Source organism: Salmo trutta, chromosome 9, assembly GCF_901001165.1.
Source record: "Salmo trutta chromosome 9, fSalTru1.1, whole genome shotgun sequence".
Taxonomy (NCBI): Eukaryota; Metazoa; Chordata; class Actinopteri; order Salmoniformes; family Salmonidae; genus Salmo; species Salmo trutta.
The window spans coordinates 13,394,664-13,457,486 of NC_042965.1; the positions used below are offsets into that span (position 1 = coordinate 13,394,664).

General features: G+C 43.8%; 1 protein-coding gene across 2 annotated transcripts; it reads left to right on the forward strand.

The window, feature by feature from the left end:
• The first annotated feature begins 34,864 nt into the window (after positions 1-34,864).
• Positions 34,865-59,918, forward strand: LOC115199929 (adhesion G-protein coupled receptor D2-like). Of its 2 annotated transcripts, none has more exons than XM_029762486.1 (26): positions 34,865-35,209; positions 35,482-35,549; positions 35,811-35,871; positions 36,279-36,524; positions 36,928-37,557; positions 38,738-38,863; positions 39,119-39,213; positions 39,423-39,722; positions 40,792-40,903; positions 41,327-41,461; positions 44,267-44,375; positions 44,629-44,734; positions 44,901-44,956; positions 45,321-45,447; positions 48,373-48,476; positions 48,724-48,826; positions 49,130-49,283; positions 49,759-49,892; positions 50,281-50,396; positions 54,847-54,967; positions 55,774-55,815; positions 55,958-56,011; positions 56,161-56,308; positions 57,143-57,204; positions 57,339-57,369; positions 59,381-59,918. In XM_029762486.1, exons 2-26 carry the CDS (start codon positions 35,505-35,507, stop codon positions 59,386-59,388), a joined length of 3,225 nt encoding a protein of 1,074 aa, XP_029618346.1. In that variant the 5' UTR covers positions 34,865-35,209; positions 35,482-35,504; the 3' UTR covers positions 59,389-59,918. The 2 variants fall into 2 exon arrangements, with proteins under 2 accessions (XP_029618346.1, XP_029618347.1); XM_029762487.1 differs by having other exon boundaries at positions 56,173-56,308.
• Positions 59,919-62,823: the final 2,905 nt, after the last annotated feature.

Consider the following 62,823-nt stretch of genomic DNA (forward strand, 5'->3'; position numbering starts at 1 on the left):
CAAAATAATCTCCCACAAACACAGGTGGGAAAAACAACTACTTAAATATGATCCCCAATTAGAGACAACAATGACCAGCTGCCTCTAATTGGGGATCATCCAACAAAAAAAACACATAGAAAAACAGAAACTAGAACCAAACAACATAGAACTAGATAAACCCCCCCAGTCACACCCTGACCTACTCTACCATAGAAAATAAGAGTTCTCTATGGTCAGGACGTGACAATACTGAGATGAGTAAGTATATATATACTATATATATTGTATTCTATTCTACTGTATTTTAGTCAATGCCACTCCAACATTGCTCAATCTAATATTTATATTTTTCTTAATTCCATTATTTTACTTTTAGATGTGTGTGTACTGTTGTGAATGATTTTTAGATACTACTGCACTGTTAGATACTACTGCACTGTTGGAGCTCGGAACACAAGCGTTTCGCTACACTCGCAATAACATCTGCTAAATGTGACCAATACAATTTGATTTGATTTGACCTGCCCTCCTTTATTCCTACCAATCGCTATTCTCACTGTCTTCTTCCTGCCATTGGCTTCCTAACTGCAGTCTCTTTAGAGACTGAGGAACGGGGATACTGTATATTCTTACCATTTGTTTCAATCACTTTGGTGTAATTTTCACAAGTTTATTGTACATTTTCACAACTCTCAGCACAAAAATCTAAATGCAATATTCAATTTACTTTGATGTGATTTCCTTCTCATTTGTTAAAAATACAATGAACTATCACTTAATCGAACTACTTAAAATTGATAACTACTGATCCAAAATCATGAAAAAGATCCCAGCAATTTTCCATACGCTCCAAAAGCTTTTTTCTCTCAGATTTAGTGCACAATTTGTTTATATCTCTGTTAGCAAGGATTTCTCCTTTGCCAAGATAATAATCCACTTGACAGGTGTGACGTATCAATAATCTGATTAAACAGCACGATCATTACAGAGGTGCACCTTGTGCTGAGGACAATATAATTTGACAGTACGTCCAACTGGCCTCACAACTGCAGACCATGTATAACGATGCCAGTCCAGGACCTCTACATCCGGCTTCTTCACCTGCGGGATTGTCTGAGATCAGCCACCTGGACAGCTGATGGGTTTGCACTGTGGGTTTGCACTACCGAAGGTGGCCACTGGAGAAGTGTGGTCTTCACGGATGAATCAACTGTACCGAGCAGATAGCAGACAGTGTGTATGGCTTCATGTGGACAAGCGGTTTGCTGATGTCAACATTTTGAACAGAGTGCCCATGGTGGCGTTGGAGTTATGGTATGGGCAGGCATAAGCTTCGGACAACGAACATGACAGCGTGTTCCAGTTCTCGACAATATCCAGCAACTTCACACAACCATTGAAGAAGAGTGGGTCAACATTCCAAAGGTCACAATCAACAGCCTGATCAACTCTATTTGAAGGAGATGTGTCGCACTGCATGAGGCAAATGGTGGTCACACCAGATACTGACTGGTTTTCTGATCCACACCCCTATATTTTTTAAAGGTACACTACATGACCAAAAGTATGTTGGCAACTGCTTGTCGAACATCCCATTCTAAAATCATGAGCATTAATATGGAGTTGGTTCCCCCTTTGCTGCTATAACAGCCTCCCCTCTTCTGGGAAGGCTTTTCACTAGATGGAGCATTTATATTTTTGTTTTTGATAACTGCTGAACACTGTAAAATTCTATAAAATTCTAAAGTAAAACCAAATAATATATGGATGTGCCTGTAAATACTGCAATATCATTCTCTGTCAGCCAGTGTGCTTCAATAGGACAAAGTGGAAAGAGACTCTATGTACCTCCATTTTGAATTATGGTGCAGTGTACAATGCACTGCTGAAATAGCTGGGTTGTATTTAAGCAATAAGGCCTGAGGGGGTGTTGTATATTGGCCATATACCACAAACCCCTGAGGTGCCTTATTGCTATTATAAACTGGTTACCAACGAAATTAGAGCAGTAAACAGAAATGTTTTGTCAAACCCGTGGTATAGGGTCTGATATACCACGGCTGTCAGCCAATCAGCATTCAGGGCTCGAACCACCCAGTTTATGAATAACAATATATTTCTACTCATTATCTGAATTTCATTGATACACTGTAAGTTGATTAATTTCAAGCAGAGAGACAGGTGATGCTGTATCAGTTGAGTCACAAAGTCACGTAGAAGTGACTTTGTGACGCAGTACTACATTTTTACAGTAGCCAACTTCTTTACAATAGGCTACCCCTATTTCTGATGATTTGTCCTACTGTATAAGGATAATGGAACTGTAAGACTGACATCTTCTTCAACGTGCTCAAAACCTGCCATTGGAAACAAATTCTCAAAAAAATAGTGCATGTCAAGTTCTAGTAAAATACTGTGGAAAATGATATTTACCATCTACTATTTTTTCTATTCAGCACTTCAAAAAGAACAGTTTTGAAATGTGTATATTTAATATTTTTGCTATCGGATTAAATGGTGTTTAAAATGACTAAATGGTGAGCCAATCATTATCTGATGTATTGGTGACTAAAGGAAATGTCACATGGTATTTCAAGGAAAACCTCCATTTTGAATGAACGACTCAGGGGTAAAAGATGTGTGAAACCCCAATGAATGCAAATCAAAGGTTCTGAACATAAGATAGGGGGAATTACAAGTGTTATCAATTTAGAGTTTTGTACTCAGAATTGTTTTAATAAACCACTCACATCAGAAAAATGTGCTTAAGTGATTGAAAAGAAAAACTGTAAAAGACTAGTAAATTATTCTGGCAGGCTATGAGTGAGTAATGGAGGGAATAACATGGGTAAGAATAGTTTTGTGTGTAACTTATAACATATAAAGTTATAAAATCATCACATTAGTCAATGGGAACTGTACAACTACTCAGCAACTCAACTGTAAGTGTTGTTATCAACCAACGTGTGTAGCTCAGTACTTCAGGGAGCAGATTTGTGTGTGTTCTTTTGTGTATGCTTGTTTCTGTGTGTGTGTGTGTGTGTGTGTGTGTGTGTGTGTGTGTGTGTGTGTGTGTGTGTGTGTGTGTGTGTGTGTGTGTGTGTGTGTAAGCGGGCTGGTGGATGAGGTCCCGAGGGGTTGGATTACCCCTCTGCATGCCCCAGGCCAGAGCAGCTCTGGGGGGGATTACTCTCAGACCTGCACCCTGGCTGGATTATACTGCTGGGCCTCATTTCCATCTCCTTGTTTACCTCAGCCCACCAGAGGAAATGCTCAGCTGCAAAAAAAGAGCTAATTGATGCTATGGAAGCTATGGAGAGATGCACAGTATTCAAGCTTTATTTCTGGGCTTCGCTTTTTGGGATTAAGGCAGAAGGGAATGAGCTCTCAAAATAGGCAGAAACATTTTCAGTCTGTCAAAAATAGAGACATACCGTTGTCTTGGTTTATCTGTGTGTATGATGTTTTATGTGTGTGTGTTGCATCTGTGTTTTGTGTGCCATGGCATGTGTCTGCTGAGAGCATTCTTGTCTGTGCGTGCATGTGTGTGTGTGTGTGTGCCTATGTCTGTGTTCCCCTGTATGCCCCTGTATGCAGAGGTCTCATTATTCTCCAGGGTGGTGTACAGACATGGCCACAGTGTGATGAAGACAGTTGGCAGACCTACTCCGCAGCTCTCTAACGAGCAAGTGATGGCTAGAGCCGCCTCGTTCCCCTAGCAACCACGCTGAACTCTGACCCCCGAGGTTGGCAACCTGTATATATTAGGATCACAGGAGTATGCAAATCCACTGCGAGTCCTTTTCCACCTTCTTTCGTCTGTTCCAGTGTCCTTCTTGTTCCATCCAAGACTTGACATGTGTGCTAACAGTGCCCTTGCTCTGAAGGGCAGGAAGCAGAGAGGTGGGTGAGGTGGCTGCTATGACAGGTGAATTGTGCAGCCCAGAATCAGCCCAGAATCAGCCCTGGGTCTATTAGTGATTGCAGGTGTGACAGGTGCTCTGGTCTGACTGAATCTTGCAGGCTGCTAATGTGGGGGGTTTGTCCTCTCGCAATAACCCTGGTTAAAGGAGAAATGAATTAGTGTGATGAAATTGACATATTCATTTGTAGATAATGTGGTGTAGATAAGCAAATGTTTTATAAAGAGTTTTATTTGATGTATTCTCGCCTTCTTTGTGTCCCTTTCCAACCAATTATCCAGGATGTTTTTGTCTCGCTTTTGTCTTTGAGTCGCAGACTCCTTTGTAAAGAATGGGCTTTATGATTAAATTAGTACTCACATTCAAGTGTCTTAGTAAATAGACACACAAATACAGAAGAGCCCACTGTATTGTACTCCATCTCAAGGACAAAAAAAGGTGTGATATGCAGTATTTTAAATTAGCTATCTCTTTTCCCCCCTTATTTCATAAGGGTTCAATTCACTGTCAGACAATTATAGCACAACATAAAATACTGATATGGCTAAGATGAGTGAATAGATGGACATTGTGCATGTGTTTAGAGAGTGTTTACAGATCTGCAGTCATAGAAGGTCCATCCATGCTATCAGAGTTTACTGTAGGAATATACACTGAGTATAACAAATACTAGGAACAACTTCCTAATATTCAGTTGCACACCCTCAATTCTCCGGGGCTTGGACTCTACAAGGTGTTGAAAGTGTTCCACAGGGATGCTGGCCCATGTTGACTCCAATGCTTCCCACAGTTGTGTCAAGTTGGCTGGATGTCTTTTGGGTGGTGAACCATTCTTGATACAAACGGGAAACTGTTGAGCGTGAAAAACCCAGCAGCGTTGCAGTTCTTGCCACAAACCGGTACGCCTGGCACCTACTACCATACCCCGTTCAAAGGCACTTAAATCTTTTGTCAGGCCCATTCACCCTCTGAATGGCACACATTCTGTACACAATCCATGTCTCAATTGTCTTAAGGCTTCAAAATGCTTACTTAACCTGTCTCCTCCCCTTCATCTACACTGATTTAAGTGGATTTAAGTGTCATCAATAAGGGATCATAGCTTTCACCTGGATTCACCTGGTCAGTCTACAGTATGTCATGGAAAGAGCAGTTTTGTACACTCAGTATATATTGCATAGCTTACCTGGGCTATTAAGAGCAGGTGTTCATGTTTCGTATACTCAGTATATTGTCTTACCTTACATGTTATCCTTGTTGTGAGATGTTTCAGGCATGAATGGCTATTGTTAACCTGTCACCATCACTAGGTCTGATATGCATTTGTTTCTCTAGGAACGGCCTACCATGTCTACCAACCGTACTCTCAAAGGAGACATAACAGTACAGTCTCCTAATCTGACATGGGATCCCTGGTCTGCCTGCTTGATGAGGTAGGTCGGTGAGGTAGGTTTATGCTTGCTATAATAATAATATCAGTGTCTATTTGTGAGGCTGAAAGTGATCACAATATTGATGTCTGAATATTTAAACCAACTTTGTTATACAGTATGTCCCAAAACTCTCTCTCTCTCACACACACACACACACACACACACACACACACACACACACACGCACACACACGCACACACACGCACACACACGCATACGCACACGCACACGCACACGCACACACACACACACACACACAAATGAATGCAAAACCTTCTCATTTGAGGCAGCATGTTGGTCTTGAAGTAAGGAGAATTGCATTTCCTGTCAGGCCGTCTTGTCTTGTCTCTGTTGGCCTCTATGGAAAGTCAACTAAATAATAGTTTAATTCTGTTAACAGACTACTCTCCCTCCGTGCTCTGCGCCGGCCGGGCTGGCCAGGCTCAATGGGGCCTGATTTCTGCTTTGACAGGCTATGCAGCCTCGGTGTGTTCTGTGTGCATGGAACACATATCACTGCTTGGAGCTAAATAAAAAATCAATGAGAGGGAGGTTGGCCGGTTAGGGAGTGTGTCCGCTCGGCTGGAGTCTAACAGCATTTTAACTCTCCACTGACTGAGGCTGGGGGAGCCCACATCGATCACCCCCCCCCCTCCCCGTCGCTCCCTGTTCTCTTTTATTAAATCAGTTTGGTTGGTTGGTTGGTGTGTGTTTGCGTGTGTGCGCATGTGTGTGTGTTCGTGTGTGTGTGTGGTATACCTATAACACAAATCTCCCTCTTTATCTCCAGTCTAGAAAGTTGGGATGGTTCCTGCTGTTGAGTTCTGTTCTGTGGTCTGTGTAGTATTTGGCGTTTTTCATAAGCTGGTCTGTATAAGGCTGTGTTTCCTTCTTAGACCTTCTAATCGATGATAAATTGCATCTTACCGGAATCTTGAAATAAAAGTTCCTGGGCTACCACACAATGTTATAACCACACTTCTCCCCTCCGTGGCCTCTGTCTGCCGTTTAACACGAACAGTGTCCCCCTATGGAAAAAAGGAGAAACTTTTCATATGAGTCACCCATACCTCTGGTGTGCTTTACAACGCTCTGCCAGATCCATACGAGTGAGGAGCTGAACGCTGATCCCGGAACAGCTCCACAATGTCCCAGCCCATCTCGTCTACCTCTCATTGCCAGCTGCTGACTCGAGATCAGCCCATTACGGCTCTGTAAAGACGTTAACACACAGTAATATCTTCACCGAGGGTCTCTCCTCTCTCTCTCCCAAGCAGGCAGACAGGCAGGGGGAAGTGGAAGCGCCGGCAGGTTGATCAAAGAAGGGGATTATGGTTTCTGATGACTTCCATTGGCACTCTGGGCCCAAACCAAGCATTCTGAACTTAGGTGGTTACTTACTACTTACATGTAGCTACACCACAGCAGACAAAATAGACATCTCCCACTGAAGAAAGAGAGGGACTCATGCTTTTAAAAGACTTCACTTGTTCCAAAAAGCTGCCAGTTTGAACAGCCATTAATTTGTCCTATTTCCTCCCTATGGCATGGAGCTTTGGTGTGTTGAGCAGTGTTGTAGTTTTGTCACCAGATGTATGTTTGGCACAGTGTTGGCTCAGCCATGTCTGTCTGAGGATAGCAGCGCACCTGCTAATTAAGATCTTAGTGTGAGATTGGAGAGGCTGTGTAGGGAGAGGGGAAAGGGGAGGGAGTAGTGGTGTCAGAGGAGACTAGAGTAGGGACAGAGCCAGCAGGGATAAGGACAGGGTCAGAGATTTGGCCAAAGTCGAAGATAATCAGGACGGTCTGTGATCATAATCAGGACTGTGCATGCCACATGGAACATTCTGGGTATGCCATAAAAATATCATGTGCATTTTGGAAACATGAAAAAGGAGTCTTTAGAAACATATTATCTGACATTCCCAGACCACTCACTCATTCTAATGAATAGCTATTTTCTGAGAAACCTTTAAAAAACTAAATGTGGGTTGAATGTGACTTTTCCAGAGCCGAGTGCGATGGTGTCCTATCACCCTGGCCCGCACCCCGCACCCCGTTCCCCTCCTGACTGGCACTCCCTGATTATAATAATGAGCTGTAGTCACAGCGCAGAGGTCAGAGGCCACAGCCATGATCTGGTGTCTCCCCATTAAAAATGGCTGAGACAGACACAGCAGCCATTTCCAGTCTAATCATTTTGAACCAAAATTAGGGGGCAGAATCATGAAGATGAATTCACTCCAGTAACAGTCAAAACAGAACGCTGTGGTAGATTTGAATGTACGTTCCCATGATGATTATATAGGACGATGTAAAGAGGAGTTTTAATCAGAAAGCAGAGTGTGATTAGTAGCATCAACATAGGTCTCGTCACAGTGATGTCTTTGTTCAGGGGGGTGGGGGGGAGGGGGCGTGACAGAGTGACAGGGGTGATTATACAGGAGAGGTCAGCAGGAGACACGGGGGGGGGCATGGCTGCTGTAGCCACGCTGGCCCCAATGTCACAGGCACCCCTCAACCCTCTCTGCCACCACACAGACACAATGCCTGTAGCCATACACAAACACACACACAGACTCACACACAGCCTGGGGGGAAGTGACAGACACACCAGGAGCATTTCCAGACTGCTGCGAGAAGAGGAGGCTACAGTAGCTATGTCTTTTTCAGAGCAGCAGCAGCAGCAGCAGCAGCAGCAGCAGCAGCAGCAGCAGCTCCATAAAGGCTGTGTCAGTGTTGTAGCTCAGTTCATTCTGCTGTCAACATGGGCTCCTCTTTACTGCCTCTCACAGCCAGGGGAAGGAAGGAATGCTACAGTGCAGAGAGAGAGATAGGGAGTAAATCAAGCTGCCTGTAGAGTAGATAGGTTGTGAAGTCTCTGCACCCCATGTTCTTCCTGTGAGGCGTGGCTATTGATTGTTGTGTGTGTTGCTTCCTGTGATCCACATCAAGCCTTAGGAAGCAGTAACAATATGTGGCTCTGGGCCTGGGGGCTGCAGGTAGCTGGGAAACCAGTGCTCTACTATTTACTGTCAGTGTTTCCTGGGTTGGTTAGATAGAGTGGCATGAATTTCTCCATTATGTACTGTAAACATTTCTTTTGATTGATATGAATGGTGATTTATGGGAGATAAAGATGTATTTTTAATTCTATAGTACAGTAAAGATATATCATAGTCAAGGAGCTTAGCTCACAGCATTGCAGATTACATTTTGCTAGCAAAGCTGGCATTCTGATTCTAGGAAATGGACTGTGGTTGGAATGTTCTAGTTGTAAAGACAACAGCGTTGATATTGAATGAAATGCATTGCTTCGATTGCTGTGGTGGTTTCTCCTCTGTGTGTCCAGACATCTCCCCTGGTTGTGCCCTAGTCTGTGTGGACATGAGAGGAACTAATCGGACCCCCGCTCATCTTCACTCATGCGACGCAGTGGTCCGTGCCCTCGCTGCGTTCCATCGCCCCACCGCTCCCCGTCTCCCATTAAATTCAATTAATGTGATGGTTGATCAGTGGCTGGACTACTCTGTCACAGGCCCTAGTGCAGTATTTATCTGATTACTCTTAATGGGAGAAAATGGGATAAACAAATTCAATTATCTCTGACCTATTTCTATGGAGGGATGGGGTGAGATTATTCATTTCATTTTTAAAGGATGGAAATGAAGACCCCTAATTACCTTGACACATTCTGGATAGACATGGAATAACAAATAGATTACACATTTATGGTGAAGAACAACTGGACATGTTGTAAAATGCCACAGTCAGACTGATGAGTGATGAGTGATATATTGGCGAGATAACCCCCCCCCCCCTTCTCTCCTACTCAGTGGCCATCAATTGTTCATGGAGACGGTGTGGACTCACTTCATCACCCAGTATTGATGATGGGAGTCATGGCGATATGTATTCCTCCAGCAGCCTCTGGAATGATGAAGACAGATGCATATAGATTTAATTAAATCCAGAGTTGACTATATTAAGATTGAGGGAGGGAATTTAAGATGAATGCTCACCATGCAAGCCCAGCCCTTTTATGAAGAACAGTGTTACTCTACACTGTCTGTGGAAAAGCATGGGCTCCCTCTGTTGGTGGCTCTTCAGAAGCAGTGGTCCGCTACAGAACACTACAGTTATGGTCGTAGGAGAGACACACTGGTGCAGTGACTGTCATCTGAGACACAGGAGATCGAGAAGTGTTGGGGTCAGTGTCCTGACTCCAAAAAGAAAACAAATCTTTAGAGATAAAGAAATAGACTTGATTTAACCTCCACTGAGAACCAGTGACTGCTGCTGTAAGACAAAGAATGTTTCCTTTTATTGAGCTGCTTACTTATATGTGCACCCTTGTGAGTGTGTGTGTGTGTGTATACAGTACAGTACAGTACATGAGTCTGTGCACTCAGATACTTGCAACCATGTGTGTGTGTGTGTGTGTGTGTGTGTGTGTGTGTGTGTGTGTGTGTGTGTGCGCACTATGTCTCGGAGAGTTCACTGACTCCAAAGGATCGATGAAAGGGGGAGATTCTGAGCCAATTATTTTCAGCTTAATGGTCCCTGGGGTGGGGGTGGGATCCATTCTAGACAAGCCAGCTCCTCCATCTCCACGGTAGCAGACGTGAACCCCCAGCTCTCTCTCTCTCTCTCTGTAGCAGACAGGAAACACAACCAACACCAGCCAGCCACAGCAGAGCAGCTGGGAACTGTACCATCTGAGTGTCACTATCAGACAGACATGTACTGTAACTCTTCACCTTAGTGTGGCCACTGGGCCCAATAGTGTTAGATGGTAGTGACATTTGGCAAGTGACAAAGCTCTCTGAAAAATACAGTAGGCACTAGTGAATCATCTAAAACACATATTTTTTCAACTCCTAAATGCTCCTCAATTGTATCTCTAGTGTTCCCATTCATTCTCCAGTGTAGATATTTGGGTTGAATGAAATGAAACGAGAGAGCTTCCTCTGATAATCGTCTTTAGGGATGAGGTGTGTGTGCACGTGCGTGTGTGTGTATTTCTGTGTGTGTGAACAGCCTGCCGGGAGGGATGTGGGCCCAGTATTGTCTCCTATTCCAGGTTCTCTAGCAGCGGGATGGATCCAGGGGATCCTCTTTAAAGCGCTCCCACAGGGCTTCTCATAGGCACTGTTCAATGAGGCGCCGCTGGCGACACTTTCCCCAACAGCTTATAGCTCATCAACTATTTAGATATGCACTTAACGCTCCTGGGGAACTAAACATCTAGCTACCGGCTGGCTGGCTGGCTGACTGGCTGCAGAGAAGGTGCTCAGGTACCAGAGATAAGATGTAAACGAAACATGCAGTTGGTTGCTTGTTAGATGTTTTGTTGGTGCATTAAACAAATCAAATAAAATGTTGCTTCGTTAACAACAGGTGTAGACTAACAGTGAAATGCTTACTTACGGCAGAGAGAAAGAAAATAGAGAAATAATAGAAAAGTGAAACACATAATAAATACACAATGAGTAACGATAACCTGGCTATATACACGGGGTACCAGTACCGAGTTGATGTGCAGCGGTACGAGGTAAATGAGGTAGATATGTACATATAACTAGGAATAAACGGACCAGGCAACAGGATAGATAATAAATCGTAGCAGGGGGGGCCTCCCGAGTGGGACAGTGGTCTAAGGCACTGCATCGCAGTGCTTGAGGCGTCACTACAGACCAGGGTTCGATCCTGGGCTGTGACACAGCCGGTCGTGTCCGGGAGACCTATGAGGTGGACCACAATTGGCCCAGCATTCTCCGGGTTAGGGGAGGGTTTGGCTGACCGGGATTCCCTTATCCTATTGCGCTCCAGCGACTCCTGTGGCGAGCCGGGCGCCTGCACACTGACTTCGGTCACCAGGTAGGGTGTTTTCTCCGGTGTGGCTGGCCAGTGGGTTAAGTGTGCAGTGTATAAGAAGGGTCGTGTTTCGGAGGACGCATGGCTTTCGACCTTCGCCTCTCCCGAGTTCGTATGAGAGTCGGAGCAATGGGACAAGACTATAACTACCAATTGGGGAGATAAAAGGGGTAAAAGTACCAAAAAATTAAACAATAAACAGTAGCAGCAACCAAATATGGAAACCCAATGAAATCTGCAGGACAAATGACAGTATAGATGGAGGGAGGAGTTGATCTGTAGAGTGGGGACTGTGGTATCCGTCTCTCTCTGTATAGCAGTCTCTCAGCACAGGGCTGTGGAGACTCCCCTTAATGCTGAGTATCCCTCGACAGTATAGATACACTGTATCCCACAGACGCATCCTTCGAAAAGTCTGTCTGCTCAAGCCTCCAAACTGTCCCCCATCTCCCTCTATCCACACCCCCTCTCTTTCAGACTCCCCCTTCCAGCCCTCCTCTCTCCATTCCCTCCATCTCACACTTGTCCCCAGTCTCCCACAGGCAACTCCACGAGGGGTCGCATGATGAATGAGCAGGCAGTAAGCTGTGTGTGTGTGTGTGTGTGTTGGTCAGAGAATGATGACCACAGCCGCCAGAATGATCACAGTGGGATTCATTATGGTGACAGACATGGCCGCCTCTAAAACACTGACCATGGGTGTATGGTATGTGTGTGTGTGTGTGTGTGTGTGTGTGTGTGTGTGTGTGTCTGTCTGACAGGCCCTCCACTAAAACGGCATCTGAGTGGGACAGAATAAACAGCGCCCCTTGTGTAGGTTTGATCAATTATTGAGAAAGCAGCGTCGACACTGTTTATGCCCGCACCTGCTCTTCCCAGTGCTTAAAAGATGATTTATGTGTTATGGCCACATTGAATTTCAGCGCTATTGGGACGGTGCCTTTTGGGACACAAAGTGGTGGTTACAAAGTGCTGCAGCCTCATTTGGGAGGCGGCACAGCGAGAGAGACTGAACCAACCAAAGTCCTGTCCAGAGAGCAGTTACAGCGCTTTGTTTCTCTCCCCCTCACATGAGTTATGGACACATCCCTCTGCTGAGGGAGAGAAGGGAAGGCTGGGACAGCGTGTTTCTGATATCACAGGAGAACATATCAGGATTAGTTGAAGATCAAAGCTGAGGCCTTCGTCACTCTTTATATCAAGGAAACAGAGAACTAGATTCTGCAGTGGTGGAAGTTATTTGATCATTTAACGCGAGCTCTCAAAGGAAAAATACGATTATTAACACACAAAAAACAGGTCCCCTAGTTTGACTGTTACAAGCAACACTCGTGGGTGCTGTGATATGGAAAATAAAATAGTCTCTGAGTTTCTATCAGTTGTCTAAGCTTGGCATCATATTGCATCACGCTCCCCAAAGTGTCCCCAAACATGTCCTAGATATCAGTCTCACTGGTGTCACACCCTCAACAATACAGACACCCAGTGGTGCCACAACGCTGCAGACCAGCTTAATATTTCATCGCCGTATGAAATATGCCTGAGTGTGTGCTCGGCATCTGCCGTCTTTGGGTCTGTGCTTCCCCAGGAGGCCCGTTTGATCTGTAATTGGGAAGTGTGCTGAATTAATCAGCAGTTTATCTGCTTTTTAATTGAAATAACACTCAAAAACAGCACTTACACAGTGAACATCACCACTGTTCCCTCTCATATTGTCATTCTCATATTGCCATTTTCATCTGCGCCCGCAAACGGTCTGCTGAGAGTCAAAGGATCATGACATTAGGTTAGCGGTAGACGTCAGTTAAAGCTAATAAAGGAAATAATATACTGTGTTTTGGGACAACATTTCCTTTGTGCACAAAAGAGTGTTTACAAGATGAAATAGCTAGGATTTTTTTATACATTCAGCTGTTTGTGTTTTTTTTATGTGTATGTGGTTTTTGTTCATTTCTCTACAGTATGTTGTCTGGTAGCATGATGGTGGACAGAAACACTGCTATGATCATACACGTGTATGAAATTAGATATTGTATATTAATAGTTTCATTTTCTTTGTAAGCCTGAGGCCACAGGAGCCAATTGGCTGATGGCAGCACTGTTTCCTTGGCTTGTAACCCCTTCAACTGCTGCCCATCACCCCTACCCCTCTATAACTCTGAATTATTATGGACCTCCCTAACCCGTGGAACCCTCCAGCCCTGAGTCTCTGGCTCCTGCCCCAGTAATTTACGCAGGCTCCATTGCCCTCAGTGGTAAACTTGTGTTTATTGTGTGGTTCTGGCCTGACAACAGATGTCCTCCCAGACTGGCCTGAAACCCAGCCAGAGAGGCTGGACCCACCAGCAGCAGCAGTCAGTGTAATAACATTGTAATGTGGATACAGTGGGTCCTGATGACAAGACATTACTACCCAGTCCCAGCCTGTCATTATGACAGCATGGTGTTGTCCGCCACAGAGATCCTATTCCTAACTCTATGTTGTCCACCACAAGCTGAGATGTCCTGTGTCCTGGCTCAAATTCAACAGAACACAAAACCTTTGATGCAATATTAGAATACAGTATGTGTTCTATTGAACAATACCATTTCAATGTAGACTCAATACAATATTAGAGTACCATACAATGTTCCAATAGTCTTTCTTCTGCTATTGGATTACCGCTGTATTTTCAGCTGAAAATACAATATCACACAAGCTTTCAGCCGCTGTAGCTTTGTGTGCATGTGATGGTGACATATTATTAGAGATAGTATGGGGCTTTCAAACAAAAGCAGGGAGGTATCTTATAACTTCCCCCTGACAATAGGCGATAGCTGAGCTCATATAATGAAGTGTTGCAGTGGAGATCAGCGTCTGTGGGTACAGAGCTAGGGAAGGAAAGGGCGGGAGCGGCTCTCATTTGTCCTGCTCTCTGTGTTTCCTCTCTTTAAGGAAGATCCCTGGCTGCCCACATGACGGATGGTGAGCGTTCTGGAGTGGCCGTTTGGTACTTGGCATCACGGCTGAGCGGGAGCTGGGGGCCGTCAGGCCTGAGACGGCGGGCATCCCCCAGCGCTCCCCAGGCGGGCCCCCAGGTGCCTACACTCTGCCTAGGAGGAAAGGGGCCTCCATAAATCAGGCTGTCTGGGGGACTCGGCTGTACCCCGTCATCCATCTCAGCCCTGTTCCCTGAAGGAGGAGGCGGGGGGCGGAGGATCTGGGTTAGGGGCATCTTCAGATGAGCTGAGGACCAGGAGAGGGCAGGGGGTCTCTTCTAGCCTGATGACATGGTAACCCTATGGCAGGACAACCACAGGAGAGGAGAACAGCATGGGAAAACAGCAGGAGAGAACAGCAGGAGAGAGGCTGAGGAGAAACCGGGGCTCAGATCACACTGCCTGGTGCATTTGAATAAGGTACCAGTAAAGTAACCACATCACTGTTACTGAGGCATGAGAGGGGTAGAAACAGATAGCTAGATGGTGAGGTAGAACCACATCACTGTTACTGAGGCATGAGAGGGGTAGAAACAGATAGCTAGATGGTGAGGTAGAACCACATCACTGTTACTGAGGCATGAGAGGGGTAGAAACAGATAGCTAGATGGTGAGGTAGAACCACATCACTGTTACTGAGGCATGAGAGGGGTAGAAACAGATAGCTAGATGGTGAGGTAGAACCACATCACTGTTACTGAGGCATGAGAGGGGTAGAAACAGATAGCTAGATGGTGAGGTAGAACCACATCACTGTTACTGAGGCATGAGAGGGGTAGAAACAGATAGCTAGATGGTGAGGTAGAACCACATCACTGTTACTGAGGCATGAGAGGGGTAGAAACAGATAGCTAGATGGTGAGGTAGAACAACATCACTGTTACTGAGGCATGAGAGGGGTAGAAACAGATAGCTAGATGGTGAGGTAGAACCACATCACTGTTACTGAGGCATGAGAGGGGTAGAAACAGATAGCTAGATGGTGAGGTAGAACCACAAACTTACAGGGCAAAAATTATTGTGTGTGTGTGTGTGTGTGTGTGTGTGTGTGTGTGTGTGTGTGTGTGTGTGTGTGTGTGTGTGTGTGTGTGTGTGTGTGTGTGCGCGCGCGCGCGTATGTATGTAGTGAATGCCTGTGGCGGTGGCAGGGTCCGGGGCCCCTCGTCTTCAAGGCTGGGGCACCAGGCCCCTGCAGACGGTGGCAGCGCCCCAGGGTTGGGTTTAGAGGTGCACAGAGGCTTCAAAGAGAGGAGACACAACTGCAGGGCACAGCATCTGGGGCAGCGCTTCTGATCTGTACTGCTAGCTGCCACGCACACCCCACCCTCTAACCGCAGCACAGAGAGATGGAGACACAGAGAGAAAGAAAGAGAAAGTTCTCAGTTCACTGCTGCCTTACTCTCCTCAACATCCCTCTCTACAGTACAAACAACAGAGACAGGGAGAGAGAGGGAATTGAAGAAGTTGCCATTATCGCCCGTCACACATCTTAAATATCGTACTCCATCTCTCCTCCTGGGAGCGGAAAACCAGAAATGTGCCAAAAGCTACAGAATAAATAACAGGCCTGTTCTTCAAATGAATGCAAATTTTTTCCCCTTCTCTCTCCTCCAAACTTTGTTCACATATTGATGCGTTCTGCAATCAACTTCAATGGCACGAGCCATCTCGGCTGAGAGAGAGAAAGAGAGAGGGGGGAGGGAGGAGATTATTTCCTCGTCGGGCGGCGGGCGGCAGCACCAAAACGCTACTTCTTTCATTAGCACTCCATTAATTAGGCTCCTTGAGCTCATTTGCAATTCGATGGCCATGGCTGTAGGACAGCCGGCTTTGAGCCGCACCCCTGTGATCTGTGGGTCCTGCAACCCCTCTACCCTCAGACACTGGATGCGAGCCTTCCTGACAATTAGTACAAAAGAGATTCATGTTCCTTATAGCCAATACATTATTCATATTTATCTCTCCTCACTTAAATAAATCATAATGTTCTTGAGGGTTTTTCTTAAACTACACCCACCCCTGTCCCCCTTCCACTACCCCCACCCCCATCCAGGCTAATCTTCCAATGAAGTGAGCCAGGGGATGACCTTGGCACATATTTGGGTCATTTCCTGAATAGTATCAGACTGGCAGAAAGCCCTCCCTCTCCCCATGATGTTAACACCGGGATCCGAAGTAAAGAAGACAGCGGGGCCACCCTTCTACCCTCTCATGCTGAGTTATCAACTCATTCAATGACATGACCATTTTGATCAGCTAAATGTATCTTTTCTCTCACCCAGGGTTGGTTATGAGGTCCCCTGATAATCAGGCATCTTTCCACAGGCACCCAGGTCTCAAGCCCCCTGAGTTGGTGCTCCCTCAACGAGCTGGCAGGCAGACTGAGGCCTCGTCTCCAGTGGAGAACGCCTGTGCTGTGCTCTTATGTCTTCTTCATTGATCTATTATCTCTTGTGAGAACGGAGAACAGACTGGACAGAGCATTGCAGTCATCTCAATGATTTAGCAGCCCTTTGTACTATTATTCACCGGTCAGAAGGGAATCCATGTCCAGCAGAGGGTCTACATATTTTATGACGACTTGAGGCCAATCCAGACAAAGATACTTCCATAGAATAGTTACGGGACCCACTTCACATGCATATTAATAGCGTATTGGAAATGGCACTGACATTGACTGGCTACGGTATGATTAGATAGAGATGGATGGGAATTGGAACATCTTTCTTTTCTTAAATAAGACAGAGATCTTTAATGTAATGGTATGATTGCTGTCAATCCTCATTCAATCAATTATGTCTCTCATAATGGACTCTGCTTGGTGTTGCTGCAGTTGGCTTTTTTCAATTTATGACATACAGTATATGTTATCATATTTCCGTGTCTATCTGTCATGTGTTAGTTAATCCGTCGATGCCCACCTGACAGCTGTCAGAAGTGTCTAAACAGGAACTTCTGTTGAATTTATACTGTAAGTTTGGAGTTATATCAACCTCCCCATTCTCTCTGAAGTAGAACAGCTATGGCCGAATGCGCTGTGCATTTCAGCGTTACAGCTCATCCTCAACACAACAGAGTCCAAGCGATCTGAAGGCCCAGCGCTAACAGCGTCCTGTCACTGGATCCTAGAGCCTGGGCTGGAATCGGTAGAGCAATTAGCCCTGAGAGAACATATTTATCTGTGACAGCAAAGCAGACTCCCAATGTATGTATGCTATTAGGCTATTTCATAGAACTCATTTGAGGTACGAAAAGGGGGAACGTGTGTGCTTCCGTTCCTCTATCCAATTAGGAGAGGATATCCTCACTGCAGCGTTTATTAGACCTACTCAGTATTCTGCACGCCGCTATCAGTTTCCATAACTAGACTGCACAAAGAGCAAATGCTCCATTTGGTGTGATTTGTTGCCTCGCTTGACCACTTCTTTGTCTGGGGCCGGGACGAGGGCTGGCTGGTTAAGCGGTGTGGAATGGGGCAGCCCCGCTGTTTTATCAAGTCTGCTGAATCTGTAATGAAATAAGTGTGGATGACAGTGATGGCTGGAGCAACGGAGGAGAGGGAGAGAGAGAAACAGACCGCCTTATTTGAATCATTTAAGAAAGACCCAATTATGGCAGGGCTTCGTGTGGAGGAAACGGCCTGTTTTAAAGGCAACACAAATCAATGAGCACGGTGATGGTGATGTATTTGACAGAAATGCCTGTTAGTGGGTATAGCAGAGCTTGAGGATCATTACACATCCTGTATCCAATACATTATCACCAAAAGGCAGGAATGAAAACAAAGAGCAGTGTGAAGGCGGGAAGGGAGCACTGGACCATCTATATTATGGGTTGTGACTGCTCTTTTGGAACCTGCTAGCAGCACAGAAACTCTATTTCCAGCACTTTAAAGGGTTCCAAAATGCCTGCTGTTCCTGGGCATACTTTCCTATGTCTCTAGCATCTTATTTGCATGATTATATGACATCATACTGTATTTAATCTAATATCAAATTAGGGATGACAGTCAGGGATGGTTTGGCGGATTGGCGAAGTTCCACACCTGGGAGTGAGAGCAAGCTAAAAGCTACTAGACTCGATCTCATGGTACTTTACAAAGACCCTTGACATGACTGGCAAAATCCTCCAGTTTGTCTATGCATCAAGACGCATCAAGACCCATCTGCAATGTCTTGGATGTAATAACTCTGGCGTTTTTCTCTCAGTCCCCTGGGCTGCGTGAGTTCAGCACCAGTGCTCCCTCCCTCCCTGCCTGCCCGAGAAGGCCATCTGGCCCAGCAACTGTCTGGTTGGCTGGTAACTGGAGCCATTGGGCCAGCGTGTCAAACACATCGCTCTGTATTGGCCTGGGAGCCCGTTGATCCCCTCAACAGAACATTTTGAATTTGGAACATCCCTCATTTGCACTTGTACAGACAAGCTGTGCAGGCTAGGCCGAAGAAAATCCTCATTAATAAAATTATCATATAAAAATACGGGAGGTTGAGATGGACTGTGGTGGAAATGATCCGTTGCTGTATCTATGTCAGCTGGCTCGGCCTTTAACTCTGAGAGAGAGGGCACTGGGGATTGAGTAGCAACTGTGAGAACTTGTAAGAGTGAATTAAAGAAGGTTCTGGGCTACAGACTGCCCAGAAAACAGGAATGAGAGGAGCCTTCAGACTCCAGACCAACCGGCTGGGGGAAAAAACACACCTTTCAGTTCAGGGTCCACTGGCCTGTCCTCTCAGCTTCAGTGATCATGAGACCTGCAGACTGTAGCCGAATTGAGAGGAAGTCTAGAAACTGTCAAGTACCCATTCACTGAGCTATATTAAAGTTAAATGTATGCAAGGAGAATGGGTTCCAGTAACTTAACCTCTCTATCCCATCTCCAGAGTTAACCTCCTCGGTACCTACCCACCTACCCCCTGGTCCTCTGTGGAGAAGCCTGGCTGGCCATTGGAGCCCCAGCCTGGCCCTCCCCTCATCTATCAGTGACACTACTGGCTGACAGAGCACTTATTCATACTTACTCATGAATATTCAATTTACTCCTACTTACAGGGTACAAAAGATATATTTATACACAATAGAGCGAAGAGACATCCCTCTCTCTTTCTCTCCCTCTCCCCCTCTCTCTCTCTCCCTCTCTCGGTCTCTCTCTCTTTCCCTTCACTTTCTCTCTCTCTTGCCTCAGCTTGCACAGCCAAAAACACAGCGAGCAAACGTGGGCTCTAATTTCATGCACACATTTCATTAGAGGTGTCGACCAGGAGACATTTTCCCTGACACTTTGAGCAACTCGACACAATCCTGCACCGTTTGCTAGAAAAAAAATCCCATTTGTCCTTTGTCAGCACAAACACTTTTTTGATGCTTTCACTCCTGAGTAAGCAGCAAATCTCCTCAGAAGCCCTCAGAGACACAGGAAATGCATGTGGGTCCTTTCCTCTACCTAATCAGCAACACACCTAATACTACATGGCCTCCATGTTTTATAAATCATTTGAATCATGTATAAGTGGAAATCCTGTAGAGGGGAAAAGTGCAGGTGTGTCAGTTTTCAAGTGGCCAAAACTACAAACCATCACACATCAAACAATAGCTAAGTCTTACTGTGTACAATGGCATTCAAAATATACGGGATGCTACACTGTAAGAAGGCATGAAAATAATAATGTACTGTATCATGCCTTCTATTATACAATTAAATTAGGATACATTTACATACAGCACTGATTGTAACAATGATTGCATTCGTCATCACAGTAAGACTGAGCTGTAGACATTTCCTTTTTCTCAGGATAGGAAATATATGACTGAGCTGTGAGCCCACTCCATACTCTGAGTTGATCCCTGTCAGGACCTGCAGTCAGAGAGGAGCCCAGGTAGAGTGAAGGTCATCAGGTTCAGGAAGCTGCTCTCTGCACATCCTTCCTTCTCCTGTAGTGGTTCTACTGATGACTGGAACCTCATGCCTTTGAAACTCGGTCATTCAGCAGACGCTTTGATCAACAATTGACAGTGACACATCCAGACCATCCAGACAGTATATTTAGAGTGTAGCCCATGTTGGAATCAAACCCACAGCCTCGGTGTTGCCGCTTGCCAGAACTATTCTTTTACCCACTGATCTGGGACCATGTTCAATGTACAGTATATCCACACACAGAGGGCTTATGGTACTGTACATAGCGAATCCTCCCGGAAGTCAAGTCTCTGGGGAGCAGCCAGTCGGTCAGGCGTGGAGCCCTCTCACGGTGCCTCATAAACCTCAGTCACAGCACACTGAGCAGACAAGGCCCCAGACACCTCTGACTGACGGCCCTCTGCCCTGTTAGACACAGCCAGAACATAGCCAGCGCCACTGTCCGACACAGCTCCGCCACACAAACACGTCGCTCACACAGCCTGTCAACCACAGCCAATCACTTGCTCTGCTTTATTCATATCAGGCACACAGAGAGTGACTGAGGGTGGGGACATACTAATCAGCCCCTATGTGATAGCAAACATACTATACTGTACCTGAACCGGCCAATGAGCGGTAGAGAGCCTACATCACACATACAGTACATCATGTATATGCACTGAGTGTACAAAACATTAGGAACACATTCCTAATATTGAGTTGCTCCCCCTTTTTCCCCTGAGAACAGCCTCAATTTGTCGGGGCATGGACTGCAAGGTGTCGCAAGCGTTCCACAGGGATGCTGGCCTATGTTGACTTCAATGCTTCCCATAGTTGTGTCAAATTGGCTGGATGTTCTTTGGGTGGTGGACCATTCTTGATACACACGGGAAACTGCTCAGCGTGAAAAACTCAGCAGTGTTGCAGTTCTTCACACACTCAAACCGGTGTGCCTGGCACCTACTACCATACTCCGTTCAAAGGCACTTAAATCTTTTGTCTTGCCCATTCCCCTTCTGAATGGCACAGATACACAATCCATGTCTCAATTGTCTTAAGGTTAATTAATCAGTCTCCTTCCCTTCATCTACACTGATTAAAGACGACATCAATAAGGGATCATAGCTTTCACCTGGATTCACCGGGTCAGTCTATGTCATGGAAAGAGCAGTTTTGTACACTCAGTATATATTCTATTGCTTACCTGGGCTATTAAGATTATACGATTTCCTCTGTAATGTATCCAGTAATGAGGGGTAGATGTTTGGCATCATAAAACCTGTCACGGTTTGCAGAATTGAAATCTCTCATTCTGACATGTCTTATATTGAGATTAGCATGTTACTCTCCAGGTGTGATGAGGCCTTAATTAGCTGTTTGTGATGGCTGCTGTGCTGTGGGTTGCAGCGTGAGGTGAGCCACGTCGCTGGGGCAATGAGCGGGCTAAGTGCAAACCTCTGTTCTCCGTAATTGCACAGCTGTTTCATAGTGTTGGCTGAGGTAATTGTTGCCTTCCCATCTCATTCATATCCGTAATCTGTGACTGCAGGTGACAAAGTCAGAGCAGGTAAACCAGAACAGGGGAACCTGTCTCTCCTGTAATCAACAGAACGGCAGCACAGATGAACAATTGTCTGTGAATGAAACGTCTGAACAATAATAACTCATTATTGACTCACAAGCTGGTGCCACTGAGCATTGAGTCCTTACCCAACAGCAGCACCTAGTGGACATTTTTGAATTTCAGCTGGGAATTGATGGCTTTAAGAAAGCCCACATACAGGTAACTGCCGAAATAAAGGAAACACTTCTGTAGATGAGGGATGCAAAGTACACGGTATGTGTTCACCTGCTCGTTGAACATCTCAACCCAAAATCATGGGCATTAATATGAAGTTGGTCCCCCTTTTTCTGCTATAAGAGCCTGAACTCTTCTGGGAAGGTTTTCCATTAGGTGTTTGAACATTGTTGCAGGGACATGCATTCAGCCACAAGAGCATTAGTGCACTGATGTTGGGCGATTAGGCCTGGCTTGCAGACGATGTTCCAATTCAACCCAAAGATGTTTGATGGGGTTGAGGTTAAGGCTCTGTGCAGCCCAGTCAAGTTCTTCCATACCGATCTCGGCAAACCATTTCTGTATGGACCTCGCTTTGTGCACGGGGGCATTGTCAGTGTAGACCGTCATTGTAAATAAGAATTTGTTCTTAACTGACTTGCCTAGTTAAATAAATGTGGGTCCTTGGTCAGGCTGAAACAGGAAAGGGCCTTCCCCAAACTGTTGCAACAAAGTTGGAAGCACAGAATCGTCTAGAATGTCACTGTATGCTGTAGCGTTAAGATTTCCCTTCAATGGAACTAATGTGCCTATCCCGAACCATGAAAAACAGCCCCAGACCATTATTCCTCCTCCACCAAACCTTACAGTTGGCGCTATGCAATGGGGCAGGTAGTGTTCTCCTGGCAACCGCCAAGCACAGATTCGTCCGTCAGACTGCCAGATGGTGAAGCGGGATTCATTACTCCAGAGAACGCGTTGCCACTGCTCCAGATTCCAATGGCAGTGAGCTTTACACCACTCCAGCCAATGCTTGGCATTGCGCATGGTGGTTTTAGGCTTGTGTGCGGCTGCTCGGCCATAGAAACCCATTTCATGAAGCTCCCGACTAACAGTTCTTGTGCTGATGTTGCTTCCAGAGGCAGTTTGAAACTTCATAGTGAGTGTTGCAACCGAGGACTGTTCTGTGAGCTTGTATGGCCTACCACTGTTGTTGCTCCTAGACTTTTCCACTTCACAATAACAGCACTTACAGTTGACCGGGGCAACTCTAGCAGGGCAGAAATTTGATGAACTGACTTGTTGGAAAGGTGGCATCCTATGACGGTGCCACGTTAAAAGTCACTGAGCTCCTCAGTACACTCCATGTAGCGTCCTCAGTTCTTTTGGCCATGTAGTGTATATTGAAATCAAGTGTTTCCACACGGAGGTGTGGGTCCTGAATGAATTAAGCAATTAACATCCCATCATGCTTAAGGTCATGCACATTGTTTTGGCTAGCATGGCTATGCCCCCATAGGATGACAATGCCCCCATCCACAAGGCACGAGTGGTCACTGAATGGTTTTGGTCTCAGTCCCCAGATCTCAACTTAATTAGACTCTACGGGATCGGGGTCCCCCTCACGGGGTGGTTTAGCTAATGTAGGCTAATGTGATTAGCATGAGGTTGTAAGTAACAAAAAAAATCCCAGGACATAGACATATCTGATATGGGCAACAAACTTAAATTCTTGTTAATCTAACTGCACTGTCCTATTTACAGTAGCTATTACAGTGAAAGAATACCATGCTATTGTTTGAGGAGAGTGCACAGTTATGAACTTGAAAATGTATTAATAAAACAATTAGGCACATTTGGGCAGTCTTGATACAACATTTTGAACAGAAATGCAATGGTTCATTGAATCAGTCTAAAACTTTACACATACACTGCTGTCATCTAGTGGCCAAAATCTAAAAAATCTGTTCCGGCTCTTGGTGGCCCAACTCCATATTATGACACTTTATGTTGGCGTGTCCTTTATTTTGGAAGTTACCTGTAGTGTTCTATATTAATGAAAAGTAAGTTCTGCAGTTAATCATAACTTTCATAAGGTAATGGAATTACTGTCCGATTGTAACCACATCAGTGTACTTGGATTTCTCAATTAGAATTGTGCATGTATAGTGTAGGAGGCTGGTGCTAGTCTTGTGGTCACTTGCAGGGTATATAGAATCCTGCCACTTGGTGTCAGTCTGTCAGTAGGAATAGCTGGCATGCTCTGTGACTGTGCAGTGGACTGTAACCCAATTTAGCATTCACAAAATAAACAACTGAGCAGCGTTTCCTACTTTCTGGTCCTGACGAGAATGTATTTTTGTCGTGGGAGTTTCTCTTCTGCACTGTTAAACCAATCCATTAAATGTGGAGGAGGAGTTCAGATGGAGTGTTGCCTTGTTGACGCAGAAACACTGGTTAATGTCGAAAAAGCAGACGTCCTGTCACAGGTTCTTTTCCGTTTCCCTTGAAAAAAGCCCGCTGAGGGTGAGTGGACTGTAGCTCAGTGTTTAGTAACATCCTTATCACCTTTTATATCTCACCATGCTTTTTACATTTTAACTGTGTTGAAATCCACCAAGCCTGCAGTGACAAGAAAAAAATTAGCAAAATTGTATTAATTTGAAAATAGAGATTACTGAACTGGATAAATAGGAAGAATAGTTAAAAATGAGGGTGCAGTTATAGTGACACATTTGCTCATTTTTAGATGCATTATCATTTTTATAAAAATGCCCCAAAACCATTCTATTATCAGCTGTAGAGATCCCCACAATTTGATGGGTGTGTCTGCGCTTGACTAACTCATTCAAAATCCACAGTATCATATGTTTCTCTCAAGTGGGGGTATTGGGGTGCCTTAAAAGTGGGGTCAGGGGACAGACTTTCACACATACCATCCACATACGTCTCCTTTCTAACTGCAACTCAACGTATTATCCTCCAGGAATTCACGCAGTGACAGTCACCTCTTTATTGCAAGAATTATACGCAATTTCCAATGGAAAGCCTTTCATCTGGAGCAGCAGAGAGCTCTAAGGCTATGATAGATGTGGACTGAACGGGACAATAGTTCACCTTCAGATAGAGATAAAGAGAGAGAGACCTTATAGAAGAACAGATTACAGGATTTGTATTCTTCTCTTCAGACCCTTCACCACACATCTCTATTGTGTATTTGCTTGTTACCTATTATGCCTTGAAATCCAATTAAACCAGATCCTAATTGGTTGGTATTGAAGTGTCATAGGGAGGAAGGGGCTGAACATAATGTTTCAGTACTAGATGGTGCTCTATAATTAGTTGCTGAGGACTAGAACAAGCTCGCCATTTTCTTTGGCCACACAAAATGTGAACGATTTCTTCGATTTCAGGAACTGCTGAAGGACCATAATTTGAGTTCAGTTTTAAACTTCAACAATGGACATTTAAGTTTAGAATATACAGTAGTCTCCATCAGCCGACGTGGGAGGCTTTACGACTGACAAAGCGAGTTTACAGTAGATGTCCAGCACAGTTTTATGCATTGGGGCTTTTAAGTGAGAAAGAGGTCTGAAATGAGAGGTGGTTGTAGGATGTGTATGGGGTATCTAAGATCAGACGCAGACCTGGCAGTGGCACAGTGCTCTGACATACAGCTAACAGCTAATGTCAGACTGCACTCTGCTGTGACTGCATCAGACCATCTCTGTCTATTTTTTGTTTCTTTTTCTCTCTCGCTCGCTCTCTCTCTCTCGCTCTCTCTCTCTCGCTCTCCTCTTCTGTCTTTTCTATTGTCGTAACGGCCCTACAACATTTATGGCGCTGCTTTTAAAGGCGGTCTCCGTAGCGACGGTGTGACCCTTTCCCCAGCAGAGGTGCTGATTGATGGTTCAAGGGGCGGTCATAAACATTATCTGCTCTGGCCAGATTAGGCCAGACAAACATGCCCCCAATGGCCGGCAAGGCAGGAATGTTTGTTTACGATGCGACATTCCGCCATTTTCTGAACCCCAGATTTACAGATTTAACCCCTGCCCTTTTAATAATTCCATAAAATCAAATCTATGAGTGTATTCTTATATTATTAGTATCTCTTTGAATCATCTCTTTATCTGACTGCAGGTTAGCCTTGTCTGTCAGAGGACTCGCATAGTCTTTGTTGTCCCCACGATGAAATCGGGTAGGGGACTGTGGATCTGTCACAGTCCGCCCGCTCGTTCGTACTTTAGTCACATGCGATATCTCAGACAGCACTGGCCCAATGTTGACAAAATTTGAGTAAATTATGAGTCTTGCCATATTATAATTAGAATATGAGTAGAATTTGCTTTGTAGAGAATTCACAGGACTCGGGATAGTTAAATGTGTTCAGACCAGAGTCAGACATTACTGAGAAAAGTACAGTGTAATAACGATCACTCTGTAATGGAGTGGCATAGCAAAACTGTGCAGGTATCCCCTCAACTCTCAAAACATTGTTGCCCATTTTACACTATAGTCATATGACACTTTTCTGCAACTCCAGATTGCTTAAAGCCTGTTAGGGACAGACGTTCCGGTAGCGGAACACCTCACCAATATCCAATGGTATAGAGTGGCGCGAATTACAAATACCTCAAAAATGCTAAAACTTTAATTTTTCAAACATATGACTATTTTACACCATTTTAAAGACAAGACGCTCCTTTATCTAACCACACTGTCCGATTTGAAAAAGGCTTTACAACGAAAGCAAAAGATTAGATTATGTCAGGAGAGTACCCAGCCAGAAATAATCACACACCCATTTTTCAAGCTAGCAAATATGTCACAAAAACCAAAACCACAGCTAAATGCAGCACTAACCTTTGATGATCTTCATCAGATGACACTCCTAGGACATTATGTTATACAATACATGCATGTTTTGTTCAATCAAGTTCATATTTATATCAAAAACCAGCTTTTTACATTAGCATGTTTTGTTCAGAACTTAGCATATACACCGAAAACTTCCGGTGAATTTACTAAATTACTCACGATAAACGTTGACAAAAAACATAACAATTATTTTAAGAATTATAGATACAGAACTCCTTTATGCAATCGCGGTGTCCGATTTTAAAATAGCTTTTCGGTGAAAGCACATTTTGCAATATTCTGAGTAGATAGCCGGCCATCACGGCTAGCTATTTTGACACCCACCAAGTTTGGCACTCACCAAACTCAGATTTACTATAAGAAAAATTGGATTACCTTTGCTGTTCTTCGTCAGAATGCACTCCCGGGACTTCTACTTCAACACCCAATGTTGTTTTGGTTCCAAATAATCCATAGTTATATCCAAATAGCTCCGTTTTGTTAGTGCGTTCAAGTCACTATCCAAAGGGTGACGCGCCGGCGCGTTTCGTGACAAAAAAATTCAAAATATTCCAATAGCCAATGAAAGCCTTAGAAAATGTCACGTTACAGCAGAGATCCTGTATTTTCGATAAAGAGGTTATAGAAGGCCAAGAAATGGTCAGACAGGGCACTTCCCATATAGAATCTTCTCAGGTTTTGGCCTGCCATATGAGTTCTGTTATACTCACAGACACCATTCAAACAGTTTTAGAAACTTTAGGGTGTTTTCTATCCAAATCTACTAATTATATGCATATTCTAGTTTCTGGGCAGGAGTAATAACCAGATTAAATCGGGTACGTTTTTTATCCGGCCGTGAAAATACTGCCCCCTATCCCTAACAGGTTAAATTAAGGTGGTAATATGGTGGTAATTTAGCATACAGTATGTAATATAGCATTCAGCTTCATCATATACACTACATGACCAAAAGTATGTGGATACCTGCTCGTCAAACATCTCATTCAAAAATCATGGGCATTAATATGGAGTTGGTCCCTCCTTTCCTGCTATAACAGCCTCCACTCTTCTGGAAAGGCTTTCCACTAGATGTTGGAACATTGCTGTGGAGACTTGCTTCATTCAGCCACAAGAGCATTAGTGAGGTTGGGCACTGATGTATAACGATTAGGCCTGGCTCGCAGTCAACGTTCCAATTCATCCCAAAGGTGTTTGATGGGGTTGAGGTCAGGGCTCTGTGCAGGCCAGTCAAGTTCTTCCACACCGATCTCGACAAACTGCATGGACTTTGCATTGTGCACAGAGGCATTGTCATGCTTAAACAGAAAAAGGCCTTCCCCAAACTGTTGCCACAAAGTTGGAAGCACAGAATCGTCTGGCATGTCATTGTATGCTGTAGCGTTAAGATTTCCCATCACTGGAACTAAGGTGTCTAGCCTGAACCATTAAAAAAACAACCCCAGAGCATTATTCTTCCTCCACCAAACTTTACAGTTGGCACTATGAATTCGGGCAGGTAGCATTCCCCTGGCATCTGCCGAACCCAGATTCGTCCATTGGACTGCCAGATGGTGAAGCGTGATTCATCACTCCAGAAAACGCGTTTCCACTGCTCCAGAGTCCAATGGCGGAAAACTTTACACCACTCCGCGTGTAAAGTTTGACAAGCCGACACTTGTCATGGAGCATGGTGATCTTAGGCTTGTGTGCAGCTGCTCGGCCATGGAAACCCATTTCATGAAACTCCTGACAAACAGTTATTGTGTTGACGTGTCTTCCAAAGGCAGTTTGGAACTCAGTAGTGAGTGTTGCAAATGAGGACAGACGATTTTTACGCGCTACACGTTTCAGCACTCGGCGGTCCCGTTATGTGAGCTTTGTGGCCTATTACTTCGCAGCTGAGCCGTTGTTGCTCCTAGACGTTTCCACTTCACAATAACAGCACTTACAGTTGACCGGGGCAGCTTTAGCAGGGCAGAAAGGTGGCATCCTGTGACAGTGCCACGTTGAAAGTGACTGAGCTCTTCAGTAAGGCAATTCTACTGCCAATGTTTGTCTATGGAGATTGCATAGCTGTGTCCTCAATTTCATACACCTGTCAGCAACGGGTGTGGCTGAAATAGCCGAATCGACTAATTTGAAGGGGTGTCCACCTACGTTTATATACTGTATATAGTGTAGAATCTTGTTGTTGAACAAGATAAATTCAATGGGGGTGTCAGTATCCCAGGGTGTATGAGCAGCCTACAGTGGGCTGGTGCTTCTGGGAAAAGTGTTCATCCACTCCCCACATGTAGCTCACTGGCCCTTTGTCTCCTCTGATGTGAGCCCGCCGAGGCAAGTGTTTGACGTTTCCATGCCGTTCTTACAACCCCCAGGTTGTCATGGAAATACACTACTTGGCAAAGGCCACAAAGTTACAGTGGAGGAAAGGGGAGAGAAAAGAGGGTGAAAGGGGGGCTCAATTACTCCTGGGCTCTTTTGTATTTGTATGACATCATGGCCAAATGTTGATTAAAATAAGCTGTTGACTGCTTTACCATGGATATTTGTTGACACCAAGCTAAAGAAGGTGTGACCATAGTCAGGAAGTTCAGAAGCCTAAATCGTGTACTTTATTAGTTTTACAGTACATGGACGTCTTGTTAATGACTGTAACTGTTTAATGTGATTCAGTCCCGTTGGTAAAAGATAGACTTCTTGGCTGTGTAAAACAAAGAAACATGAATACCCCCTCTATCCCTCTCCTACTCTGTCCATCTGAGTAGAGCAGCCCTTACAAAAAAAACACATGACAAAATCACGTGAAAAGAACGTGTGAAAAAACATGTGGTTTTTGGACACGTGCTAGCACTTTTGAACAAATGCTGTGAAAAATTTTACTTGTGACATTTTCACGAGTCAGACACGTGGTTTTCGGACACTTGTGATGTTTCACATACATTTCTCATATGCGAACAAATCACAGATGTGATATTATACGTTCCACGTGTGCTTTTGTAACTGCAGGGATTCTCCCACAGGAGAAGCTAACGTGTTGACCATTTGACCAAGAGGGCCAACACTAATTTTAAAGTCGCAGGCGGGGCTACCCCATCACGTGACCATGAGCAACCATGATAGACTCATGACAGACTCATGTCTGCTAAACTTTCACGTGCATTTTCACATTTTAATGTCAACTTGGCCTGTCAACAATTTATTTTTTAAATATCGGGTTCATTGCAGGATTTGCTGTGATTAAAGACAATTAATCGTAATTTCATAATTTACTCAAATTGAGCTGTAATTTAAGATTTTTGATTCAAAAAGCATTACAAAAAGCAGTACAAGAATATTGCCATTTTGGTGTTGTGCAAAGTAACAGTTAGAAAAATCTGGTAAATTGATAAACACACCTTCTTCAAGCTGTTGTTTTTAGCTGTATAGATAATGTATTTTAGATGTTTTCAATGGATTTTGAACGCTTTCAGACAATGCAACAAACAAAAAAGTGCACAAAAATTACAAAAAGTTAACTTGAGTTAACTGATTAACTCTGACAGCGTTAATTTGAACATGTTTAAAAAGATAAATAAGGAGACAATGAGCGCTAGCTTCTCTGTTCTTTTCATTGGTTTTCTTCAAACGGCCACTGACCAACAGAGGCGTGAGCCGGCAGCAGTAACACTGAATGGATGGCTCAGAAATAAGAAATAATACTTTTTAAAACACATGAATTATTATACTCAAGTAGGCTAAGTTACCTTTTTACATTATGGCATTACAGAATTTGCAATTCCACATGTGGAAATATTGCAGTATCCCAATAACAACAACACCATTTTCAGAACTTCTCATGTCAGCAAGCCAGTGACACTCTCTTCCTCATATCTACAATGACAGTTATGATCTGACATACTGTAGCTAATCGTCTTATGTTTGTGTGGATGGGATCAGGACCAGGACACACAAAGTTATGTAGTAGGTCAGAGCCTCCCCCAAAGTCCTGGGCTCTTTCTTTACCATAAACATGCAGCTGTTAAATAGGTACTTTTTCCGCCAGACTTTTACCTCATTTCTGCTGCTGTTATCTGGGAGCCCCTTGACAGTGTTGTGGTGCCTCCTCCACATGTGTTGACCAGCACTGCTTTCATCGCTCTGTGATTCATTGCGCCGTGGTTGAAATACCTGTTTGCCAAGGTAGTCATGCCTCCACTGCATCCCACATCTCGTCCCTCGGCCCTACACACCACATACTCCTCCCACTCCTCAACGTGGCTGTCACGCTGTCACCCTACGTCTCAATCTCAGTACCTTTTCACAAAGCCCTGCAGTAGGCCTAAATTACATTAAGGATAAGATGGATTGAAGTGAATAGCTGAAGATTGATTAGTGTTGTGAAAGGAATTTTATAATAAATACTGATTTTAAGGTTGTTTATAATACTGAAAATGATGATGAAGTTTATAGGTCATAGCCATATTTGTGACTTGGACCAACGGGAAGAAGAAGAGGGCGTTGCCTTTGAATAAGGATAGGCTGTCTTCAGTCTATTTTCCTATGACTGTATGGGTACAATTTTTTTCTTTTTACAGTTATTATGCGTTGTGATTCTAATTCGATTTTGTTATTTGAAATTGGTTTGTTTTATTTTTAACCAGTAGTTTTGTTATTTTAACACATTACTCACATTGTGAGCCTTGTGTCAAAAATGGGGAATAGTGATATGTAGGAGTGTATCGAGTGATAGATGAAGGAGTGTACTGTCGTGTTGCTTGTTCTGTTCTGTTTCGATACAAATCTCACCAGATTGGGTCTGCTGGATTGCTGGGATTTATCCCAATGGGTTAGAGGTCTAACTTCCTGATCCGGTGACTCTGCAATGAAGTTGACAGTGTGATGGGGAGTATAAACCAATTTGGAGAAAAAAAATCTACAGATTGGGTTGTAATTCTCTTTCACATATGTTTAGAGATTTGTATTAAGAATAATTGGTAAAAGTACTAATTGTCATATTGTCAATGCTTGTCTGGATTTCCTGAATCAGAAATTAACTGAACTAAACTGTGTTTCTGATCTGTCCTCTCTTGAAGTTATCATGAGGGTGACTGTAGTCGTTGTCTTAATGCATGGAAGGAATAATTTGACCACGAGAACGGTGTGAACCTCAAAACCCCCTGTAACCTGCTGAAGAAGAGCGACAAAGGCGTTCAATCTGGCCCTGTCTGCACCACTTCTACCGAGAGACCTGAGTCTGAGCCAGCAACCGGTGTACAGCATCCAATCAAAGCTATCAACTGCTTTTCTCGCCTGCCTTTTCTCTCAGGAGTGTGACAGGAGTACACGTGGAGTAAGCATGGAGATAGATCCGTTCCAAAACTTCTCTCACGTTGCTGGTATGCTGGTTGGCAAGGGTGAGACATTGAAATTGGAACATTATCATGGGCCATCCACTTGAACTATGACGCTATCTGAAGAAGACTATGAAGAGACGCCAGAAGATTGAGTGCCTGATTGAGAAGATTGAGTGCCTTCAATTGTGCCCAGAATTAATTTAGGCTTGTCTTTAATTTGGGGTATCAAGTTGATTGTAGAGGTCTAACACACTGCTAAATGTAGTAATTTAGATTAAGAATGCATTGGGATACTGATCTGTGGTTATAATCATGATAAGAAAGTGAATACTATAATTATGGATAATTGTGCTGTATGTTAATATAAATATACATTCTGCCAGTGTCGATGTGCTAACTTGAGGGTTTTTAACTTTGAGTACTAGGACCAATCACTGAAGCATTGTCATTCTAATTTTGTGTTGGATAATTAATTGGGTTTTGATTATGATTTGGGAACTGAAAGATTTTTGAAAACTGACCGATTGATTTGAGTATGTTCTTAGTATGTTAATGAGTGGGTAAAGAAGTTGTGTACTTAAGATGTTGACACTCTTCTCAGCCTGCCCTGGTGAATGGAGAGGGTGAACTCTGATCCTGAGAGTGAACTTGATCCTGATCAATTTGACCTGTATTAGCAAATTCAATTTCGATGATATTGATCCAAACCCCGAGCACCGGGCCCAAATTGATCTGATGGCCCATTCGGTTTGTAAACGTTGTCCATAGAGGGGCAACTGTAGATGTTGTTTAAAGGGAAGACGTGGTCCGAGAGTCGATGGTCATTTTCACCATCCTGACCCTTATTATTGTGGCCATACCCAGACATGACCATCATATGGAACCATTTAATTACGCTATGTGCCAAAGAGATGATTGTCGTATTTGTGCTACATTCCCTTGTGAACCAAAATAACTGATTGAAATGTTTGTGTTGGAGGTAGTACCTCCAAAGCGGTGAGTGAAATGAATTTTATAATATCTGTACAGTATAGGAACACCTGTACAATGATTCATGTTTTGCTTTATCTTGAGATGAAGAATCAGTGGTAGACACTTTGTAAGTGCATGAAGAGGTCAACTGTACAAAAGTCATGTGTCTGTTTGTTGAAACTATACTTTCAGTTCCTGTTGATGCTATGTTCCAGTCTTACTTCTGCTAGCACATGATAGCAATAGGAGGAAGAAGGATTGGGAAACTAACTGCAAATAACAATAAGCTGAACTCCGCCTAGCAGAGACATCTTTGTACTAACAACTATTAATTATGATCTTATATGGTATTAAAGTTAAGCGACATCACCCTGGGCAGGGTGAACCTCAGTAGGGGATTAGAAGGGAAAACACCATCTTTTGAACTGAGTGTATTACTTGCAAATTACTGTAAGTGTATACTCTGGGTTGCAATCCGGCTTGCAATCCTTATTAAACAAACTAACCTCTGATCAAGCCGTTCCTGTGGTCTCTTGTATGAACTTAGGGCAGAAATCCCTGACAATAAATAGTTTGTTTAATAAGGATTGCAAGCCGGAGTGTTGTCAGTTAGTTCATTAAACCATCAATCAATATGTTTTCGAATGGGGATTTAAAATGTCTGCATACAGAGACCTTTCCTGAATTCATGCCCCTATCACACCAACACACAAGACAAATCCCTTCTCTACCTCTCTCAAACATAACAATGGGGTTGATTCATAAACTTTAACCCCCATGTTAAACGTACAACTTCTTTTGAAAAGTCAAATGGCATGAGCCATCGGTACTCCAGTAAACATTACCATGAGCTTCAAGTATTTGCTTGTGTGTCCTTTGCTGCCATCCTGAAGCAGAGGAAACATCGCAACTCTACCCATTGTGTTTGTCAGCTCCGTGTATAGAGCGAACAGGTGGTAGTTACGTTTTATGCATCAACCTCTGATGTGTTTTACTGCAGTGAGTCAGCAACACAGGGCTTATACTGTTTACACAGAAGGTGGACAGAGACACGTACTTAGAACCTAATTTATACTCTTCATAAAGCCTGTTGAGATGATTAATAGGCATTGCAGACATTGCATTTTCTGCAATGAACTGAGGAATTTTAAACAATCTGAAGGTGCAAGACGTAGCCTGTTGCACATCTTCAACCCTTCAATACATCTGAGAGACATCTATTTAAATTGTTCCAAATGCAAACTTGCAAAAGATGGTTACGTGGTCAAACCAGTGTGGATGGTCAGGATGAGGGGAGGCAGCCGGCTTCTGTTCAGACAGCAGATAAAGGGAGGGGAGAGTTGGCCATCTTGATGCAGCAGCAACAGGCTTTGTGGATCTGGGTCTGTGGTGTGGCTTTCAGACTGTGGGTTATTTGGAGCGCGGGGGAATAAATAATGCAGCTCTTTGTCTTCCACGTGTGTGTGCGTGTGTGTGTGTGTGTGTGTGTGTGTGTGTGTGTGTGTGTGTGTGTGTGTGTGTGTGTGTGTGTGTGTGTGTGTGTGTGTGTGTGCGTGCGCACGCACACTTAGGGGCACATGAGCGATCCTCCCGAACAGACAGTCCATACTATTTAGTTAATTTAATATACAGTGCAGGTATGCAGTATACTCGCTGTAAATGTGTACAAATCTATACTGTACACTATGTACACCTAAGAAGAAAGTATGTGTAAGTATGTTCTACATATGGAATAAACTACCTGAAATAGATGATGCCCAATCATTTACTTTGGTTGCATTTATTATCATCTGTAGTGAAATGGCATCCCCTTGACTAATGTACTGATACCGTATGTATACAGTCAACTTAAAGGAACTCAGCAGCAGTAGAATACATTAATAGGAAGGGTGCTAAAATGTCTGCCACCCTGCTGGTCTTGATGAACTCTCTGTGCCAAACGCTTGACACTGCTTGCGTTAGTAGGGATCTTTTTTTTTATTGGCCCTATTTGCATGACAAAAGTGTGCTTCTGATTCACGGGTGCTGAGGAAGGTGGAGGGAGAGGGGGGAGAAGGCTGGCTGGAGGCAGAGGTGGACTGTTGGACAGAAAGGCTGTGATTTGTACCTCCTGGCTGGCAGCAACAGACAGACGCTCTTCACCATGTATGGCAGTGGCTTCTCCACAGAGGCCAGTTAACCAGCACATGCTGGAGACTGGAGCTGGACACTGGATGAATGGACTGGGCATATGTCAGAGGACACACAGTACATGGGAGTAGTGGTCATCAGGACGTAAGGAGAGTTACAGCAGCCTTGGAGGAACACTGAGCAGTGAGAGCTGGAGCGGGAGCAGCCTGAGTCTACAGTAAGCCCAGTTACTCATCACATGTTGCAGTCTGGGTCTGAGGTACCTTTCATATGTGTTAGATAAGGAGACGTGTACAGCTATTTTATTTGACATAGTTCTCTTAGAAATATACCAAAAATATAGTATAGTACCTATCATCCTTCAAATACTGTTTAACCACACAGTATGTGTTTGTGCTTTGTTAGACATTTTATTGTTGAACAGAGCTGAATTTGTCTTTGATATGAAAAGAGACTACAGTGTGATCCATTGAAGTAAACCTAAATGTTCCCTGAAAGGCAGAGGCCAGTAAGCATTGTGTTTTCTTCCAGCTGTGGAACATAGAGAAGTAGAGATGACTGGAGCCCTGCTGACTCTGGTTCTGCTCTGTTGCATAGTGGTAATGTCTATTCCTTTCTTATGTAAACTAGGAAATCAACTGGAGAGAGAAAAAAGTTCACCTTTTCAGTGTTTTATTTGAGATATTCATGCTTTCGTTGGTAGACCTGATACGTTTGATAGGCTTAACACAACTATTCATTTGACTGATTATTCTGTTTGTTTCTATTTTGAGATTATTGGATAAATAAATATCAAGGATATTACATGTCTATGCCATAGCCAACAGAATAAAGCAGTGTAAATGTTTCATCTATGGTAGGTGCTGTGTGAATGTGAGCCAACTCAGCCAGGGCTAGACAGAGAAGAGAGGGGCTCAGATGGTGAGTTCTGGAACTGCCCATCACAATTTGATGCACGATGCTTGAAACTCCTTTGTATACCAAGGCTATTCCATGTTGTTTCCATAGAGATTTGCTCAAAGAGATTTTTATTTATTTTATTTTTTACCTTTATTTAACTAGGCAAGTCAGTTAAGAACAAATTCTTATTTTCAATGACGGCCTAGGAACAGTAGGTTAACTTCCTGTTCAGGGGCAGAATGACAGATTTGTACCTTGTCAGCTCGGGGATTTGAACTTGCAACCTTTCAGTTCCTAGTCCAACGCTCTAAACACTAGGCTACCCTGCCGCCCCAAGTTGATAGAAGTGTTCCTGTAAAGTATAATATCCACATGTGGACTGATCCATGCCTATTTGTGGTTGTGTGTTCCTGGTGTCATGTTGACAGAGGGCAGCAGTCTGCGCCTGGTCCATCAAACATCAGACTGGGTGTTCCAGCTGGTCAACGTGTCCCTGGCCTTCTCCCAGGCAGGGAGCTTCTGCAGGGGCCAGTTCAGCTCCCTCACCACCCTGGGCCAGCCTGAAGACGAAGAGGGAACCCTGGAGCTCATCAGGCAGGCAGGCCTGCATGGACCCATGTGGGTCAGAGACCCCAACAGGCCAACCAGCAGGTCTCTGGCCCTTGCCAAACAGTGTGAGTTTAGCAACTTAAACACCTACAGATGTAGGATCATAATTTGATCACTCTTTTGTTGCTGAGAATTGTCCTTCACAGCAGGAAACGCAAACTTCTAGTGTACTTGATTTTTAAAAAGGCTTCTGAAGTTAGTAATTTCCACTTTGAAATTTCAGACTTGAAAAAATGTATCAACCCCTACAAAAATGTCCATTAATTATAATCCACATAATAATTCACATTTCCTATTGCTGCAGGATTGTTTTCCTGCTGTAGAAAACTGGCTCAAATTAAGATCTTGTCCTGATGCCATATGCATGATGATCTGTGCTTGGGTGTTGTGGGTTAGGCTTAGGGTTAGGCTTAGGTTAGAGTTAGGGTTAGCGTTGAAAGTGATCCCCTTCTGTCTCTACCTATTTAGATGTGTTGTTCCAAGCCCTGAACTTCCCCAGGGACTCCCAGGAGGGCTACGGCCGTGTCAACATGACGTTCCCAGCCCTGCCAGCGGTGAGCGTGTGTGTCCGCGTGCAGTGGGACCCCCAGTGGGACCAGGTGTCCACCATGTACTCCTACGCCGCGGCCGTCTTCACCAACGAGTTCCAGCTGCGCGGACAGTTGGACGGGACAGGACGTATCTTGCTGGCGCTCATTGTTCATGGGCAGCACCGCCCCTACAAGGCATCCTTCCCCAACGATGGGGCCTGGCACCACCTCTGTGTCACCTGGCGCAAGACTGACGGCCACTGGGCCATCTATGTGGACGGGGAGAGGGGGGACATGGGCTCCGGGTCTGACACCCCCAGGGACATACATGGAGATGGCATACTTATCCTGGGGCAGGATCAGGACTCGTTTGGAGGGAACTTCACCGAGCCCTTTGTAGGGAATATCACAGATCTGAATGTCTGGGACACAGCCTTGGAGCAGAGGCAGTTCCTTGCCCTGAATGGCTGCTCATCTTTGACCCAGGACGCTATCTTTACCTGGAGTATAGATAATATGACCCGTCACCCAGTGGTCGGAGAGGTGCCAGCCATGCTGTTCTGCCCAGGTGAGACTGCACCTACAGTCACACAGCATTGAGATACCCCTACATAAAATCAAGCTATAATCTGATCGGCTCCTTTTTATTGGTTGATCTTTTGATTCCAGGTTGATATATTTTCAGTTTTGGTTGAATTGTCATCTTAGCTGAATTTTTGCCAAAACTTACTGTCAGCCATATTGTTTCACCTGCCCCCTTTGTGGTCTCTTGCTCCTATTGAGGTACTTCCCATTTATGAAGGATTTGTTCACACATAAAATTCAGCTCACGTTATTTGGGTTGCCTCCTGCAGGTTTTGATCAGAATGTTGGTCTTTTGATTCTTTCACATAGCATTTTAATGATCTTATGGTGCATCCTCTATAGGACTTTCTATGGCAAACCTACGGCCCTTCTTCCAGACCAATCTGTTCCTATTACTAATCCAATTCTGAGGCAGTGGTGGTTGTTCCCAGTCTCCCATCAGTTGGTTGGTTTGAGTCATTCTGGGTGATCTACCTCGAAAGAGGCCAGTTAACCCAGTGGCTGTCTGCCTTAACACATCCAGTATGTCTGTCTGAGAGAGATACATGGGGGAGAGGAAACTGGTTGGCGTGGTTCACTGGCTAAAGGCCATGTGGAGGGCAGAGGGAGGGGGATTTGCGCAAGTATGAGGTCTGCTTTACGAAGAGAATGGAGCTCTACTCAATAGTGAAAACCAATCAAATGTTTAACCGTCATGAAAGATAATGGATTTCATTGCTGTGTGTAACAAGTGAACTGACTCACAATGGAGGGGCTTTTTGCCGGCATACATTCTCAGTAAAAACACGGTCAAATCAATTGGAAGGAATTGTCTACGTTTTCAAAGGTTGCTGAATATGTTGAATATGAAAGTAGAATGGTATTACAAATGTTAGGCTACAGCATGCTGAGTTGAACCAAATACTTAGAGGACTAATGATTAAACAGAGGTGTCACAAAATCAAGAGCTCACTTGATGCAAGCAATTCATTTAAATATGTATTTCCATGAACTTTATTAGAACATAAACAGATGATGTAGTCATTGGAGCTGTCTCATGCTGTGTGTGTGTGTGTGTGTGTGTGTGTGTGTGTGTGTGTGTGCGCGTGTGTGCGTGTGTGCGTGTGCGTGTGCGTGTGTGTGTGTGTGTGTGTGTGTGTGTGTGTGTGTGTGTGTGTGAGCAGCGGTCCACAAGCAGAGGGAGATGCAGGGCTGCAGGACTCTGGAGGGCTGGTCTAGCCAACAGCTCCCCCTGTATGACTCTACAGACTGCTCCACCACACTGCCCTTCATCTGCAGGACCAGCAGGGGTGAGTCAACCACTACCTACGACCAGACCATTACTCACATACTGTAACGAACATGGCTATCACAGCACTACATGGCTCTTTACTGTACACCCATAAGTTGTCCATTTCTGAACAGACTAGTGAAATTCATTTTGCATCACATTAGGGAAACTGACTGAACATTAATATTTGTGACTTTGTACAATGCTAGTAACTACCATCACCAAACATCAGAGAGGAACCAGGGACAGTCTCTGACACGACTGTTTCTTACAGAGCGCTACGTTAAGATGAAGGAGTTGAGTGAGTCTCAGCGCTCCCATCCCAGTCCCTTCATGCACCACCTCATGCAGCTCTCCAATGGAACGCAGGTAAAGACTGATTACTATAAATCATTGGTTGCCTGTCTGGATTGGGACATTTACGATTTATCTCTAACCTACTCAACTTGACACAGCAATAAACGTTGTTCTGTCAGTGAGTTCAATATTCTTGAACCCTGTTTTGGATTTCCTCTCCATCCTCTGCTGTGTATGTGTGGATGTGTGTGTCCCCGCGTGCATCTGTGTATGTGTATTAGGGCGTGAAGGGTGTGATGGGGGGGCAGCCAGGGATCCAGATGAGCTGGGGTCAGGCGTCCAGTCTGCTCAACATGTCCAGGCAGGCCCTGGAGGACACCAGGGAGGGGCTGCAGCCAGGGGACATGCTGTCCCTGGTCCAGCTGCTAGCGTGGGCTGCAGACGTGCCCACAGACACAGCCGTGGAAGGCAACGACAGCCTTGCCACCACCAGCGCCGGGGAGCTCAGCCACACCTTTATCGCTGTGGCTGACAGCATCATTAGCCAGGACAACGCCCCCAAGTGGCAGGCCATCAAACAGGTACCAATCAATTATTCAAACGTATTTATAAAGCCCTTCTCACATCAGGTACCAGAGAGACAGGCTAAAACATGGTCTGGGATCCGGTGGAGGTAGTGCCGCCAAGGTGTTGGGAACATAAACACGACTACTGGAGTATTTGGTATTTTGGTATTTTATTAGAATCCCCATTAGCTGTTGCAAAAGCAGCAGTTACTCTTCCTGGGGTCCACACAAAACATGAAACATGACATCATACGGAGTATGGCAGTATTATTTGAGGATATCTCCACTAGAGGGCAGTAAGATCAAATGGATACTGTGAATGAGAAAGGATCAAATGAACGCTTACGCTTGGCTAGATAAGTGTACTTGTACGAGCACATAGGGTTGAATCTTGATCAAACTTCATCGCAGATACACTAAATTTAATCTGCTCTGGTTTGCATCAGAATCTGTCATGACAATGAACAGGTCTAATTTGTATATTGTAAGCAGCACTTTTTCACAGACTATTATGATCTCTGGTCATGTTTAAATGTGTGTGAACATTTTGAAGATAATATCCATTATTGTCTTTGTTGAATGTTCTTTAAAGGAGCACAGTGAAGTGCGGCGTGCTATTATGGTTAACATATCACATCCAAAACAATTACTCAGACATGTCTCACATTATACTTCATATAAACCGCAAGTATCGCATGTCTATGTATCCTAGTGCTAGCCATATGATAAGCGTTCATGTTGTTGCAGAGATTTTGCCTCCCCCATTTCACCCACCTCCCCCACCTCCCCTCCCCCAGGCCTTTCTACCCTCCAAGGTCACAGCAGTACAGCACAGCCAGGCTGAATGTATTAGAGCAGCTAGAGGACTGAAACATCCACATAGCATAGTGCTTCACCCACAGTCTCTGCTCTATCCAATAACCACAGCCAGGAGTCTCCTGACCGCCTGACCAAACTCTGGGTCCTAGTTATGGGCTTAATATTCTGGTTAGGTCACGTGGTCAGGTGAAACTCCTGGCCCTACCAATGACTAGTATATCTCCATGATTAAACCCCATTCCTTTATCCCCACTCTGTGCCCCAGGTGGTGAGTGGACCGATGGCTGTGGTCAAGAGCATTGACCGCATGGTGACCAGTCTGAGCACTCAGCTGATGACGGAAACGGACCATCTACTTATCCACAGGTCCAACATCAGTGAGTCACTTAGTAGAGTACAGTACATTCTCTAGAATGTTAGTGTGTTCTGTGAGCTGCTGAAAGGCTGACAGAGCGGACCGACCATTGAATTAGGCAATAAGGCCCGAGAAGGTGTGGTACATGGCCAGTATACCACGACTAAGGGCTGTTGTTATGGATACAGGCCTTAGCCGTGGTATATTGGCCATACACCACACCTTTAATGACAACATTCCTATCCACAGGGGCTCTTCATCAGGTCCCAGGTGGTTGGTCCCAGGTGGTTGATAGCAAATAGGAACATTTAGTGTCCAGGCCTTTCTGTCCTTTCCATGTTTACTCATTAGCACTTTTTGTAGGATGTGCTGCTGTTACTACAACCATTCCTCTTACTACAGTATTCTGTTCATTCCACTGAGAATATGTGTTTATGTGATTCAGAGCTGGAGGTTCAGCAGCAGAGTCTGGGAGAGGGATCTAGCGGGCCTAAGTTCTGTGGTCCAGACGTGGAGAGCGACACCAACATAGACTGTATCTCAGTCCCCACACAGAACATGCAGAATCTCCATGACAAAGGTGAGAGACAACCCTGAGAGTGCTGTAATGTCCATATCTCATCTGCACTCCTTCAGCCATAGCCTAGTGCTTTACAGTCTCGACCATGCATTCCACATTCCAACAGTAAACACCTAGTGAAGAAGGATTTTATTTGAAATACCACACATTTATCAAGCACTGTTTTATAGGCACATCCCACTGTGCACGCCATGTCATTTCAATGTGGATAATTGGGTCATTTTTGGTTGAGATGTTGATCAATGAGACTACAACCTACATTCACCCACTCAAAACTAAAACATAAAGTTTGTTACATTTCCAGTGTGTTATCACCATGCTTTCAACCATCTAAAAGCACAACCAAATTCCAATGGAAAAACAATGTCAGATTTTTGGGTTACTTGTCACCCAAATGTGTGTCACTGCGCTTTCAACCATATAAAATCACAGCAAAGTTCAAATGGGAATACAATGTCAGATATTTTGTTTATTTATATAACAGATTAATGTGTTATCACTGTGATTCATCTAATAGCAAAACTAAATGACCTAGATTGCATTTGAGATTACATTAAAAGTACATGGTGCAAGTGACCAATGCCTTTCGAGATTCTGCACGGATTATTGAGGCAATTGTGAAGATATCCACAGACCTGCGACAACCTATCCATGTTATCTTGAACATCCACACTTTATATGATGACATAAGAAGACATTTATAGTTACAGTAACTTCAAAATGTGGCCATGGATGTGTTACTCATTTTAATGTTGAATGTTACTTTAGTTTGTAAAATAGGCTATTTACTGTATTACAAAAGTAATATTGAATTGTGTTTGGTTGACAACCTAACCTAATATCAACAACCTCTTAAGGATCGGATCCTTCTTTTCAATGTAAAAACTGGTTGTCAACAAGTCAATAGGCAATTTATTTTATTTCAAAAGTGATTTTGAATTGTGTTTGGTTGTCAACACAACCAAATATCAACATTTTGAAGGATATGTATATTCTGCTTGGATAGTTCCATCTGTGCCACTGGCTTTAATTCCAGCTTACTACAAATTAATAATGGGTATGTTGAATTTTCGACTCCATCTCAACCAAAAATCTAAGTTAAAGAACTAAATCATATCAAACATTAAATGCACTTTAAATAAGGTTTGATTTAGTCCTATTCTTTAACTTCGATTTTGGTTGGGATGGAAACGAGAATACAACCTATCAATTATTCATTTGTTTACGAAGTGGAATTAAAGTCAGACTAAGTCAGATGGAGCTATCCAAGCAGAAGATAAAGTATCAGTCAAAGGTTTGAACACACCTACTCATTCAAGGGTTCTTCTTTATTTTTACTATTTTCAACATTGTAGAATAATAGTGAAGACATCAAAACTATGAAACAACACATATGGAATCATGTAGTAACCTAGAAAGTGTTAAAAAAATCAAAATATATTTGAGATTTCAGATTCTTCAAATAGCCACCCTTTGCCTTGATGACAGCTTTGCACACTCTTGGCATTCGCTCAACCAGCTTCATGAGGTAGTCACCTGAAATGCATTTCAATTAAAAGGTGTGCCTTGTTAAAAGTTAATTTGTGGAATTTCTTTCCTTCTTAATGTGTTTGAGCCAATCAGTTGTGTTGTGACAAGGTAGGGTGGTATACAGAAGATAGCTCTATGTGGTAAAAGACCAAGTCCATATTATGGCAAGAACAGCTCTAATAAGTAAAGAGAAATGACAGTCCATCATTACTTTAAGACATGAAGGTCAGTCAATCCGGAAAATTTCAAGAACTTTGAAAGTTTCTTCAAGTGCAGTCGCAAAAACCATCAAGCGCTATGATGAAACTGGCTCTCATGAGGACCGCCACAGGAAAGGAAGACCCAGAGTTACTTCTGCTGCAGAGGATAAGTTCATTAGAGTTAACTGCACCTCAGATTGCAGCCCAAATAAATGCTTCACAGAGTTCAAGTAACAGACACATCTCAACATCAACTGTTCAGAGGAGACTGCATGAGTCAGGCCTTCATGGTCGAATTACTGTAAAGAAACCACTACTAAAGGACACCAATAGTAAGAAGAGACTTGCGTGGGCCAAGAAACATGAGCAATGGACATTTTTTAAATCAAACCGAACTTGAAACCCTCGGCCTAGTGTATAACAATGAATCTATTTCGTTTTTAAGTGGAGATCTCTCAACATTCATTCTCACAATAGCACATTGATTATAGTCAATGACAAAATATCAAAGCAAAGCAGGGCTTGGCTTGGTTTAAACCCTGGATCGGTAGATAGATCAATTCTCCAGTAGGAGGTGCTGCCCAGACAATTCTTTTATTTTTTGATAGCAAATATAATGTTGAAGACCTGACATTGATTAAAAGGTACAAATTCAACATATTCTGTGCAAGGTTTGTCTATGTTGACATTTGGTTACCATGATGACATAATCATGTGGTTGAAATTTCACCCTCAAAACAACAGTTTACGTTGATTACTTTTTTTTAAATGGAATGTATTTTCCACGAAGATTCCACGTCACAATAAGTTGACAAATGACGTTGAAACAACATCGATTCACCCACTTCATGCCCAGTGGGATATGTACTAATACAGACAGTATGTTTTCATCCATTTGCACTCCCAGGGCCTTGACTTTAGTCAACTACTCATTACAATCTATATTAAGTGGCTATTGTGAGACATAACGTTGATCTGTGTTCCCACTTACTGCTGCATTGTTAAGCTGTCTAGTGTTCTTAGAAGAGAGAGACACTTAGTTTGGTTAGTGGAGATATTGATGTTGTTTGAGCAGGCTTCCAGAAGGTGACTGTGGTCAACACGTGGTACAGTTCCCTGCGGCCTCTTTTCAACGCGGAGGAGAACATCACCATGTTTCCCATCGTCACCGATGGCGTCCAGAGGTATGGAAGATGAGAACTTTTTTCAGACCAAGGTCACATTCAGTAGGCACGAAATAAGGAGAAATCATTTGAAACAGGGCGAGTCGTTTTTTCATGAACGATTGCCGATTTTGAATCAGTCCATTAAGGACATTCATTTTCATTTTCCATTAAGACTTTTTTCCATTAGTGCCTACCGAGCATGATCCAGTGTTGATATCCAGTCTTATGTGTGACTGCCACCTTAAGGCCTGTGCTGTGCTATGTGTGTCAGGTACCTGGGCACCATCCTGGGCTCCTCTGTCATCTCTACTACAGTCCTGGGGGACGGACAGCCTGTCAGCATGGCTGTGCGCTTCCAGCTCCAACACAGAGCTCAAGTAAAGACCTCAGTGTCTCACACTCACATGGACTATATTCCTCTATGCACTATATACCTCTGCCTCTTCCACAGAGAATATGATACCATATATCCCCCTTGTTCTCCTTCATAAGCCTGTCCTTTACCGTAAGTGTGAAATTGTCCTTTTCCATCGATTGCTTCAGAATTCTGCAGGGACCGTGTATGACCCAGTCTGTGCATTCTGGGACTTTGATCTGATGTGAGTATAACGACAGCAAATTTTCATTACGTCCAGCAGGTTGACGTTTATTGGGATGAGTCTTGTCCTGGAGGCAGAACTGAGCGATTTCCTCTAGAGGGCCAGCTGCAAAGTCAAAATTGGCTTTATAGTATAAATGTGCTTTTTGGATTTAATTTAAGATTAGGGTTCGCAGTGTGGTTAAGGTTAGGGTTAAAATCAGATTGTATGATTTTGTGGCTGTGGCTGCTAGTGACCACTCTGCAGAGCTGCCTCCAGAACAATATTCATGACAAAAAACAGTAACCGGCTTACATCTATAGAAATCAGATTTATTAGTGTAATGGTTACCATACATTGTTATGAAACTCTTGTCCCCATCTAGGCCAGAGTCAGGTGGGTGGTGGTCTACTAAAGGCTGTGAGGTCATCTCTAAACACTACGATTCCACTGTCTGCTTCTGCAACCACACCACCAACTTTGCCCTGCTGCTGCAAGTCTATGAAGTCCAGGTAAAGGTCCATTCTACCCTCCACAATTCCTCACACTCCACGTTGTGAAATAGTGCAATAGAGAATAGTCAACAGACACTTGTAGTCTGTATAGTTCAGTAATCATGCCTGAGAACCTGAGAATGATCATGTGACAACTCCCGACAAGGGCTGTTCTGAGTGGGTCGAAACATGAGAAAATAACGAACGACCAGCCCGCTTGGATAGCAACTTTACAATGCAAAAAATTATATACTCTTTAAAATAATGTTTTTAATGAAAATATTGAATTAATGTTTTGATAAACGATTTGGCAACCGTTCTACATGCCAATAAGTTGAATACAGGTCTTGGAGGGAGTTGTCACACGATAATTCCCGGGTTCGAGGGCATTATCGCTTTTATAAAACGGTTATTAATTAAATGTTTTAATTAAAGGCCTCTCGAGTGGCACCGTGGTCTAAGGCAACGCAGTGCTAGAGGCATCACTACAGACCCAGGTTCGATCCTGGGCTGTGTCGCAGCCGGCCGCGACCGGGAGACCCATGAGGCGACGCACAATTGGCCCAGCGTTGTCCGGTTTAGGGGAGACTGTAGCTACCAATTGGATATCATGAAATTGGGGAGAAAAAGGGGTAAAAAAAAATTAATAAAAAAACATTATTTTAAAGAGTAAATTAGTTTTTGCATTGTGAAGTTGCTACCCAAGCAAGCTGGTTGTTAGTTATTTGCTCATGTTTTGACCCAGTCGTTAATTCTAATCATTCTATTCATTCAATGTTGCTATGCTAAACAAATTATTGGCATGTAGCTAGCTAGCAGAGATTCAATGATGATGAGAGGGAAGAACTTCAATAAATAATGATTTAACCTCTCTAGGGTAGGTGGGATGAAATCGTCCCGCACTATTCAACAGCCAGTGACACATCAGAGCGCCAAATTTAAAACCACAAAATGTCATAATTCAAAGTTCTCAAACATAGGACTATTTTACACCATATGAAAGATACGACTCTCGTTAATCTAACCACAATGTCCGATTTCCAAAAGGCTTTACAGCGAAAGCAAAACATTAGATTATGTTAGGAGAGTACATAGTCAGAAATAACCACACAGCCATTTTTCAAGCAAGCATATATGTCACAAAAACCAAAAACACAGCTAAATGCAGCACTAACCTTTGATGATCTTCATCAGATGACACTCCAAGGACATTATGTTATGCAATACATGCATGTTTTGTTCAATCAAGTTCATATTTATATCAAAAAACAGCTTTTTACATTAGCATGTGATGTTCAGAACTAGCAACTAGCATATACACCGCAAACTTCCGGTGAATTTACTTAATTACTCACGATTAACGTTCACAAAATTCATAACAATTATCTTAAGAATTATAGATACAGAACTCCTTTATGCAATCGCGGTGTCAGATTTTAAAATAGCTTTTTTGCAATATTGTGAGTAGAGAGCCCGGCCATCACGGCTAGCTAATTTGACACCGACCAAGTTTGGCCCTCACCAAACTCAGATTTACTATAAGAAAAATTGGATTACCTTTGCTGTTCTTCGTCAGAATGCACTCCCAGGACTTCTACTTCAACAACAAATGTTGTTTTGGGCCGAAATAATCCATAGTTATATTGAAATAGCGCCGTCTTGTTCGTGCGTTGAGGTCAGTATCCGAAGGGTGACGCGCTGGCGCATTTCGTGACAAAACATTTCAAAATATTCCATTACCGTACTTCGAAGCATGTCAAACGCTGTTTAAAATCAATTTTTATGCGTTTCTTCTCGTAAAATAGCGATAATATTCCAACCGGGCGACGTTGTATTTGTTCAAACACTGAAATAAAAAAATGGAGTAGTCTCGTGCATGCGCACTCCAGTGTCATTGTTCTCAGCAGGACGACTCATAAAAACTCCTGCTGTTTTTCGCCCAGAGACTGCAGAGTTCTCATTCCACTTTCTGGCGCCTTCTGAGAGCCAATGGAAGCCTTAGAAAATGTCACGTTACAGCAGAGATGCTGTATTTTTGATAGAGATGCCCTAGAAGGACAACAGATTGTCAAACAGGGCACTTCCTGCATGGAATCTTCTCAGGTTTTGGCCTGCCATATGAGTTGTGTTATACTCACAGACACCATTCAAACAGTTTTAGAAACTTTAGAGTGTTCTCTATCCAAATCTACTAATTATATGCATATTCTCATTTCTGGGTAAGAGTAGTAACCAGTTTAAATCGGGTACGTTTTTTATCCGGCCGTGAAAATACTGCCCCCTAGCCCCAACAGGTTAATAAATATCCAATAGGCCACTAGCTGAGCTAACCAAGCTAGTTGGTGATGTTCATAGTGACATTTCTGTTGATGGCACATGAGTGGAAGAACTGTCCATGGTCCTGGTGCTGGTTGGTGACAGCCAGTGCATTCCTCTTCTTTCCTGGCACGGGAGAGATTGCATTTGTAAAAGGATACATTGTTGAACAGGTCGTAGAGGCAGACATGTAGGTTTATACAACCCCCAACTGTTGCAAACCAAATAGTAGCATGGAAAAATAGTTTATGAATTTCCTGCCTGTGTTGTGGACAGTTGAGATATGACATGAACAAGTTATGGTATTTTTCGGGAGATGTTGTCCCACAACTCCCGCATATCAACCAATCAGCATCCAGGATCCAAACAGCCTGTTTTATAGTTAAGCAATAAGGCCCGAGGGGGTGTGGTATATGGCCAATTTACCATGGCTAAGGGCTGTTCTTACGCACAACGCAGTACTTTTCCCACCACTGCTGGTTACCAACGCAATCAGAGCAGTAAAACATTTTTTTTTTTTGTCATACCCGTGGTATACCACGACTGTCAGCCAATCAGTATTCAGGGCTCGAACCACCCAGTTTCTAATCTCTGATAAATACCTACCAATGTTTGTCTGTGTGTCAGAGGAGTCCAGGGAATGAGAGAGCCCTCCAGGTCATGACGTTCATCGGCTGTGGAGTGTCCCTGTGTAGCTTACTATTCACCTTCATCCTCTTCTTTGCTGTGGGGTGAGTGGTGCCCTGCTCCAGCAAAGAATCTACTAGCTTGTGGAGGGTACAATGTATCTGTCTGTTTGAATGATTCACTCTGTCCGTACATCATTTCTCTTTACCATGCTGAGTAGACAAATTGCTGCTGTGTTTCCTAGTATGACTGTATAATGACTGACTGACTGGTTTGTCTGTATGTTGGTCTGACCTTGATCATCTCTTTGTGTCCCTCTCCCCTGTCTGGCCTGGTGTGGCGTGGGGGCAGAGTTCCTAAGTCTGACCGCACCACTGTCCACAAGAACCTGATCGTGGCTCTGGGGATAGCTGAGCTGCTGCTGATGTGCAGTGACTGGGCCTCTGCTAACGAGGTGGGACTCTTTACATGGCTGTGTCTGTCTTTAAACCTCTCACTCTCTGTACATGGCCATGGGTAATATGGACTAGAAAAGGGCACAGGGTCAGTTTTGTCAGTGATCCAGGAGTCTGTAGGCTTTTAGCTGCTTCTGTCGTTGAATGTATGCTAGGACTCCATTCTCTTTTCTGGATTATAGTACTATATGTGCGTTACTTTCTATTGTTTTTGAGCCCGTGCCACCATGTAAGAGTAAGTGGTGGACAGGTATCTATGGCGACGCGAACCATGTCAATGCCATGTCCCTCCTGTCCACTAGGAGGCATGTCTGCTGGTGACGGCCCTGCTGCACCTCTTCTTCATGGCCTCCTTCTCCTGGATGCTGGTGGAGGGACTGCTGCTGTGGAGTAAGGTGGTGTCTGTCAACATCAGCGAAGACCGCAGGATGAAGATGTACTACGGCATCGGCTGGGGTAAAACAACATGCAGAATCACGCCTCACTCCGCTTAGATATTTATTATTAATGATACTGTACAATGTTCCCATACGTTCCACACAGGACTCATCCACTCACATAAGACCTTGGCCTATATTCTATAGCACATAGAAGTATTGTTTGGTAAGAACACAGTGCTGTCTGGAACACCACTCATCTAGACCAAAGGTTGTGTTCCTACTGACTCCATTGGAAGAGTGTGTGCATTCAAAAAGCTTAACACACTCATGATTATGTTTTCTAAGATGCCCAGATATACCAGCTAGCTGTCTGAGGTGTTCACCTGTTCAGACTAAATAGAATGGCCAGGGAATGGACAGTTGGTGTCTACTGTAGTCCCTGGCCCTGTACCACAGCAATGTAAACTCTCTTCACTAAAGACATGCATGTGTTGTATGAATATAAGAGACCTGTTGAATTAAAGGCTATAAATATTGTGTTATTTTTGCAGGTCTGCCTGTTGTGGTTGTTGGTGTAACCTTGACGATATCCCTGGACAAGTACAAAGCAGACAGTCACTGCTGGCTCAATGTGGAGACTGATATGATTTGGGCTTTTGTGGGACCTGTTCTTTTAATCTTGGCCGTATGTAGCTTCACTTCACTTATTTACTGTGTGTGTGTGTGTGTGTGTGTGTGTGTGTGTGTGTGTGCTTGTGTGTGCGTTTCTGTGTGTGTGTGTGTGTGTGTGTGTGTGCGTTTCTGTGTGTGTGTGTGTGTGTGCTTGTGTGTGCGTTTCTGTGTGTGTGTGTGTGTGTGTGTGTGCGTTTCTGTGTGTGTGTGTGTGTGCTTGTGTGTGCGTTTCTGTGTGTGTGTGTGTGTGTGTGTGTGTGTGTGTGTGTGTGTGTGTGTGTGTGTGTGTGTGTGTGTGTGTGTGTGTGTGTGTGTGTGTGTGCTTGCATGTGATGTTTACTAATGTGTCAGCAACAATATGGCATGTCCATCGGTTGTTCTGAGACTTTGTGTACTCCTAGGTCAATGCAGTGGTGCTGTGCCGTGTTGTCATGGTGACGGTGTCCAGCGCCCGTCGTCGCGTAAAGAAGCACACTCCCAGTTCAGCATCTAAACTCCACACCTTTGACCTGACTTGGTGAGTCACCACACTATATCCCATTTTCTCTCTCTCTCTCTATATATATATATATATATAAATATATACATATACAGTTGAAGTCGGAAGTTTACATTCACCTTAGCCAAATACATTTAAACTCAGTTTTTCACAATTCCTGACATTTAATCCTAGTAAAAATTCCCAGCTTTTCTTTCGTTCATCACATTGGGTTCACATTCATCACAGTGCGTCAGAAGTTTACATACACTCAATTAGTATTTGGTAGCATTGCCTTTAAATTGTTTAACTTGGGTCAAACGTTTTGGGTAGCCTTCCACAAGCTTCCCACAATAAGATGGGTGAATTTTGTCCCATTCCTCCTGACAGAGCTGGTGGCACTGAGTCAGGTTTGTAGGCCTCCTTGCTCGCACCCGCTTTTTCAGTTCTGCCCACACATTTTCTGTAGAATTGAGGTCAGGACTTTGTGATGGCCACTCCAATACCTTGACTTTGTTGTCCTTAAGCCATTTTGCCACAACTTTGGAAGTATGCTTGGGGTCATTGTCCATTTGGAAGACCCATTTGCAACCAAGCTTTAACTTCCTGACTGATGTCTTGAGATGTTGCTTCAATATATCCACATAATTTCCCTTCCTCATGAAGTGGTGCTTTGCTGCAGTCCCTCCTGCAGCAAAGCACCACCACAACATGATTCTGCCACCCCTGTGCTTCACAGTTGGGATGGTGTTCTTCGACTTGCAAGCCTCCCCCTTTTTCCTCCAAACATAATGATGGTCATTATGGCCAAATAGTTCTCTTTTTGTTTCATCAGACCAGAGGACATTTCTCCAAAAAGTATCGTCTTGTCCGTAGTCTGACTTTTTTATGGCGGTTTTGGAGCAGCGGCCTTTCAGGTTATGTCGATATAGGACTCGTTTTACTGTGGATAAAGATACTTTTGTACCTGTTTCCTCCAGCATCTTCACAAGGTCCTTTGCTGTTGTTCAGGGAATGATTTGCACTTTTCGCACCAAAGTACATTCATCTCTAGGAGACAGAACGCGTCTCCTTCCTGAGCGGTATGGCGGCTGGGTGGTCCCATGGTGTTAATACTTGCGTACTATTGTTTGTACAGATGAACATGGCACCTTCAGGCGTTTGGAAATTGCTCCCAAGGATGAACCAGACTTGGGGAGGTCTACCATTTATTTCTGAGGTCTTGGCTGATTTCTTTTGATTTTTCCATGATCTCAAGCAAAGAGGCACTGAGTTTGAAGGTAGGCCTTGAAAAACATCCACAGGTACACCTCCAATTGACTCAAATTATGTCAATTAGCCTATCAGAAGCTTCTAAAGCCATGACATCATTTTCTGGAATTTTCCAAGCTGTTTAAAGGCACAGTCAACTTAGTGTATGTAAAATTCTGACCCACTGGAATTGTGATACTGTGAATGATAAGTGAAATAATCTGTCTGTAAACAATTGTTGGAAAAGTTACTTGTGTCACGCACAAAGTAGATGTCCTAACCGACTTGCAAAAGTATAGTTTGTTAACAAAAAATTTGTGGAGTAGTTGAAAAGCAAGTTTTAATGACTCCAACCTAAGTGTATGTAAACTTCCGACTTCAATTATATATATATATATATATATATATATATATATATATATATACATATACTGTACACTACACAACATGCCCAAAAAGATGGTAATACCTAATCATGCGCTTTAATATGGAGTTGGTCCTGCCTTTGCTGCTGTAATAGCCTCCACTCTTCTGGGAAGGCTTTCCACTAGACATTGCTGTGGACACTTGCTTCCATTCAGCCACAAGAGCATTAGTGAGGTCAGGCACTGATGTAGGGCGATTAGGCCTCTCCCATACTCTATCTTATCCTCTCTGTCACTTGTCCTCTCTTTCCCTGACTCTCCTGCTCTCTCACTCACAAACACACGTGTCATGAAAACGTAGGACACATACATTGTATTTCGATCCTGTGACTCAACCCCAACATCCAACCCTTGGTGGCTTTTCACGGTATGCGTTTTCACGGTATGCGTTATATGTGTGAGATACAATGAGACAACTCCAGTAAACACTAAATGTGTCTTGAGGGGTGAGTCAGAATAAGTTTCCTTTGAAGCTCAATGGAATAGGAGGTTTTCAAATCCACAAGTGACAGATCCACACAGACAAACTGAGCAGAGTGACGGTGACTGTGTGAGAATGAGGTAGTTTGAGTTTGAAGTAGTGGGAGTTGTATGGGTCTTATCAGCCTACCACCTGGTCCTAGAGAGAGAGAGAGAGAGAGAGAGAGCTAGTCTGTGTGGGTGTTTGTTGGTCTGTATGCTTTTCACTGAGCTCATTGTCTGCTTAATGTGGACTCTAAACAGGGACCAGGGCCTAGTGTTCAGTCCTGTCTACCTGCGGAGACAAGATAAATACATGTATATTGTACACCCTGCTGATCTATGAACGCCAAGAGCATATTTCATAAAAGATTTATGAAATGCTATTTTTTGTTTCATTCATCACCTGTTCATTTGCTTGTAAAGAGAGTGAAGGAGTAAGCAAGTCATCTTTGCCCCCTCTGCAGACTATCTGTTCCCTGTAAGAATGTGATGATGTCACAACATTAGAAGGAAGACTAAATTGAAAAGAAATGAAGAGGATCTGCTCACTTTGACCTTGTAGACATAGTTCAGTGTGAACTCAATCTCCTGGCCCCTGTGCAGCACGACGACAGCAATAGCAGTTTGAACAAACAACCTCACAAAACAACATTAAAGTTATTTGTGCTCCAATGCCATCAAAGGTCCTCTGTGTATTATGCTTTTTGTTGCATTTCTTTTGATATTAAAGGACAGGTTCACTTTTTTTAACCATATCTGTATTTTGGATGTAAATGGTATGTTATAGACGGGTTGGTTGTTTAGTAACTTTTAGATTGTTGACAACATGTAAACTATATTTTGTCTCTGACAAAACATACAAATATTTGCACAATGAGCACTTGTTGTCTCTCAAATACATTGTTACAGTTGTTGGTTAGCTAGCTAATGAATTTGAGCCATATTAGCATAGACGTGACATCAGTCAAAACACCTCAAAACATTACATGCTTTCAAGAACAAGATAAATCTACCTGAAAAGAGCCACCTACGATTCTCCACATGGAAGATTCTTGTCATTGTTTCTAGCTATCTGGCCATGCAAAATCCCAACAACACACAGCCTTTTGTCCCATTGAAGTGCACGCATCAGCATTTCGTGACGTTTTCCAGACACCAGCGATAGACTTTCTCATGCTCGTTCTGCAGTTGCAGGGGCACAGAAAAAACATGATCAAAGGCTCCAAAAACAGCCAAATACATTAAAAAAATAAAAAAATACCCAAAACATTTATCTGGACACTATAATATGCCATTTACTTCCAAAATACATATTTGGTAAAAATAAAATATTACCTGTCCTTTAAGCAGGACAAAATGGCTCTTACACTCATTGAGAGGAATTTATAGAAGGGAAAAAAACATTTAAAGTCCTAACTTCCAAATCAGAGCATTCTAACCCCCCCCCCCCTTTAAAGGATTTAGATGCACTATTGTAAAGTGTTTGTTCTACTGGATATTATAGGTGAATGCACCAATTTGTAAGTCGCTCTGGATAAGAGCGTCTGCTAAATGACTTAAATGTAAATGTAAATGTACAGCGAGTGGACAAAACATTAGGAACACCCTCCTCATATTGAGATGCTACCCCTTTTGCCCTTAGAACAGCCTCAATTTGTCGGGGCATGGACTCTACAAGGTGCCGAAAGAGTTCTACAGGGTTGCTGGCCCATGTTGACTCCAATGCTTCCCACAGCTGTGCCAAGTTGGCAGGATGTCCTTTGGGTGGTGGACCATTCTTGATATACACGAAACTGTTGAGTGTTAAAAACCCAGCAGCATTGCAGTTCTTGACACACTCAAACCGGTGTTATTGGCACCTACTAACATACCCCGTTCAAAGGCACTTAAATCTTTTGCCTTGCCGATTCACCCTCTGAATGGCACACATACATAATCCATGACTCAATTGTCGCAAGGCTTCAAAATCCTTCTTTAACCTGTCTCCTCCCCTTCATCTACACTGATTGAAGTGGATTTAACAAGTGACATCAATAAGGGATCATAGTTTTCACCTGGATTCACCTGGTCAGTCTGTCATGGAAAGAGCAGGTGTTCCTAATGTTTTATACACTCAGTGTACATTATATTATCATTTTAATGTGACATTTTGAAAAACTTATACTGAATTTAAATTGAATCCAGTCAAATTAAGTATAGCTGTGGTTTTCCAAACCATTTAATTGTGTGCAGTTATGCAGAATTTTCACTTAATATAAGCGTGCAGGTTTGCGTACGTCAGTGTGTGTGTTCATATGGGTTGATGCGTGAGTGTGGGTGTCTTCACTATACTGACAGTCTGACTTCTGTAGGGCTGTGACACGACCAGTCCTTATTCTACTGCCGGTGCTGGGCCTGACCTGGCTGTGTGGAGTCCTGGTGCACCTCTCCATGGTGGTGGCGTATGTCTTCATTGCTCTCAATGCTTTTCAGGTGAGCAAAGCACCCATAGAAAGATCATTGTATGTAATGGTTTCAAGAGAAACTGAGAGTGAGAGAGACACAGAGAGGAGGGAGGTGGGCTTGCTATAGATAAGCGGAGTTGGGCTGCAGCAGGTCCAGTGGAGCGGTGGGTGTGGTGTGGTGTGCGTGTGTGAGTGAGTGCGCGTATGCGTTTGTGTGGGGGAGTGGGTGGCTCAGAGTGGGCCTTTGAAGGACAGGTCATGGCAGGGCTCCGGGGTTCTCCAGACTGACCTATCACCAGATTTACCTCCACCTCCCTTCCCATCATACCCATGATAAGCCCTGTAAATCAGCTGGAGGTTCTCTGGACTTCCCCTCTATTCCTCTCTCTCTCTGCCTCTCTCTCTTTCGCTATCTCTCTCTCTCTCTCTGTATATCTCTCTCTCTCTCTGTGTTCCTGGCTTTCTCTCTTTCTCTTTCTCTTTCTCTCAGGAACTTCAAGCATGGTTGTTAATTAATGTGAATGAGCTGGCTGCTGGCCCCGGAGTACCCCTCAAAGAGCTGCTAGTTAATTTAGATTTACTGAGGTTTCATCCAGAAGAGAGGGGAGAGGAGATAAACCTCAGTCTTCCTCAGAGCAGAAAATATACTTATAGAAACAACCCACTGTTCTCACCAAGCAGGAAGAAGTTGGTCATCATCGTACAATCAGGAACTTCTATCTACACAGCCTCATCAACAAGTTGTCTAACTCACTAAAGCCAGGATAAAGCACATATTGTAGGTAGTCTACAGCCATGGGTAATATCTTATTGTCTGTCCTTCCCTTTCTGCAGGGCCTGTACATATTCTTGGTGTATGCGGTTTACAATAGTGAGGTAGGTTTTCAAAGAACTCTTTCAGCGAGGCTTCTTTCTCTCCGAATGTAGTTGTCCATCTGTGGCATGCCAACCACTTGACGCTGCCAAATACGTCAGTGGGTGTACAAGCTATTGAGGGTATTGTCTGCTTTTCATAAAGGTGAGGAATGCCATAAAGAGGATCAAAGAGAAGAGGAAAGCCTTGTCTTTCACGGTGAGCCAAAAAGCATACAGCGACATCCTTACTAGCATTTTCATGTTCCAACTGGAGAAAAACACTATGCTAATTCAGTATGCACATGCTTTGAATACACAATCAGACAGCTTCATCTAAACAGTTCCATGCATTTTAATTGGTTGTAGAACTGTTCCCAGCCAATCAGCTTCCTGCCGTCCCAGAGGGGTCCGGCCCAGTCGTGGACCCACAGTCTGCCCCGTCCCTCCAGCCCAGAGACCAGCGAGACCTCAGGCCCCGGCAGCACCACCTCTACCTCACTGGTCATCAAGAACGGTAGGAGAGGCAGAATATGGTGGGTGGGCCTGGGGCTGGAGTGAGGCATGGGCTGTGGTGTGTTGGGTCAGGTTAGATGGGTTTGGGTAGGTTGGGTTGGATTGGGTTAGGATTGGGTAGTGGTGGGTTGGGTTGGGATTGGGTAGTGGTGGGTTGGGTTGGATTGGGTTAGGATTGGGTAGTGGTGGGTTGGGTTAGGATTGGGTAGTGGTGGGTTGGGTTGGGATTGGGTAGTGGCGGGTTAGGTTAGGATTGGGTAGTGGTGGGTTGGGTTAGGATTGGGTTGTGGTGAGTTGGGTTAGGATTGGGTAGTGGTGGGTTGGGTTGGGATTGGGTAGTGGTGGGTTGTGGTGGGTTAGGATTGGGTAGTGGTGGGTTGGGTTAGGATTGGGTAGTGGTGGGTTGGGTTATTTTTAAGTTTTAATTTATTTTATCGTTATTTTACCAGCTAAATTGACTGAGAGCACATTCTCATTTACAGCAACGACCTGGGGAATAGATTCAGGGGAGAGGAGGGGGATGAATGAGCCAATTGTAAGCTGGGGTTGGGTTAGGATTGGGTTAGGATTGGGTAGTGGTGGGTTGTGGTGGGTTAGGATTGGGTAGTGGTGGGTTGTGGTGGGTAAGGATTGGGTAGTGGTGGGTTGTGGTGGGTAAGGATTGGGTAGTGGTGGGTTGTGGTGGGTAAGGATTGGGTAGTGGTGGGTTCTGGTGCAAGGCGGTTAGTAGAGTCATGCAGTCTGGATATTACACTCAGGTGTTCTACACCACCTGACATGAATTCCATTAATACCAGGAGAATAACTGGTGGGATTATGCCTTTTTGTCTTTCAGAGAGTTATGGAAAAGAAAGTAGTTTTGTGAGCTTCTCCTTGAAACCAGCATCAGGAAACCAGGTATGTTTGGTATTATGCATCTAAAGAGACCATATCCACTTATTAGGCCTACAATCACTCCTAAACGGTTCATTGTGTATTTGAGAATTCTGCTCCATCTCCAACACATCAACATGTCTGTTTTACTTTACCAGGTGGTTCAACTGACTGCTTTCAAGCCCTCAGGTAATTTCACAATTTCCTTGACAGTGAATCTGACTTAAAAATTCTTAAAAATCTAACATGCTGACCACTCCGCTCGCGTCGCGTGCGTTGCAAAATAAATGTACACATACAGTACATGTTATTCAGTCATTTCACCCACACTGCTCGCGTGCGTCAACGAGCGTCTGCGTAGCCAGGCGTTAAAATAGAACTTGGTTCTATTTGTGACGCTTGATCCACTGCAAGTCCCGCCTCTCCCATCTCATCATTGGTTTTTAGGAGCATATACCCACGTGGGTGATTGAAAGATGAACTGAGGTCCACACTCCAGTCCAGTTGGTAGTGGTAATGCACCTTAACGTTGGTTGCCAACCACTATATAAAGTCCAAAGAAGAAGAAGCCTGAAGGAGGAGAGATTACTAGAAACGAAATCAGTTTAACCTTTTATCTGTGGATTAACTGTTGGAGTAGTGAACCTTGTGCATTTCAGGTAAAATAACAACCCGATGTTTATATTGCAGGACAAATTAACAAGCAACAGCAAGCTAGCTAGCTAAATTGCCATAAATGTTTAATGCATTTCAACCTGTCCCCAAATTAATATAGTTGGTTCAGAGTTAGTTTTGCTATTTCAACCTGTGAGTCCTGATCGTGTCTGGTGTAGGTGGACAAAATCAACATGCGCGGTCTGGTCAGCATGTAAACTGTTGGGGGGAGGGGGGAGGAGGGGGTTCTAAGCTGACATATGGAATTGTTTTAAGATGGTCATACTATGGATCATTTAGCTATTTGATTTAGAATCTTAAGACCCCTTTAGGTATTAAAAAAATATATATAAAAAATGATTTGATAAAATATTGAATTTCGCCTTTAATACTATAGCCCGGAGAAACGCATTGAATAACACATTCATAAATGGAAAAAAGATGTATCATAACAAACAAGGTTTTGATGTGTTTGTCCTATATCTCGGAAATATAAGAAAGGTCAGGAAATATTTGTAGTTTTTTTTTACTCATATTTAACCCTTTTTTGAGGGAGGCACAAAACAATTGTCATACTTCCATTCATTTTTTTAAACCAGTACCGGTAACCAGATGAGAAACACCGCTCTAGCTCTGCCACCCTTCACTGCAAATGCAGAAGTATGACATCGGCGGATGCGGTGGATTGACACGCAGCCAATGCAACAAAAAAACAGATAGGGATGTTACTTAGATTGACTCACCGGTGCGTCAATTGACTCTAGGGTTATTTATCTTGGTTTATTAAAGATAATGTGGCTGACACACATAGAGTAAGGAACCAGGATACATTGCTGACAATTCTGTCGTAATTGAATCCCCTTCAGTTAGTATCTTTTCTTCAGACTGAAAGTATTTTTGACTGGAGTATTACTTTCACTACATGTAATAACATCAGGTGTGAGTTATGTAAACATATGGGCAGCTCTCTTTGGCTCGTTGAAGTGGGCCAGGTCACTTCACCATGTGTCTAATCATCAGAAAGGTTGAATGTTTTTTTCTCTGTTCCTTTTGTTTGTCAGAACATTAGGAAACCTCATTTTCCTCATTAGTTAGACAATCAGACTACTGCCAATCATCCACTCAAACACCTGCTCCCACAGAGGGACTGTTTCACACGCACACACACACACACACACACACACACACACACACACACACACACACACACACACACACACACACACACACACACACACACACACACACACACACGCACTCACACACACACACACACACTCACACACACACACACACACACACACACACACACACACTCACACACACACACACGCACTCGCACACAGACAGACACATTCAATCCACCCAAGAGGTTCTGTGTTGGGACAATACTGAAGGTTTTGTGAGGTCTAGTCTGTAAGGATTCAACCATTTATAGATGTTCTGTGTAGTTTCCTTTTTGCTAAGAAAGGAACATGTATTATATTAGACATAAATAATATGATGATAGAATAATACATGTTTTGTTACTTTTCTGTTACTACAGGCTGCTGATGGAATTGGACACCAAGGCACATGTATCATATAAACTGGTGGGAAGAAAGAAGAATTGCACAGTGAATATCACAAACAGATGCACACAATAGATGCATCTACTCTCATACACATATAGTAGTAGATAGTGTAAATACACACACACACACACACACACACACACACACACACACACACACACACACACACACACACAGAGTGTGTGATGCAGGAAGCGTATTTTAGGAGGACAGCTCCTCCTCCACAATGCCCCAGGGTCAGAAATCATCTGCTGTTTATGAAAAGGCTATTTTACAGAGGCAACACAACGTTTGTTGTGTGCATGTAGATTTCAGTTTAATTTTCTGTTGGAGAGTGGCTGATCACCTTCAGGCTTTTTTACAATAATATGTGTGTGTGTGTGTGTGTGTGTGTGTGTGTGTGTGTGTGTGTGTGTGTGTGTGTGTGTGTGTGTGTGTGTACTTTTGGTTTTTACAGTCATAACTAGACAGTAGTTATTACTGTAAACTGGATATAAACCTTTGAATCTAGGATTAAAGGGTTTTACTACTGTAAGAAATCATATGACCAGACAACAAGATTGTGTTGTCAGTGTGAGAACGTGGATAGTAGGATGACAGATCATCTCATAGATCAACAGTATTAGATAGTAGAGATAGAACTTACTGTGGACTGACTGGGCAGCTCATAAAGAAACATTATGAAGCCTATCACCTGTTGTATCACCTACTGTATCACCAGACAACCACTATGTGTATTTGAGGCTGTGCTAGCTGCAGCTTGGCTGTCTCCCCAAGTCTTTCCTCCCTCCCCTGGCCTCCCCTACCTTACAACAAGCAGCAGAAATCCTGGCCTCTCCCTATCTCCACTACAGGAAGGTGCACTCTGAACTGAGACACATTATTCACTACAGCTCAAATGGTTGCATGAAACGATTTAAATCCCACAGGGAGAGTGGTTTTATCCCAATACAAGAATATACTGGGGCAAATATACTGTACTTTCTCGTTTGATGTAATTTTATAATGTTATGATATGGAGGGGGGTTAGTGTTAGGACAGACAAGCACACTACCAATCACTTCCACACCTCATGCCCAGGGGGCAGCAGCTCCCTGGCTCAAGTGCTCAGACAGAAAGTCTTGTGGATCCTTGTTAAGTGTTAATTGGAAACAAGAGTGAGCCAGCTTGCAGAACCGTGAGGCTGCTGGTTTTTCTTGGTAGCCATGTGCACCCTTGGCTATGTTTAAAATATTTTGTTTGGTCATGTTTTTTCCTTTTTGTATATATTTATTTTCATCCCCCCTTTGAACAATCAAAGAGGTCATGAAGGAGCTGGCCCTGGATCTAAGGTTGCTGTCTCCTGGGTACATGTACATACAGTGAGGGAAAAAAGTATTTGATCCCCTGCTGATTTTGTACGTTTGCCCACTGACAAAGAAATGATCAGTCTATAATTTTAATGGTAGGTTTATTTGAACAGTGAGAGACAGAATAACAACAACAAAAATCCAGAAAAACACATGTCAAAAATGTTATAAATTAATTTGCATTTTAATGAGGGAAATAAGTATTTGACCCCCTCTCAATCAGAAAGATTTCTGGCTCCCAGGTGTCTTTTATACATGTAACGAGCTGAGATTAGGAGCACACTTCTTAAGGGAGTGCTCCTAATCTCAGTTTGTTACCTGTATAATAGACACCTGTCCACAGAAGCAATCAATCAATCAGATTCCAAACTCTCCACCATGGCCAAGACCAAAGAGCTCTCCAAGGATGTCAGGGACAAGATTGAAGACCTACACAAGGCTGGAATTGGCTACAAGACCATCGCCAAGCAGCTTGGTGAGAAGGTGACAACAGTTGGTTCGATTATTCGCAAATGGAAGAAACACAAAAGAACTGTCAATCTCCCTCGGTTTGGGGCTCCATGCAAGATCTCACCTCGTGGAGTTGCAATGATCATGAGAATGGTGAGGAATCAGCCCAGAACTACACGGGAGGATCTTGTCAATGATCTCAATGCAGCGCCCACGAGGTCCCCCTGCTCAAGAAAGCACATATACATGTGTAACCGATGTGAAATGGCTAGTTAGTTAGCGGTGGTGCGCGCTAATAGCGTTTCAATCAGTGACGTCACTCGCTCTGAGACTTGAAGTAGAGTTTCCCCTTGCGTTGCAAGGGCCGCGGCTTTTGTGGCGCGATCGGTAACGATGCTTCGGTGGGTGTCAGTTGTTGATGTGTGCAAGGGTCCCTGGTTCGAGCCCGGGTTGGGGCGAAGAGAGGGACGGAACCTACACTGTTACATTGATGCTGTTGACCCGGATCATTGGTTTCTGCGGAAAAGGAGGAGGTCAAAGGGGGGCTGAGTGTAACCAATGTGAAATGGCTAGTTAGTTAGCGGTGGTGCGCGCTAATAGCGTTTCAATCAGTGACGTCACTCGCGCTGAGACTTGAAGTAGGGTTTCCCCTTGCGTTGCAAGGGCCGCGGCTTTTGTGGCGCGATGGGTAATGATGCTTCGGTGGGTGTCAGTTGTTGATGTGTGCAAGGGTCCCTGGTTCGAGCCCGGGTTTGGGGCGAAGAGAGGGACGGAACCTACACTGTTACACATGCCCGTCTGAAGTTTGCCAATGAACATCTGAATGATTCAGAGGACAACTGGGTGAAGGTGTTGTGGTCAGATGAGACCAAAATGGAGCTCTTTGGCATCAACTCAACTCGCCGTGATTGGAGGAGGAGGAATGCTGCCTATGACCCCAAGAATACCATCCCCACCGTCAAACATGGAGGTGGAAACATTATGCTTTGGGGGTGTTTTTCTGCTAAGGGGACAGGACAACTTCACCGCATCAAAGGGATGATGGACGGGGCCATGTACCGTCAAATCTTGGGTGAGAACCTCCTTCCCTCAGCCAGGGCACTGAAAATGGGTCATGGATGGGTATTCCAGCATGACAATGACCCAAAACACACGGCCAAGGCAACAAAGAAGTGGCTCAAGAAGAAGCACATTAAGGTCCTGGAGTGGCCTAGCCAGTCTCCAGACCTTAATCCCATAGAAAATCTGTGGAGGGAGCTGAAGGTTCGAGTTGCCAAACGTCAGCCTCGAAACCTTAATGACTTGGAGAAGATCTGCAAAGAGGAGTGGGACAAAATCCCTCCTGAGATGTGTGCAAACCTGGTGGCTAACTACCAGAAACGTCTGACCTCTGTGATTGCCAACAAGGGTTTTGCCACAAAGTACTAAGTCATGTTTTGCAGAGGGGTCAAATACTTATTTCCCTCATTAAAATGCAAATCAATTTATAACATTTTTGACATGCATTTTTCTGGATTTTTTTGTTGTTATTCTGTCTCTCACTGTTCAAATAAACCTACCATTAAAATTATAGACTGATCATTGCTTTGTCAGTGGGCAAACGTACAAAATCAGCA

What these genes read in the sequence shown, in the direction of transcription:
- LOC115199929 (XM_029762486.1), top strand. Translation starts at nt 35,505, where the DNA reads ATGACTGGAGCCCTGCTGACTCTGGTTCTGCTCTGTTGCATAGTG. An exon ending in ATCCTCTTCTTTGCTGTGGG is followed by an intron (nt 48,477 to 48,723) that starts GTGAGTGGTGCC and finishes GCGTGGGGGCAG; the next exon opens with AGTTCCTAAGTCTGACCGCA. An exon ending in ATGCGGTTTACAATAGTGAG is followed by an intron (nt 55,816 to 55,957) that starts GTAGGTTTTCAA and finishes CTTTTCATAAAG; the next exon opens with GTGAGGAATGCCATAAAGAG.